The 72,089-nt window shown below is 40.1% G+C and overlaps 1 protein-coding gene across 2 annotated transcripts; it reads right to left on the minus strand.

Moving 5' to 3' along the window:
• Positions 1-391: 391 nt before the first annotated feature.
• TRHR (thyrotropin releasing hormone receptor) lies at positions 392-52,914 on the minus strand. 2 transcript variants are annotated; one of them, XM_043483695.1, is made up of 6 exons: positions 52,872-52,914; positions 51,228-51,321; positions 50,456-50,546; positions 43,385-43,594; positions 41,991-42,857; positions 392-1,310 (listed from the first exon to the last, which is right to left on the minus strand). In XM_043483695.1, exons 5-6 carry the CDS (start codon positions 42,777-42,779, stop codon positions 903-905), a joined length of 1,197 nt encoding a protein of 398 aa, XP_043339630.1. In that variant the 5' UTR covers positions 42,780-42,857; positions 43,385-43,594; positions 50,456-50,546; positions 51,228-51,321; positions 52,872-52,914; the 3' UTR covers positions 392-902. The 2 variants fall into 2 exon arrangements, with proteins under 2 accessions (XP_043339630.1, XP_043339632.1); XM_043483697.1 differs by lacking the exon at positions 52,872-52,914 and having other exon boundaries at positions 51,228-51,344.
• Positions 52,915-72,089: the final 19,175 nt, after the last annotated feature.

Consider the following 72,089-nt stretch of genomic DNA (forward strand, 5'->3'; position numbering starts at 1 on the left):
ATTTGCTTGACATGGCTCAGTAGTTTATACACGGGAATGCTCAAAACTAGGATTTTCTTCCTTAAAAGTTTCAGAGGAAAAAGTAAAACCTTGCTCTTGTCTTGGTTATATTTTTAAATATTATTTATGTGTTTGTATCTTCACAATTATTTAATCTAGTTGTTTCTCCTGTCTTACCCATCATTTGAAGGCTTGAAGAGTATAGAACTGGACTTATTTAAATATCAAATCTACATGTCTTTTCAATTAGTAATTTTGGTTATGTTGAGGTTTTGGTTATTTACACTAAAGCTGAATGATGACCATCTACTTTGTAAAATATAAAAAATCAACTCAGAATTTTATAGGCATTATGACATTTTTCAAACAGTGAATATATTTGTCTGAAATCTCATTTTTACTCAACAAATAAAATGTTTTTTCCTATATTTCAGTGTAGTTTCAGATATTCATAAGGATAGCACTGTACATTATTAAAATGAAATGCTAAATGAAAACATTAAACTTTTTCATGTTGCCAAATTCTCAAATGTATGAATAATCTGGAGGGGGTGAAAAAATACATTTGATAAAGTTATGTTGAATAGAGTAAGTAGATGCCTTGATTTTATCTAAAATTCACAGCCCCAGAATATACAGTGAAAAGTCTCAAATGGAAAGTTTCCACCATCTGGATCTTTCACAGATCTGCTCAGTTTTTTTTATGATGTATATTTTTTGATATGAGAATGAAACAGAATCATTCTCATGGGATAGAGTACCTTGGGCCGGGATTTATTAGAACATCGGCAAAGAATTTGTCTGCTCTGTCATCACATATGAGTATTGGCTGTTTCCTCTCTTGGGTTGATAACTGCACAGATTTTCATTTTCTTTATCATCCATTTTCTCTACTCCATCAATCAACTTTGGTTGAAGGTTATTTCAGAAGCCAAGCAGGTGTCATCAAAAGACACCTTTGTGGCAGACAAGTAAGTGTCAGTGACGGTGATATCATCCAACTCTGTGCTGAAATGGTCGGACTCCTTGATGACGCTGTAATTTAGGGCCACGCTGTAGTTAGCTGGTTTCTCCATTGGCTTCTGCTTACAGTTGCAGAGCTTTCTGAAGGCCGCACGAAATTTCTGGGACATGAGATTGTAAATCACTGGGTTGATGGCACTGTTGAGATAAATGCAAATTCTGCAAAAGAGCAAGAACCAATTTTCTTGGAAAGGGCTGGAGAGAAATGAGTTGACAACCACAAGGGTTCTGTAGGGCATCCATAAAAGGGCAAACAGGATGACAACCACTGCCAGCATCTTGGTGACCTGTGGAGAAACAGAAATGCAGTGCAAACACAAATTAAAACAAAACAGGACCAAAGTATGAAAATAAGGCGACTCCTTCCCTGCCCTCTTCCAAACTTTAGTCTCAAGGCAAGGACTTGGGTGAGGGCAGTTTATTTCGGAGATGAACCCAGGGAGCAGGATTAAAGGCCCAGAGGATAGAGGGACAGAGGAGGAAAAGCCAAAATAAGGTGTATTTTTGACAGCTCCCACTGGGGAAAACTTTGGGTCAAGTGATACATTTGGATCATTTGTCCAGCTTGGGAGGCATTTATTCACCAACTGCCCTTTGTTGAGAGATGCCTTATTTAAATTGCCCTGTACCTCCAGGATTCTCCTGCCTGGAAATTTCTGGGGGCTTTAGAGAGAACCTTGAGGCAGAGAAGAGGAGAGACAGTCAGAGGACAGTGGATACCTGGAGTGCAATGTTCTCTGCGAGCAGGGACCACCCACGATAGCCATGAAGTCATGGCTGAAATCCCAGTCTAACAGAATGTAACCCAAGGCATGAGAAGTGTCTGTGGTAAGCATTAGGAGACTTTGGATCCAATCCTATCTTTACTCACCTTTTCTTCAAGAGCAACACTTTTCATATTTTAAAATCAGTTTTCAGTTATCTTTAGTCCCTTGCAGTGTTTGAAAAATTTAAGCTTCCTCAGCCCAGACTTTCTAGATGTTCTGAACTTGAAAATACTTGAAAGTAGGAGGGACTGATGCTTCCTCCTTTAACCTCCCAGCTGCTTTTCTGAAGCCCCACTGCCAGCCTCTAGCTTGTTCTGGCATCAAGAGAGATCCCGCTGTGTAGAAATAAGGATTCCACAGCTAGACATCTACTCTGTCATTAGTATCCACTATAAATTCAACTCCTTGTACTTAATACTGATGACAGAATCCATCTTACTCTTCTCTGTTAGAGTACCTTCCTTTTCCCCACTAGTACTCCTTCTGATTCTGGGACTCTGTCTTACCCTTTAACCATATCTTGTCCACCCCAGGCACTCCTACAAATCCTGCATTGTGGGGGTAATTCTGTCCTCTTGCTGTTATTCTATAGCAGTTGTCTCCTTTCTGAGTTTTCCAAATACCATTTTCTGTAAAACTTCTAATTTTTATCTGACTCTGTGCGACCCCATTGACTGTAGCCTGTCAGGCTCCTCTGTCCATGGAATTCTCCAGGCCAGTATACTGGAGCGGGTAGCCGTTCCCTTCTCCGAGGGATCTTCCCAACCCAGGGATCGAACCCAGGTTTCCCACATTGCAGGCAGATTCTTTACCATCTGAACCACCAGGGAAGCTCACTTACAAAGCCTTTATAGCTTTTTGAGCTACTAATATCTTTTTTTTTTTAATAGCTCCTACAACTTCTCCGCAATGATACCTAAGTACTATCTATCCACCCAGTCTCAAGTTACTCTGTTTCCATGGCTCCCAGGGCCATTTGATCACTTTCTTGAAGCTCTCCCTGCCCTTGAAGAATGTCCCCCAAGCCCTCCTGCTTTCCTCACACCCTGGGTGATCACTGTTCACTGTTCTACTGACTCGGTGCAGGTAGAATAATTACATTTTATATTTGGCTTACTGGGGCACAGAAGTTGTTCAGTAGAAAGTGATATTCCCATTGGCTAATATAATACCAAGTAAAACATTCCAGAGATCCTGCCTTCTTTCAGCGATAAGGAGGATCTATTCAGACAAGAGGTTAATGGAAGCTTGCTTTTTCTTAAGCTGACATTGAAGGTTAGGAGTAAATACTTTAATTGATCCTAGGAAATTAAAAGCTTAATTCAGTGATAAGTATTCTGAGCCTTGGAAGGAGCCATAGTAATTATCATCTTTGTCATCATCGTCATCACTCACATCTCTGTTTTGTCCACTGCCTGGTACTTCAGGTTCTCTGACATCAGGCCACTGCTTCACACTTGCCAACATCCTCCCACTCCTTGCCAAGGACTGAGCATCCTATATTTGAGCCCCTGGCTTAACCTACATTTGGAATGCCAGCGTTACATTTGAGTCTTTATAATGGTCTGTCATAAAGATATGTAAACATGATCTTATTTAATCTTTATTAATGTGTAAGCTAGTATTTTGCATATGAAGAAATTGAGGTTTAGAGAGTCTATGTGATTTGTCTAAAGACACATAGCTAGTAAAGGACAGCCATGATTCAAGCTAAGTCTGCTTAAGCCAAAGCCCATGCTCTTTTCTTTATAGTTTGCTCTCGCTGTGAAACTCATTTTCATTAGTGAGATTTCTACTATGTTATCCCCATATGGTGCCAAAAACATTCAACTTCTTCTAAGTATAATTCCAACTTACTTATTGCTGTTAAATTTCTGAACTTTAAGATTGAATTTTATCTGTTTATTTTTTCCCTACAAAATTTTCAAGTAAAACACTAAATCCACATTTAATATCTACCTACATGTTTTTACTTAGTGTGAGTGAGGGAGCAACTTTCATTGTCTTAGAGGAAAGCAGTGAGTTTTTTGGTTAGCATCTCTGCCATGTGCTCCCCATGTATACTTTGGCATCACTCCCCACACTTCTTATTTCAGTGAGTTATATTTGTCCACCTGTCCAATAGATGGTGAACTTTCTTCAGGACATGAGTAAAGTTTGTTCATTTCTCTTTCCTTGGGGATTTAATTCAGTATGTGACATAAGAGAGGGCTTCTTAGGTGGCTCAGTAGGTAAAGAACCCTTGGGCAACGCAGGAGATGCCAGTAGATGTGGGTTCAATCCCTGGGTCAGGAAGATCCACTGGAGAAGGAAATGACAACTCCAGAATACTCCAAGAATACTGCAATATTCTTGCCTGAGAAATCCCAAGGACAGAAGAGTCTGGTGGGCTACGGTCCATGGGATCACAAATAGCATGACTGAACACACACACACACACACACACACACACACACAAACACACACACACACGTGACATAAGATAGCCCTCAATAAATGCTGAATAAATTCAGATATAGAAATAATTATTTCAAAATATGTAAACATGATCCTTTTCTGTGTTTCAACACTCCGAAGTATTGGTAGAGAATTTTTGTAAACATTTAATTTTTTTAACATTAAAAATCCCTTTTAAATAGAGATTAGTTAATTAGTAAAATGAATCCTTAATACATTTCAGGTTTTTGTTTGAAATATATTTTTAAAAATTTTAAGGCATGTGGAATGAAACAAATACAAAGATGTTTCTATGATTGACCCAGAGGAAAAAACATCCCCAGTGGGCTGATAGAGAATACAATTAATTTCACTCGGAACTATTTTAGCCAATTCCAAATATCTCTAGTTGCATTTAATCACTTTCTAAAATGCTCACAAGTGTTTAGTGTAGCCATAACTTGGATTTTAACAGTTTCTTAATATAGGAGCAAACACCTAGAAAGGAAATGTCCTGGAGACTGTCTTTCATACCCAATTAATTTCACTGTTGGTTGTTCAAGCTTTACTTCTGTTGTGATTCTAAATAAGTGACAAAAATGAAAATATCTTTGGGCCATTGTTTTGTGTGTGTGTGTGTTATTTTTTAATTTTTAATTAATTTATTTATTTTAATTGGAGGCTGATTCCTTTACAATATTGTAGTGGGCCATCGTCTTTAAGCACTGACATTTTGCTGGGGAAATGCATGGGATATGCAATGAGTTGAAAGATTACTTCTTTACAGAAGCCTCTTCCCTAGGACCTACTGGTCTTTGAGAAATAGCATGAGACAGTTTTCAAGGGGAAATGATCTTATCATATATTTTTGATTGGGAAGGAATTTATTTATCCATTTATTCAGGAGATTCATTTGCATTCCTGCTGGGTACCAGTTAATCTTCTGGCTCTTAAGGATTTGACAGTGACCCAGAGACACATTGCCAGTGGCTTCATGTATTTTGCAATCTGATACAATGTGATGAATGCTAAATGAGAGGAAAATTTTGGTTCTATGAGAGCCCCTGATCTGGATTTGGGGTTGAGGATTGGTGAGTGAGGGTTTGGTGTCAGTGACAGTTAAGCCAAAATCTTAAGGTAAAGAAGACAGGACAAGTGTTGCTGCAGAGATTGGGTGTGTGTGACACGCTGGAGGCATGAGATAGGGAGGCAGGGCAGGAGGACCAGAAGTAATTCCGTGTGCAAGTTTCAACTGCAGACCATGGGAAGAAGTGGAGTGACCTCTTTCTCTAGGAAGCTTGAGGAAACCATTACAAAGCCATCATTTTCTGTGGGGTACTTTGTATTCCCTCTGCTAGGACAGCTGCCAAAGGAGATGCGGAGTGCTGAGTTCTAAAAACATCAGCTTCATGGAGCTAAGAAGTCAATGAAGAAACAGGCAGCCATTTTTACAGAGTATATTGAGGACCAGGAAGAGGTCATAAGAATCAGTTAAGTAAAACATAGTGTTTAACTTAGTGTTTAACATAGTGCTTGAGAGAGCGCCGAATCCTAACCACTAGACCACCAGGGAACTTAGTGTTTAGCTTGAGAAGCTGCCTACAGAGATGGTTGGGGAGAGGAGGGTGGGAACAGGAGGGTCTAAGTTGGGCAGGCCTCTGTCCTTGGCCACCATGATGAAGGGCTGACTTTTTCATGTGGACCAGCTTGAAACTTTAAAATCAGGCCCTGGCTATAGATATTTTGGGCTTCCCTGGTTGCTCAGATGGTAAAGAATCCATTAGATAATGCCTGAGACAGGGGTTTGATCCCTGGGTCAGGAAGATCCCCTGGGGAAGGGAATGACTACCCATTCTAGTATTCTTGCCTGGAGAATTCCATGGAGAGAGGAACCTGGTGGGCTACAGTCTATGGTGTCACAAAGAGTCAGACATGACTGAGCGACTAAGCACATATGCATGAAACCTCCCCAACTAACCCAATAGATATTTTACTCTTTCAATATATTTAATTATATGGAATAAGTGGCATATAGTTCTCACAAGGAAGTTTTAACTCAAGCCTCAAAACCTCATTTTGTTATCTTTATAAAAATCTCTAGATAAAAACTTATTCAGGTGTTTCTTTTCTTCCTTTAAAATTTTTTAAACAAAGATGTGAACTGGATAGGTGTTTATCTGATTGTTAAGGTTGAGAGTACAGCTCCTTGAATGGATTCAAGCTTAACTTTGCCTATGTGTGCTGCCTGTGAAAACCAGAGGCTCTCTAGGTTCTCTATGCTAGGCTGCTGAGGAAACTGGTTTTCCTAACTACCATCTTTAGTACTAGTACTATGAACTCTTACTGCAAGTTCTAAAACTATTAGCTAACATTTGTATCTTGCCTTTAGGTGAACAGTGTTAGATTTATAGAAAAATCACAGAATGTCCAAATACTCAACACCAAAGTTCCACTATTACTAAGACCTTACACTAGTATAGTGCATTTATTTGTCACAATTAATGACAATTCTTACACAGAATTAGCTAACTCCATACTTTATACAGATTTCATGCCCTTTTTTCTGTTCCAGGATCCCATGCAGGATACATTATATTTAGTCATTACGTCTCCTCAGGTTCCTCTGGGCTGTGACCATTTTTCTAACTTTCCTTCGTTTGATGGTCTTGATAGTTTTGAGGAGTATTACTGGAGAGGCATTTTATAGAATATCTTTCAGCTTGAGTTTGGATGATGTTTTCCTCATGGTTGAAGTGAAGTTATGGAGTTTTTAGAGGAAGGCCACAGAGGTGAACTGCCATTCTCAACACAACATATCAGAGGAATAGGCTACCAACTTGACTTATGACTGATGACATTAACTTGTACATTGCTTTATAGAGATATAATTTACATATAATTAAGTTCACCCACTTAAAGTGTACAATTCAAGGGTTTTGCAACCATTATCACAATCTAATTTTAGAACATTTTTATCATCCCAGAAAGAAACCCTATACCTATTAACAGTCACTCTCTACCTTCCCCCTACCCTTCCCAGCCACTAATATCCTTTATATTTCCATAGATTTGCCTATTTGAACATCTCATACCGTTGGGATCATGTAGTCTTTTGTGTCTGACTGATGTCTTCCATTTAGCATAATGTTTTTTAAGGTTCATCCATGTTGTGGCATGTATTAGTACTTCATTTCTTTTATTGCTGAATAATATTCCATCCTATGTATATACCACATTTTATTTATCCACTTCTGATGGTTATTACTATAATGCCTAGTAAAAAGTACCAACTGATTTTACAGATCAGGACTCAAGAAAGAGAAAGAGTAAAGACAAAATATAAACAGTTAAAACAACCCTCTTAGACCACTCCTGTAAACTTGGAGACCAACTACAAGAGAGAAAAGCATGAGTAAGAGGAAATGAGGATTTTTGGAGAAAAACATTGTTTATTTATACAAACAAAAACTTTCGTTTATCAGGCAAGCCTGTTTGGAGTGGGTTCAAGAGAAGATGGAAAAAATGGACAGAGGTTATAAGCATACCTTTTAAGAGTTTTTCTGGGAAAAGGAATAGAAAAGCAGAGGAGCTATCAGAGGAGGATGAAGAATCAATTTTTTTTTAAAGATGAGAGACTACAGCATTTTTGTTTGCTTAGGGAACAATCCTCTAGGAGAGTGGAAATTTTATGATCCAGATGGAGAAAGAAGACAATTGGAAGAGCTATGTTCTTGAATAGGGAACAGAGTCTAGTGCAGAAGTGGTGTGGTTGGCCTCTTCACAAGTGTAGACACAAAATTACTTTTTCAATATCTGTTTTTTGTTGTTGTTGTTCTTAGCTGTACTTGATCTAAACAATCAAGATAATCAAGGGAAAAAAATGCCACTTTCTTGTCAACACCCTGAATCCTGAGTGGAGTCCTGATAGCAGTTAATTGCTTAATTCCTTGGATTTAACAAAATACTTTCATTCCCCTTAAACCATTTTCTGTTCATGTCCCAGTGAGATCTGTGGAACAAGTGTTATTATTCCCATTTCATTGATGAATGGTAACTGAGCTCAGAGAAGCAAAGTAATAAGGTCATACAGCTCACATACAAAAGCAAAGCTAGTTATTAAACTAAGGTCTGTTGACTCTAAGTCTCACTTTCTTTCAGATAATTACAAAAATCAACATATATGGTAAGCTGAAGCCTTCTAATTGCTGTAAATAATGTTTATGAAGTGTTTGAAAGGATAATATCGTGAAGGACAGGGAAGCCTGGTGTGAGGCAGTCCGTGGGGTCACAAAGAATTGGATACAACTCAGCTACTGAACAATAATATCAGCAGGAATCAGTGGTAGCCCTGGAATTACATATGATTTTTGCCCCAAATTGGAGTGTTACATTTAGGAAGTACTGATTAGGGAAAAATTGTCATAACAAGGCAGACAATAATTCTTCATACTAATGAATTTCCTAGGGAAAAAACAAATAAGAAAATTTAAAACACAAAAGTAATAAAATTGCAGAAAAAAATAAAATGGAAACTTCTGTCTTTTGGGGTTATAGCCCAATTAGTACTATATCACTTATGAGGATCTGGTTATGTAAAATCTAAGGAAATTTTGATTAATCAAAGATTAGTTTATTAGTCCATCTAGGAAGTCATGGGCAATTGATCGATATCTCAGAGTACTCTGGGAGATTTAGTTGAAACTCTTGTATTGATAAAGAAAAATTTTTTTCTGATTTTTGATTCTATGTATGATTCAGAAAAAAAATCCTGTGCTTGGTCATGGGTCTTGCTATTATCCAGACATTCCCTCCTGGGAGATAAAGGCTATGACATGGTCCTTCTGCATGTGAGTGACGGACAAAGTTCAGTGGGATCTGCCATCTTGGTTTCAGAGTCCACCTCCGAGTTCTGAGGAGACTGGACAGGTCACGTGACATGTTTGAACCTCATATTCTGAGCCAGTAAATAGACAATCTGGCTTTCTCTCAAAAATCTCTCCGATTTGAACATTCCACACAAATCTAACTGATGTTACTAATGATGAGACAATATTCAAACATGTTTGTGATCATTTTCACGTGACTGGGTTTTGTTATTGGGGGTTCTGCAGCCAGGCAAAGGGAAATAGCTCCTGGGGCATATGTATCCCTCCATTCAGCTCCTAACCACAGTGATTGTTGATAATCATCTTAATCGCTGCATTCAGAGAGGTGATGCAGTTTCTTGAAGTGTTGAAGAAATGACTAGAATTTATTTTAATATCCTGTAGCTAACTAAGAACGCAGTGCTTCTCTAGACTCAGGACTCTGGCTTTTAGACCTACTACTGTTTCTCTTCGAAAGTTCATTATAACTGAAATATTGTTGAAGACATGGCATTATAGAAAGATATACAGGTGTCACTTGGAGAAGAAAGCAAATAATTGAATCCTTTTTCAGGAGTACTGTCAAGTTAAAAACCGAATCTATAGAAGTTTTAAAAAGAATGGTTAGACAAAAATTACTCAATAAAAGGCCCACTGAAACACTTGCTGTCATTTAGTGGCAGGATATCTAAATTGCATGGCAATTTGAAAAATCTTTCTTAGAATTGAAAAGGCAAAGTCATATAACAGGAGATGACAACCACATCAGCAAATGTATTTGAAGAATATTTACCACTTTTCTTTTATAATGAATGATTATCAAGAGTGTCATAACAGGTAACTTTAACTTTTAAATAGGCTCTTCATCAGGTTGGATCCCACATTCTATAATGCTAAAGCTCTGTTTTAGGCTTTATGAACAAAGTAAATCAACAACTAACTTCCGTAGGATTGTACAACAGGTTGGGAGAAGTCCTTGGTACACATGCCTTTGATGTAATGTGTTCATGCACAGCTGAATTATTACTGAGTAAATATTTTTTGCAAATGTTAAAATATAATTGTGGAGGTCTGTGTGGGGGTAGGGCTCTTTAAATTAGCAAAGTGCTCTAGTTCTTGCACTTCTGGCTGGAATACTTTTATTTTCAGAAGTGTACTTCCTCTGACACATTTGTTGGTTAATGGATATAAAAGTTAGCCTTTAATCTTCTAATGCCATTGTTTGAAGGGTAGCAATATGTTCTGTGTTTGGAACTTATCCACATTCTCCTGTATAGCTGCATATTAACAAAATGTTCTGTTACTGGGAATATTTTTCCTCCCAGATGACCTATGATCAATGTGATTGATGATGCTTTGCGTTTTGTGACATTAATTGGCACAATGGAAGGAAAAACTTGACTAGACAATTATGCAAATCTGAATTTAGCCAAGCCTCAATATTGATTGGGGGCCCCTGGAATTTTCCACTTTCGGCCTGTTCTGCTTTGTTTTGACTTACTGTCTTCATAGACAGTTTAAAAAAGACAGTTATCCTCAATGTGGATGTTTCTTGGAGTGAGATCATTAATGGAATTTAAAAATTGAATGATGGGGCCGGAGAAGGGGTTGGAATCAACTCAAAGTCAGCAAAAGTATAATAAAAGTGAATAAAGTCTGAGTGGTGATTCATGGTGGAGAGGTTGTGGACGGCCATAACCTGTGTTGTGGATTACTTGCAGATTTCTTGACAAGAAGCCACACAGGGATGCTAAGGCATAGGCTTCTTGACTCCACCTGTCAAGTACTGTATCTAAATGTTCCCCCCAGAATAGCCATTCTGGTAAGAATTTTGAAGCGTTTTTGGTCTCTCCTCTGATTTTAAAGGTCCATGAAAGTATCAGCAGGGGTTCCCAGTAGAGACACTGTGGTTGTCTTTGGTGATGGCTGAGGGTGGAGAAGGAGAAATTAAGTGAAAAAAATGGTAATACAAGACTTTTCAAGTGTAAATCTGTAAGTGTGGTATATCCAGTGAAATTGAAGAAAAGTTTTTTTCTTCAGTGTTCTATAGGTGTTGAGGACTTCCTCAGCTCTTTTAAGCAGAGCTATTTCCTGATTGAGATGATTGTGGGGACAGAAAACCAGACTCTACATCCCAGGGGTGCTGTGTGTGCCAGCAGAGCCTCGAGTTGGCCCTCTGTGGGGGAGATTCAAGAGCAGCGGTGACAGTTGGTGTTACAGGGTGGCACACCTCTGTGTATAACATGATGTGGCCTTTCTGCTGTGACTCCTCCAGTTCTCCAGAATAATCACTGAGCATCTCCAAATACCAAGTGTGAGTCACCTCTTGTGGAGAATACTCAACACACTGCACCCAGCTTTGATGTGGGATGAACCCTCAAAGCTTGTACTTTCTCTCAAGAGCAAAGGTAGGGAGAGGCATGGACACATGAAGAGTGGGGAAAAATGGCGGGAGGTTGAGCTGTTCCAGTTGGTAGAGCCAGGGCTCAGGGCAAAACTATACCAATGCCTCTCAGGGTGAGAGAGACCTGAGAGGTTGTAAGCCTCACTTTCTGAGAAACTCTGCGAGGCTGTGTGAGAAGGGAACTGTGTAGTATTTCTTCACATGTCTCAATCTGGAATGAAGAAAACTGGATGAAAATGAAAGGTATTCCAGTCTAGCAAAAGGAATTGGCAGATGAAAGAGAAGAAGAGAATGAAGACGTATGAAGTGCCTACTGTGTGGCAGGAAATGTGCTTGGCACTTTCTTCACAACTGCCTTACTTTATCTGCATTTTACAAAGGATAAGACTGACGCTGAGAAAAGTCATACACTAAAGAATAAAGCCACACTTTAAGGAGATGTATGTTTGACTTGAAAATCTCCTTATCCTCTTTAATATAATGCCTAGAATTTGGAGAAGAAATATTTTTTTCCCTAAAGTTTGCAAAAAAAAAAAAAAAAATCCAAATGAATGAATGAGTGAAAGTTGCTTAGTCATGTCCGACTCTTTGAGACCCCATGGACTATACAGTCCATGGAATTCTCCAGGCCAGAATACTGGAGGGGGTAGCCTTTCCCTTCTCCAGGGGATCTTCCCAGCCCAGGGATCAAACCCAGGTCTCCTGCACTGCAGGTGGATTCTTTACCAGCTGAGCCACAAGGGAAGCCCAAAAATACTGGAGTGGGTAGCCTATCCCTTCTCCAGCTGATCCGCCGAATCCAGGAATTGAACCAGGATCTCCTGCATTGAAGGTGGATTCTTTACCAACTGAGCTATAAAGGAAGTCAAATTAAACAAACAAAAAACCCAAAACGTGTGCTTAAAGGTTAGAACTGATGAAGGCTCTATGTGTAGAAGAGTAGGGAGAATGAAAAACTAATTCTTAAGGGAACCCTCCTCCACTGTTGGCAGGATTGCAGACTGGTGCAGCCACTGTGGAAAACAGAATGGCGGTTCTTCAAAAAACTAAAAATAGTTACCATATGATCCAGCAATCCCAGCAATTTGGGGGCATACATCCAGAAAAGATGAAAACTCTATTTCTAAAAGATACATGCCCTCCAATCTTCATAGCTGCACTATTTACAATAGCCAAGACATGGAAGCAAACTAAATGTCTAATAACAGGTGAACGGATAAAGAAAATGTGGTATATAATAACACAATGGAATATGACCCAGCCATGAAAAAGAATGAAATAATGCCATTTGCAGCAACATGGATAGACTTAGAGATTATCATACTAGGCAAAGTAAGCCAAATAGACAGAGACAAATACCATATTATATCACTTCTATATTATGTAGAATCTAAAATATGATACAAATGAACTTATTCATGAAACAGAAATAGACTCACAGATATAAAGAACAAATTTACAGTAACCAAATGCTGGGGAGGAGTAAATTAGTAGTTTGGGATTAGCAGATATAAACTATTATATATAAAATAGATAAAAAGTAAGATCCTACTGCACAGTACAGAGAACTGTATTCTATGTCTGATAATGAGCCATAATGGGATAGAATATGAAAAAGAATGTATATGTTCTTCAATATATGTTCTTTATATATCAGAATCACTTTGTTGTACAGCAGAAACTAACACAACATTGTAAATCAACTATACTTCAATTTAAGAAAAGAGCCCAGATAAGGTTAAAAAAACCCCAAAAAACCCCAAACTAATCCTTAGTGCTATCCAGGGTTTATCAGAACTTAACAAAGATATTCCTATTCATACTGTGATACCAAGTCTTGATGGAACATATTTTTGGAATGTTTCTGATTTCAGGCTCTTCTGCTAAGAGTAGAAAGCAGCTGTGTGCTAGGTAACCTTTGCAGCTAGACCTGAGGATTAGCTGCAAAGCTTGCCACAGTCCTAGCAACCATTGTAGGGGGAAGTTTGGGTACTGATAACGTACATGAGGAAAAGCAGGCTTCCCTCCTGTTGCTTGTATGTTCCCTTGCTCACAGGAGGTGGGTATTTGGAAACATGCTGGGAAGGGAAAAACTCAGCTGGCACAATTGGGATTCAAATTATAATGACATCTCAATTTAGAGAATAAAATGTCAGTGAATTCTTTTATGAGCCATGCTTGAACAATGCACCAGTTCATCTGCCAGGGGTTGAGTGTCCTATTTGGTCTTTTCTGAGTGTTTTCTCTTCCAGGTAAACTACTGGTGAATGGCTAAGCATGTGGAAAAGCTTATCTTAATAAGTCTTACTTTGGTTTCCTTACCTTTGTGCTGAGGGTGTGTTTATGAGACCTTAGAAATTCTGCATGAGGCATCTTGGCTGGGTCTAAGCTGGGAATCCAGTTATGGGCTATCTCACTTTTATGAAGATATTTATCCTTTCTGAAGAAGAGATTCGCAATCTTATTTCCCTCATGCTTCTCTGGCCCCATACGGCTGACACTGTAGACTGTAATACAGACAAGTGATCCCTCGGCTGCTCACCCGGCAGGGATGGGAAATCAATGAGAATGTCTTAAAATGTAAAGTGAGTGATGGAGGGGAAGAGAGGTGGTCTCTAAACAGCAATTAAGCTCTCAGGGCTGCCAAACTTTGAGTGGGCATTTCGTTGTCTTGTTCTACAGGTCTTGGACAAAGTCCCTGATTACAGGGCGGACAGCACCTGTAAGGCAGCCAAGTCCTTCTCTACCTGTTCTCCCTGGAGAGACAGCCTGCACCAGGCTTGGGCCCCTCCGGAGTTACAGAGTTACTTACCTAGCCATCCCAGAAGAGCCCATAGTGACAGCCAAAATGGGGGAAGCATAGCCATAGATCCAGCATTTTCATTGACTCTTAACTTTCTGATATGTTAAACATGGGACTTAGAGTGAGAATCAGAAGATATGGTTTGAAATTTTAGCTTCACTAGTCATTACCATTCAAAGCTTTCTGAGCCTTGGTGTCTGCATGTAATATAGGAAAATGTATGTTTGAAGATTAATTGCAAGGAGGTCATGGAAACATGTTGTAACATATACTATACCTTCCTAACATAAGGGGATGTTGTATTCCTTGTCCTAACTTGAAATCTGCATCCTTGGTAAGGGTTGCTAGTTTTATCACCAGGTGTTAACCTAACTTGACCTTTCCAGGTGGCCAAGTGGTAAAGAACTTGCCTGCCAAGCAGGAGACACTTTGATCCCTGGGTCAGGAAGATCCCCTGGAGGAGGAAATAGCAACCCACTGCAATATTCTTGCTTGCAGAATCTCATGGACAGAGGAGCCTGGCAGACTATAGTCCATGGGGTCACAAAGAGTTGGACATGACTTAGCAACTTAACAATAACAGCAGCTAACCTAACTGAATGGAGCCACTTTACATTTATCTGCTTTTTGTCATTTGACTAGAAACCCAAATGAATCTACAAAGTATATGAGGCAAACCATGGCATACTGGCCCTGTACTATGAGGCCCATGCTTTCGCCACAGATTATTACATCTTTAGATCCTTTTTCAATGATATTGCCCAGGAAGTGCTGGTATAGTGGTTAAGAGAACAGGTTATGAAGCCAGATATAGCTGGATTCTGATTCCAGTTCTGCCTCTTTCTAACTGTGGGTCACTGAGCAAGACACCCCAGGCTTCTAAGCCTCAGTTTACTCAACTGTGAAATGGAAGTAAGTACAAAGAATGAATGAAATAATTTACATAAGGGACCAGCAGTCCTCAATAAATAACAGCCAATTTTACAATTGGAGTGGCGAGATTTCCCATGTCTTAAGCATAATACGGGGGGCTTTATTGAATAATTTTATAGTATTTATGAGGTAGGTATTCCCTTTACAGATGAAGAGACAGAGATCCAGAGAAGTTAATATTTTTAGAGAGAGTGGTTAGTACTAACCCTTCCCTAAGTCACTTCCATCTCTCCCTGTTTATTTTCTCTGTACTAATAATCACATTCTGAAAAGATTCTGTTGCTTCATTTGGTTGTTTATTATAAACTAAACAAATAACAAACCTCCTTAGAATGATAATGGCTCCTTGAGCATTGCAGTTCTACCTTACATGCAAGGAACAACATGAAGGTCCCCACCTGGTAGGTGCAATAAATGTTCAGAAAAGAAATGACTCTATAAAGAAAGAAAAAATTTACTAATGCTATTCCACATGGAATCCATGGAGTTCCACGTGGTTGTTTGATACTTCTAGCCCTAATCGCAAACGTCATTCTTATTTTGGATCTTTTTTCTTTCCTGGTCCACAAGGTCTTGATGGTGGGAATAATGTGAGTACTTATTTTTATCTCTAGCTCCTCAGGCAAGGTTTGGCATTAAAAAGACACTTGAAATTAAAAACTAAAATCAGTGTGTAAAAATTTAGTGTCCAAGAGATCAATGATAGATCAGACTGGAATTATGCTGAAGAAAAATTTCTGGGGAATAGTCTGTAGAATTAAAGAAATGTTGGATATGTGGTTATGAAGAACTTAGGAAATGTAAAGAGCTAAAGAGATGCTAACTCAGTATGATTCATGCTGAGTTCATTTCCCATTACTGGATGTTGATTGATACTCTGCTAATGTTCACCAAAGTAAGGTGAAGGTCGCCTCCAAAAGACATAAATCTCATTTTGACAGCCATTCTTGTTCTGTCTTATCTCCTGCTGTCAAAGTTAGTCATCTGTGGTTTCTCTGTCACTTATGAAACTGTAGAAAACTGTTTCTTTAGATGTCATTCTGCATCTTAACTTTGCATGTTTAGAGCCTACTGAAATCAAGGATTCTCCCATGGAACAGGCTCAGCATGTGATCTTAGCCAAAAGGCTGAGAAGCGATCAGCATGTTCTTTAAGGGGATACAGAGTCAAGATGAAGGAGGAAATATGCTACTGCTAACTTAGCCTGTCTGTGATAAGCTTGAACTTTTCTGCTTTGAGTAATTTTGTGGAATTCAAACATACTTATTTACTAAGTATTTATCACTTATTTTTCAACATCTGCCATTTACCAGTGCCTATACTAGGTATATTGGGGCTTTCCCGGTGGCTTAGTGGAAAAAAATCCACTTGCAATGCAGGAGATGCATGAGACACAGGTTCGATCCCTGGGTTGGGAAGATCCCCTGGAGTAGGGCACGGCACCCCACTCCAGTATTCTTGCCTGGAGAATCCCATAGACAGAAGAGCCTGGCGGGCTACAGTCCATAGGGTCGCAAAGAGCCAGACATGACTGACATGACTTAGCATGATTACTAAGTATAATATAGTTTTAAAGATAAACTTTTAAGTAGGAATAGTTTAGGGGTCAGCAATCTTTTACTATAAAGGGCAAGAGAGTGGGCCATATAGTCTCAGCTGCTTAACCTTACTATTGTAACACAAAAGCAGCCATAAACAGCACCTAAATGACCAGCACTGCTGTGTTTCATTAAAACTTTATTTAGAAAATCAAGCAGCAGAACTAGATTTGGCACTTGACTGTAGTTTGCCTAGCAACTGCAGAGTTGAACACTTGAAATAAAACAACAAATGGCATATGGCCTATTTCAAATTATTATTGTAATTTATGACTAATTTTTTAAAGTTCTTCATCTAATTATTGATGAACTTATGAGAAATATTAACCAAATAATGCTGGCTCTCAGCTCATGAACCAAAGATTTAATTTAAAATTTGATGTCTCTTATGACAAAGGTCCATATAGTCAAAGCTATGATTTTTCCAATAGTCATGTATGGATGTGAGAGTTGGACCATAAAGAAGGTTGAGTGCCAAAGAATTGATGCTTTTGAATTGTGGTGTTGGAGAAGACTCTTGAGAGTCTCTTGGACTGCAAGGAGATCCAACCAGTCAATCCTGGAGGAATTCAACCCTGAATATTCATTGGAAATGATGCTGAAGCTAAAGCTCCAATACTTTAGGCACCTGATGTGAAGAGCTAACTTATTAGAAAAGACCCTGATGCTGGGAAACACTGAGGGCAGGAGGAGGAGGGGGTGACAGAGGATGAGACGGTTGGATGGCATCAGTGATTCAATGGACATGAGTCTGAGCTAACTTGAGGAGATGGTGAAGGACAGGGAAGCATGGTGTGCTACTGTTCATGGAGTCTTAAAGAGTAATGCATGGCTTAGCAACAGGACAACAACAACAGAATCATGGTTAGCATTACCTCTCTAAAAAAATATCACCTGGAAAATGTAACGTAACACTGTATTTTTGGGTCTTCCCTGTTGGTCCAGTGGCTAAGACTCCACGCTCCCAATACAGCGGTTCCGGGTTTGTTCCCTGGTTAGGGAACTAGATCCCACATGCCTGAAGGAAGTTAGAAGATCCTACTTGCTGCAGCTAAGACATGGTGCAGCCAAATAAATAAATAAAAATAAGCATTAACTCCCCCCCCACCCCCCCAAAAAAACAACATTGTACTTTCAATAATCCTGGGAGTTACTTTTCCGGAAGATATATACTCTCATGGGTGATTAAGTCAGGAGTGGTGTAGAAACCATCACAGGAGCCAGTTGGAGGAGGTGCATTTACACATTGATTAGTAGTTGGCCTTCCTGTCCCTAAGCAAGCCAGACCTTTGGTTTTTATACAAAACTCCTAATTTACTAATGCCAAAGACTCCTCTTTTACAGAAGTTTCTCTGTGTTGGTGTCTTGGCCCCTCTGCTTACCAACTGTTAGACTTTGGGCCCTAGTGATACTATTTATGAGTCTCAGTTTTCTCTTTAGTGAAATGATGAAAGAAATTTTTACCTAACTCCCAGGGTTTTTGTGTGAATACGTGAGACAATGTATGTCAAGTGCTAATGCTAGTGACTGGGACATAGCAAATGCTAGAAAAGCAAAAGCTGTTTTTAAAACTAATACAGCAAACATTCCTTACTATGCATCAAGTCCTGTTCTAAGCACTTCATTTACATATTAGCTCCTTTGATCTTGACAATAGCATTATGAGGAAGGTACTCTCATCTCCCTTGTGGGTCAGAAGATAAAGAATCTGCCTATAATGCGGGAGACCTGGGTTTGATCCCTATATCAGGAAGATCCCTTGGGGAAGGGAATGGCACCCCACTCCAGTATTCTTGCCTGGAGAATCCCATGGACAGAGGAGCCTGGTGGCTACAGACCATGGGATCACAAAGAGTCGGGCATGACTAAGCGACTAACATTTTCTTTCTCTCATATACCACTTACCAGTGGAAAACTGGGATTTGATCCAGGCAGTTTGTCCCAATCTTCCTTTTAACCACTCTGGCTGCCACGAAAAAAAATGGAAGTCTCATATTCTGTCCCTAATAAAAGGTGACTGTTTCTTCTTCCCCAATTGAGAAGGACAAGTAGAGATTGTCATACTTTCTTTTAAAAAAGTGAAGAGGCCTAACACTATTTGGACACAGAAATGTTTATCACAAACCTCCCTCAATCAATGACCTACCTAGAGGTCTTTATTTCCACCATTGAGAAATATTTCAATTCTGAATTAGAACATAGAATACATTTCCTTTTGGAATAAGTGTTATACAAGTTTATGAAATATAATTAAATAGTATCACTAATGCTATAATTCATGTGCATAAAAGCCAAATGACTAATGTAGGCCAGCCTGTTTTAATATTTCATCACTTGGAAAAAACCCTGTTGTTTCAGGCATTGATTTACAAATGACAGTGACTAATGCCTGCATATAGAATCAAAATAACACTATACTCTAAAAATGGTCTATTCATTTGATTCCTCTGATAGTCCTATTTAAAATCATACCCCTCCTATTTCAGCATTTCATATTCTCCTTATCTGCTTAATTTTTCTCTGCATTCTGATATATCACAATCTTATATATTATGTACATTTATTTATATACTAAGTAAGTGAAGTTGCTCAGTTGTGTCCAACTCTTTGCAATCCCATGGACTGTAACTTACCAGGCTCCTCCATCCATGGAATTTTCCAGGCAAGAGTACTAGAGTGGGTTGCCGTTTCTTTCTCCAGGGGATATTTCCAACCCAGGGATTGAACCTGGGTTTCCCACATTGCAGGCAGACTTTTTACCATCTGAGCCACCAGGGAAGCCCTATTTATATTGCTGTATGTATTTATTCCCTGATTCTAACCCCGCTCCTTAGATGTAAAGTCTATGGGTCTGCTGTGAAAGAGAAGTCTTTGACCTTAGTAAATTACTTGTCTTATTTACTCATCATCTTTCTCAAAGTTTTTTCACCTTGATTCTGAAGGTCTAAACAGTGTCTAGAACACTCAATCAGGTATTCAACAAATTTTACCTATCAGTAATATTACTTATCAGAAAGGTTAATAAACCACTACCTAGGCAAGTGGGATAGACTACTTGCCTGGTTACATTGGTGGGAGGAAGATAACATAAGTGGCCTGGGGGCATGATACTAATTGAAGAATCTAAGGTAGCATTGAAGAATCCCACAGATGGAGGAGCCTGGTGGGCTACAGTCCACGGGGTTGCAAAGAGTCGGACACGACTGAGTGACTGAACTGAACTGAACTGAAGGTAGCATTATACACACAGTGACTCTGGACCTCAAGTGGAGAGGCTTTGAGGAGGGCTGTAAGAATCTCTTGGAATTTTTAGAATCCACAAGTCTCCTGGAGAGCTGGTAAAGTTGCCTTCCCTTTAGAATTTGTGTTGGGATGTGCTTCTGCTATTGAAGGGAAAATATCCTGCTTTTTAGGGGTTTTGAAACCCAGCGGGATGCTATGAGGCTCCTGGGCACAAAAGTCTTTCTGGGTCCCCATTCCTTGTTTTCAGGAAAGGGGCTTCATCTAGCCTCTGTGATCGTCCTTGAGTTCCTACAGGCAGGTTCAAACAGGTGCTAATCAGGGAAGGGAGGAGATGCAGAGACAGACAGGGGCACACAAGAAACAGTAATGCAGCCTGGGGCAGGGTCTTGGTCCCCCCTCAAGGGATGCACAGAACAATATCTTTGAGCTGTTTTGCAGATATTAAAACTCCTACCAGGTGAAAGAAGTTAACTGTATGCTGCCCACAAGCACACAGACCCCTGACCAGTTGGAACCCACCCAAACTCCCCCAAAAAAATAAAGCTATTTTTTTTTCTGTGTGTGAAGTTGCTTCAGTTGCATCCGACTCTTTGCAACGCTATAGACCAGAGCCCACCAGGCTCCTCTGTCCACGGGATTCTCCAAGCAAGAATACTGGAGTGGGTTGCCATTCCCTTCTCTAGGAGATCTTCCCAACCCAGGGAGTAAACCAGCTTCTCTTACATCCTGCATTAGCAGGCAGGTTCTTTACCATTAGCACCACCTCACCCAAAAGTCATTGCAGGAGACATAGGAGATGTGGGTTCGATCCCTGGGTTGGGAAGATCCCCTGGAGGAGGGCAGGGCAACCCAGTCCAGTATTCTTGCCTGGAAAATCCCATGGACAGAGGAGCCTGGTGGGCTACAGTCCATTGGGTTGCAAAGAGTTGGACACAACTGAAGTGACTGAGCACACACATTAAGATATAATATGTTAAAATCTTTATGATGATGATGGTAAACATGGAACATATATGAAATATAGGCTAGTTAGTACATAGGGTAATCACTCCTTATTACAGAGGCTTATGTGCACACTACTTCCCCTAGCACTACTACATAACTGTTTACCAAGATGCTTTACTTCTAAAAGCAGAAACTTCTATTTCTCTTTAGGGAAAATGGTTTTGTGAATTTTAGCCTTGCTAATCACCATGATTCATTTTCATGATAAAATTACTGGTGTTTTTGAAAGAATACTTTATATTCCTCCATGTTACTAAATAACTTGACTCTATCCCTAATATTTGGGGCTTCCCTGGCATCTCAGCTGTAAAGAATCCACCTGCCAAAGCAGGAGACACAGGCTCAATCCCTGAGTCAGGAAGATCCCCTGGAGAAGGAAATGGCAACCCACTCCAGTATTCTTGCCTGGGAAATCCCGTGGACAGAGAAGCGTGCCAGGCGACAGTCCACAGGGTTGCAAAACAGTCAGATATGACTTAGAGACTAAAAAACAACAACTATCCTTAATAATGGGATTGTACTGGGTCAGTTTAGCTAAGGCAGGAAGGTGGCCTTATTGAATAGAATCCTAATAGCTTTACTCTGTAAGTCTTCAAAAAAAGATAGCAGCAGCATCTGAAAGCTGGTCTGTATTTGCAAAACTTAAAGGGCAACCAAGAGTTTCATAATGGCCATTAAAAATTATTTGAAAATTAATTCATACCATCTCAGCCTAGAAATGTCTCTCTTTTGAGTGAGTTTAATAGGATTGTGAGGTTTTTTCTTTGTGTATGCCTTAGTCTTCATGATTTTTAAAAAAATTCCAGAGTGCTTTTTCTATTTGTGGTTTATGCATGGATAATTATCTATTTTAAAGCATGTTTAGAAGGGGACCATAAGTCTGATGTGATTTAACAACCTCTTTTAATTAATTTTTCTGAGGATTTGGGTGGAGTTGGGGTGGAGCCAGCAACAGAAGCTTTTATTCATTAGCTTAAAAGCCATGGTGAATAACAGCAGTTCCCACCTGTCTGAATTTGGGTCTGCATTGGATTTTGAGTGGCTGGCACAGGCTTCTTGAGATGGGAGAGCTCCTCTGAGAAATAAACAAACTTTCTGCGTGATGCTAAAGTGTGAAGTGTAGCACTGATATTAAAAAGTGTCATTATGTGAAGCCTCTCTGGTTTTGCCTTTAGCATCTCAAGGGTCTCAGTGAGGCACAAGAACCCAGGATACTTGCATTTGAACAAGAAGGGTCAAGCACCCTTGATCATGTGGATCCCTGTTTATTAAGGGTATCTGCACTTCATTATACCCTCTTTCTTTGAGATAAAGTCAAGGACTGTGTGCAAAATGGAGTGTGTTGGTCTTGTCCCAAGGCTAATCACCTTTAAGTGTGTTTCCAAAATCCTCCAAAGATAAAGTGGACAAATGTCATGTGATATTGCTTATATATGGGATCTAAAGAAGAGAAAAAAAAAGGTACAAACGAACTTGTTTACAAAACAGAAGTCACACGTGTTGAAAACAAACCAATGGTTACCAGGGGATGGGGGCAGTGAGAATTCGGGAGATTGTGATTGACATATAGACGCCGAGGAGCTCTGTAAAGCGCTCAGCCATGTTCAACTCTACGACCCCAGGGACTGCAGCCCGCCAGGCTCCTCTGTTCATGGGACTTCCCAGGAAAGAATACTGGAGTGGGTTGCCATGCCCTTCTCCAGGGGATCTTCCAGACCCAGGGATTGAACCTGCATCTCTTATGTTTCCTGCACTGGTAGGCAGATTCTTTACCACTAGCACCACCTGGGAAGTCCATGCACATTACTATATGTAAAATAGATAACTAATAAGAACTTTTGTGTGGCACAGGGAACTCTACTTTACATTCTTTGATGATTTATATGAGAAAAGAAAATAAGAAAAAGGGTGGGCATATGTATATGTACAACGGATTCGCTTTTTTGTACACCTGACACTAACACAATGTTGTAATCAACCATACTTCAATAAAAACTCAGAAGTATATAAAGTGGAAAGAGCCAAGATGTTTGAGGGGAGAGAAGAAAAGACTGAACGCTAGGCATGTCAGCGGAGGATGCTGATAAAGGAGAGACGAGGAAGGAGTTACAGCCCATGAACTCATCCTGTCCACAACGTTTTTGATGAAGGGGTTTATCGAGGCACCTGGCTCCTATTGATTTTGAGGCAGAGCTTCCCATGGCAATTTTGGTAAATGTGAAAATCCCTGCCCTGTGGCAATGCACCACATGTGGTCTGATCTGACCCTCTGTCTTCAGACCTTTGCCTCAGTGAAAGGGAACGAAGTGCTACCTGTGAAATTGTGCCAGTGTGGGTGTGCCCACTTGCTGCAGCTAAAGAGGAAACAAGCCTTGAGGACAATGAAATGGCTCCTCTAAATGGCACCGTGTGTAAAGGCCTCTGATTGTCCAAACAAAGGGATGGGTTTTCCTAATTTGCTGGAGATGTTTATTGGGAATAAGTCTTAGACGAGGTCCACTGCAAGTATTCAGATGTCATGAAGAAATCAGACCGCCTGTAATTTACTATTGTGCTTCCCTGTGGCTCAGTGGTAAAGAATCCGCCTGCCAATGCAGCCGACACGGGTTCAGTCCCTGGTAGATTCTTTGGAGAAGGAAATGACAACCCACTCCAGTATTCTTAACTGGGAAATCCCATGGACAGAGGAGCCTTGTGGGCTACAGTCCATGGAGTCTCAAAAGAGTCAGACACGACTTAATGACTAAGCAGCAGGAACAATTTACTAGTGCTCTGGTTCACCTTTTCTAAACAAGAATGGGACTGAATCCTGTTCCCGTTCTCCCTGTCACTGACCTTTCCCATTTTCCACAATGAACTTTGTGGGAACTTTCCCATGTTCCCTCTCTCTGCCATTGCTTCTTCATTCTTAGTTGATACTGTCCATCCCATTACTGAGAAAAGAGAGCTCTCACAAGCTGGTCTTGTGAGAACTCACTGCTTGTGAGAGCTCACCACTTCCTGCCCCTGCACTTAAAACTAATGCAACATGGTCATCCTCATCTCTTTTTTTTTTGTTTCTTATTCACTCCTTCTTTCATTCATTCATTTATCCACTTATTTATTTAATGAAGACCTATTGGATACTTCTATGTGCCAGACATAGTGCTAGGTGCTGTAAATGGGTCAGTGAATTAGACACAAACCCTGCTGACAAGGAAAACAAGGATGCCCCCTTTCCCCTCCAAGGTTGACAGCTTTGCCTACACTCTTTATGGTTTCCCTTCTTGCATCCTTAGAAACTGGGCTCTACCAATACTTGGTCTGGCTTGTGTATCTACAAATAAATCCTCCCATTCAACTACCTCTTTCCCATTGTGATTTAAACAGGCTCAGGGTTCTTCATCTTAAGAAATAAAATACAAAAAAAACCAAAAAAACAAAAAAAAAAGAAGAAAAACCCCCTGCCTTGTTTCTCCCTGTCATTATTATTTTCTGTCACAGCCAAGCTTAAGATAGCTGTTTATTCTCTTTCCAGTTTTCTTCATCTCATCAATTCATTCACCAACTGCATGAGATCTGATTTATTTTTCTTCCCTACACTTTTATGGAAATGCTACTCACAAAGATTACCAATACCTATTTTAGGTGTTTTTTCAGTTCTTATCTTTGCCTCTTTTATTGATCCGCTATTGAAAGTTCTCTCCTTTGGCTTCTGTGACTCTTCTCCTATTCTTCCTTCTTCCTCTTTGGAAATTTCTTCTGTTAATTTCGTGAGCTGTTCATCCTAGTCTCCCTATAATTCAAGCTACTCCAAGGTTTCCTTTCAATTCCACAAAATTTCCTCCTGTAATTACACTTACTCCAGAGTCTTCAAAAACCTGATTTGTTCTCAAATCTATATCTTTGGGTCAGATGTTTATTCTAGCTCTAATTCTGTGTTTCTGACTGTACCTGTGTATCCTATCGGCACTTCACACACAATGAAGGCACAACTGAATTTAACATGCTCACCCACCTTGAAATATGTTCCTCCACTAATTGTCTTCATTTAGACAAATTACACTATTCAATTAATAATAACATTTATTATGTTCATGGTCCAGGCACTTACATGGGCATGAGATCCAGAATGCAGACTCTCAAATGTCACACCACTTTTTATCTCAGTGGTTCAAGTGTTGGAGTCATTTTTCTCTCCCTTTCTACATACCTAGATCTATCAAATCTATGGATTCTATTTCAAATAAATCTCTTTCTATTTTCACTGCTATTTCCCTCAATGTATTAGGCCTTTGCAGAATTACTCATATTATCTCATTCATATCATTCAGTATTCTCCCAACTAATGTCTTTGACTTTGGTCTAATCTTTTGCCAACTGAAAACTGTGATCATCCTCAAGCATAAATCTAACTAAAATACACCTTGCCTTGCAGTCTTCCAATGACTTTTCATAGCCTTTAGAATATTGTCCAAATTCTCATTATCCTGTGAAAGTATTAGCCGCTCAATCTTGGGTTTGGCTCTTTGCGACCCCATGAACTGCAGCCTGCCAGGCTCTTCTATCCTCGGAATTCTCCCAGCAAGAATACTGGAGTGGGTTGCCATTCCATTCTCCAGGGGATCTCCCTGACCCAGAGATAGAACCTGGGTCTCCCGCATTGCAGGCAGATTCTTTACAATCTGAACCGCCAGGGAAGCCCTCTCAGTATCCTAGGCTAAGACTTCATTCTTGGTTGTTTCCCCTTTTGCTGCTCGGCCTTAATGAGCTACTTCAGTTCTTTGGACTGATCCTGTTCTTTCTGGACTCCTGGCCTTCACCTCTATGGTTACCTTTGCATAAGTCACCTTCTTTCCCTTCTTCACCTAGACAGCTTTCATTAATTTCCATCATCCATTCAGTTTAGGAGTTTTCTTTTCCAGAAAGCCTTTCTGATGCTCACCTTTCCCCAAAACTATCCAGATCAGGTAACACTAATCTGTGCTTTTCCCCATGATAACACTTGTGCCTTTATGGCATTAGTGATCAGTTTACTTCCATGTTTTTCCTATTAGACTATGATATTTTTGTGAGTAGGAACTCCTCTTCATTTTTATATCCTAGTGCCTAACTCAGTAATTGACATACAGTAGGTTTTCAACTGAATCATAAATGAGTAGATGAAAATCTGTCCTTGTGTTAGTCAGTTAGTCATGTCTGACTCCTTATGACCCCATGGACTGTAGTCCGCCAGGCTCCTCTGTCCGTGGGATTTTCCAGGCAAGAATACTGGAGTGGATTGCCAGTTCCTTCTCCAGGGGATCTTCCTGACCCAGGGACTGAACCTTAATCCCACTATTTTCCCATTCCATATAATAATGAACTTGAAGGGATTATAAAAATTGAACAAAGCCATCCTTAATTCCAGGATAATATCTCCACTGTGTACTGCAGTTGGTTTATACAAAAGTATTGACTCGATTGCTTTTAACGTCTTCAGAGACAGGCCTAATGGATTTGTAAAGAAACTCCTGGTGGTCCACTCTAGCACTTTATAATATCTAGTTAAATATTTCTCCTGTAAATTCATCCCGAATCCGAGCCCCTTTCTATCTTCCTCCGTAGAACAGAAACTGGCTCAGTGCACTCTTCCCACACTCTTCCCTCAGATTTTTCTACATGCATATAGTGTTTCAAATGTTTGTCAGGCAGAATCAGTCACAAAGCAGAACTCTGATCAGAGGAAACACGGCAGGATGTCAGTCCTGCACGTGGGGGCTTTAGTCACTTGACTTTACAAACGATCTTCACAGACCCATGGGGCGCGCTGCCTTTACTCTGCCTCTTTCTCACTCTCCCAGTGGTGCCGCCACTCTCCTTATTTTCCCAGCTAAGAGCTGCTGCCTGCAGAAAGGACGCTGAGTTCTCCCACAGTCATAAATCCCCATAAAACTCAAACAACAAAGGCACAGAATGGAAAGGCATAGGATGCTTTACTTACTTGCAGCTAATTTATAATTATGCTCAGGCAATCTATCTGAGGGATATAGATTTTGGCTAAAAGTCACCTGTGTTGTTTATAAAAGGTTGCACTATTTTCTTTTCCAAAATAATATTATCTATTTTTATTGCAACTAAATATGGATGTCAGGCGCTTTACATTATTCATCCTATCCCATAAGCACATGTATTTAGCTTTATTTAATCTTCAGAGCTAATTTAATTTTTAGCTTATTCAAATTCTTTTTAGGTGCCTCCCATGCAGCTCTGGAGAGCCGTGTCTGACTCTAGCGTCAAGGCCATGACTTCCCAGTTTTAGATAAATCCACTGATTTATTTAACTGAAACTTCTCACTCTCCTTGGCTCGTTCGTCTTTCTTTTCTTTCCCTTATAACTGGAATCACCCACTACAAATATGCCTTTGGCCCTCTGGCTGTTCCAAGAGGGGGGAATTGTGTGTTTTTTGAATCTCTAGCAAAGAACCCAACCCTCTTCTAGCCTCTTAAGTGCAGTCATTGCTCCAGAACTTGGATTTTGTCCGTCTGTCCTCCCCTTCAAAAAAATTTACCTCTAGTCAGAGTCGGAATCAAGACGGTGGAGTAGGAAGATTCTGAGCTCACCCCTTCCCAGGGATGTTCCACAACTACATACACAGCAACCGTCTCTGAAGACAACTTGAAGATGAGCAGAAAAGCTTCTCTACAACTCAGGACATAAAGATAGGGCCACGCTGAGATGGGTAGGAGGGGCCGAGATGCAGTCTTGTCAGAACCCCGACCCTCGGGGCAGTGATCCACAGTGGGAGGGATAGCACATTCATGGAGGATCCCCTTCCCAACCTGAGGAGAGAGGGGTCTGACCTTTCCCTTGGGCTCCCCAGACCCAGGGCTCCTGCACCAGGAAGATGATTCCCCCTATAACATTTAGCTTTGAAACCCAGAGGGGCTTATGTCCAGGAGAGCTGGAGGGCTGTGGGGAAACTGAGATTTCACTCTTACAGGGCTTGCACATAAAACTACTCCCTCCGAGTCCCAGCACACAGGTAGCAGCTTGAAAAGAACCTGGGCCATACACAGAGGAGATCGCTGGCATAAAGACAGGTGCCGGAGGCACCGGGATCTGGTGGCACTTTCTCTGGGGACAGAAGCACTGGTGGGCCCCAAATTTCTTTCACTTTCTTTCACCTAGCTGACTAAGGGCTGGCACGTGCCATGTCTGTCCCACTCCATCAACCGAGCTAAAACCGTGTACCCCATCCTAGTGTCCCCTGGGACCCATCTCACTCAACCCACCTGTCCCAACTGGCCCCTCCAAAGTGGCTCTTGTCCCCCCCCAGCCTGTTACTCAGCCTTAAGAAAGAAGGATACCTTGTCACTTGTGATATGTGGATAGACCAGAGGGTAAATATATGCCAAGTGAAGTAAGTGGGACCGAGAGACAAATACCGTATGACTTCCCGTATGCAGGCACACCTCAGAGTAACCGTGAGCTTGGTTCTAGACCGTGGCAAAAAGGGAGTATCACAATAAAGTGAGTTACATGTATTCTTTGGTTTCCCAGGGCATATAAAAGTTATGTTCACACTATACTGTGGTATATTAAGTGCATAATAGCATTTTGTCTAAAACAAACCAATATACATGCCTTAATTCATTCTTTACTGCTAAAAAGTCCTATCATCCAACAATACAGGGTTGCCATAAAATTTCAATTTGCAAAAATTGCAGTATCTATGAAGTGTGATAAAATGAACTGTGTTTGCATGTGAGATCTAAAAAACCAAATAATAAAAATAAAAAACAAACTCATAGCTAAAAGAGAACAAATTGGTGGTTAGCAAGGGGTAGGGTGATGGGGTATTGGGTGAAATAAGTAAAGAGGATTAAGAAGTATAAATTTCTAGTTATAAAAATAAATAAGTCATGGAGATAATTACAATAATAACTTTGTATGGTGACAGAAGATTACTAGACTTGTTGTGGGGATCAATTCATAATGTATATAAATGTTGAATCAATTATGTTGTAAACGAAATGAATATAATGTTAACTGTAGTTCAATAAAAAAAATAGAAAGAAAGAAAGAAAGAAAGAAAGTGAAGTCGCTCATTCATGTCTGACTCTTTGCGACCCCATGGACTGTAGCCTACCAGGTTCCTCTGTCCATGGGATTTTCAAGGCAAGAATACTGGAGTGGGTTGCCATTTCCTTCTCCAGGGGATCTTTCTGGGTAGGCAGATGTTTTACCATCTGAGCCGCCAGGCAAATATATAAATAAATTAAATCCTAGGCATACTTTCTTTCTATTATTCTACTGGTTCGTAAATGCATATGTCTGTTCCTGACTACTCACTTAGAGTCTAACTTTTTTTAAATCCTAAATACTTACAATCTAAAATTTCCATATCCTTATTGTAAGCTAAAGATTTCTGACAATGTTTTTTAACATCTTTCCTTTAACATTTCTTTCAACAATGTTACCAATTTTTGGTCTCCTGGAAAAGCTATGCAGTCACATTTGATCCTTCTATCTGCAACATACTTTATATTCAGTCTTTACTAGTTCAGCCATTTATCAGCATGTCCCTAGGTACCATGCCAAGCATTGTGGACACAGACATGAACCGGGTAGTTTCTGCCATCATGGGGCACACAATCTGGTGGGAGAGACATGTGAACAAATGACTCCAGCAATGTGGAGCGTGCAGGTCCTCATCAGACCTGTTACTTCCAATCCACCCTCTCACAGACCAGCTTTCAGAGCAGGCTTTCCTTCTCTCCAGGGGCAGGGATTGTTGCTTCTCCCTTCTGTCTTAGCACTCTGTTCTTGCACCTGTTTGGAATGCTTGCTGCAGGGGGAGTATGCACACTGGTGTGGGGGCAGGAGAGAGTGTGGCCAGATAAGGACACTGCTTGTGCAAGGGTATGCTGGGGACAGAAAGGAGATGAGCTTGAGGAAGTAAGCAGGGAGCAGAACTTAACTGTCCCAGTGTGCTGTGATAACCCTTTGGATGTAAACCTACAGGAAATGAGGGTATTGGAAGGCTTGGGCAGCATAGCGATGCTATCTAGTGTGTGTTTTAGTTGATTCTGGCAGCACACTGGGGGCTGAATTGGAAGAGGGCAACTAAGAGGCAGGGGAATGTTTAGGAAAGAAGCTTATGCAATGGTTTGGCCAGGCAGAGACACTGGCAGAGAGGACATGATGAGGCTGGAATTAGGGAAGCAGCATTAGAGAGGAGAGGGTGGGTGCTGGGGGGATTTCAGAGGAAAAAAATTCCAGGTGTGACGCCTTGAGGAGAGCAGAAGGTTTTGAAACAGGCAGTTATGACCCAGAAGAACTGGTGATGACCCTGTACAGGGATGAAAGTGAAGGTCGCTCAGTCGTGTCCGACTCTTTGCGACCCCAGGGACTATACAGTCCATGGAATTCTCCAGGTCAGAATACTGGAGTGGGTAGCCTTTCCCATCTCCAGGGGGTCTCGCCAACCCAGGGATCGAACCCAGGTCTCCCGCATTGCAGGTGGATTCTTTACCAACTGAGCTATCAGTGACATGGATAGGCAGAGGTTCACAAGGGCCCATTGGAAGGGAAACTCCGAAGCTGCACCCTGTGGAATGTGACTTCCCTGGCGCTCTTCACCAGCCTGATGGGGAACTTGGGAAGGCAGGTGGCGGTGGGGGCCCTGTGCTTGGCTTTCTGGCCTCACTGATCCAGCCCCAGCCTGCAGGTCCTCCACATTTATTTCCCATAAACTTTTGGCTCACATCTAGCTAATTGCATTACTACTCCTCAGACAGAGCATGCTTTATAATAAAATTCTGGGCTTTTTCTCCCATTGATAATACCAATAGATCCTTCCTATCTCCCTCCTTTATCTGGAATGACCTCTTTCTGCTCAGTCTCTCCAGCTCCAGGAAACCCTTACTGATCTCTCCTCTGATTTTTCTCTTACTCTATGGCTGAAATGGAGCAGGTGAGCTGGGTTAAAGTCTTGGCTTCGCCACAACTGGCACATCACTTTGTATTCCTATGCCTCCAAATCCTCTTTTACAGTTAGTTCCCACTCAGGATTCTGGTGAAGATATATTGAATTAGTTCATATAAACTTAATGTGCTTACTGTATTTCTCTCTGGGAATAGAGCAGAAGACTGAGAAATACTTACTAATTTGATCTTATGAATATGCTGTTAGGTGAGCCTGGAAGATCCATCTACTATAACTTCTAAACATTGTCTTCTTCAGGAATGAATTACTAGTCTAAAATTTTTGCTATTTCATGAATAAGGTGGGGATAAGCAATATTCTAATTATGACATGTAATTTCAGCATAGTAAACAAGAATTATGGAATGCTTATTATGTACTAGGTATTTCCTCAGAGCAACCCTATGAGTGGGTATCATTAGTATCCCATGTTACCCTTGAACAAACGAGTATTACGAAGTAAAATAACTTATCCAAAGTTAGAGAGACAGGAAGTAGAATTGAACTTACATTTTTCTGACTCCAGAGGTCATGCTGGACTCTGCCTTTGGGTAGATGTTCAACCTATGGGAGTCCTTGCTCTGACTGCAGCCTGAACTGGGATCTTGAGATTTTCAGAGATGTGGGAGGTATTGAGAGTGGGGAGGGCTTTACAGGTGGGAAAAATTACACCAGCAAGGTTGCAAAGTTAAATGAGCTTGGTATACATGGGAGAATCTAGTGGACATACCTGCATCTATGAAGAAGGAATAAATATAGGTAAAGACCATTCTTCCTCTTGTATTCTATGTCATGCTTCCTAACAGCACTGCCTGTCCACTCATTCCAGCTGAAAATCTGGGACTCGATTTAGGAACTTCTCCCTTTGTCATTTGACAAATTAGTAGTTAAATCCCACTGTCATTTTTGTTTCCCAGGTTATGGGTTGAATTCATTATAAAATTTAATGAGTAAAGTTTCCAAAAGTCAAATCCAGTTTGCCGCTGTCCTTGTTAGGGTCCTTCAGTGGTTCCCTGGTGCCTTAGAACCAAATTTAGATACTTTCAGTGACACAAGGGACTTCCAAGTTCTTACCCTGGGCTGTTTGGCTACATAAGTGACGGATTCTGCTGGTTTCATGTCAGCCTGGTGAACGCCTACTTGTTTTTCAAAAGTGAAGTGACTCTTCCCTGTTGGGGGTGCTGCTGTCCGGCATTATGTGCGGTGTTCGCCACTCCTTGTGTCTCTTCTGAACATTGTACAGCCTAACTTTGTATTTTCCTACTGTTTTGTTCAACTTTTTAAAAAGTTATAGTTGATGCATAATATTATATAAGCTACAGGAGTACCGTATAGTGATTCACAATTTTAAAGGTAGCAGAGACATCACTTTTCCAACAAAGGTCTGCAAATCAAAGCTATGGTTTTTCCAAAGCTATGTATAGATGTGAGAGTTGGACCATAAAGAAGGCTGAGCACTGAAGAATTGATGCTTTTGAACTGTGGTGCTGCAGAAGACTCTTGAGAGTCCCTTGGACAGCTCGGAGATCAAACCAATCATTCCTAAAGGAAATCAACCCTGAATATTCATTGGGAGGACTGATTCTGAAGCTGAAGCTCCAGTACTTTGGCCATCTGATGTGAAGAGCTGACTCATTGGAAAATATCCTGACACTGGGAAGGATTGAAGGTAAGAAGAGAAGGGGGCAATGGAGGATGAGATGGTTGGTTGGAATCATCGACTCAGTCGACATGAGTTTGGGGAAACTCTGGGAGATGGTGAAGGACAGGGAAGCCTGGTGTGCTGCAGTCCACGGAGTCACATAGAGTTGGACACAGCTAAGCAGCTGGACAACAGCAGTTGTTATAAAGTATCATCTATACTCCTGTGCTGTACAATACCTTTGTAGATTATTTTATACATAGTAGTTTGTGCCTCTTAATCCCCTAAGCCTAACTAGCCCCCCTTCCTTTCCTCCCACCACTGGTAACTGCTAGTTTGTTTTCTGTGTCTGTTTCTTTCTTTGTTATATTCACTAGTTTGTTTTATTTTTTAGATTCCACATACAAGTGGTATCATACAGTATCTGTCTTTCTCTGACTTATTTTACTCAGAATAATACTTTCCAAGTCTATCCATGTTGTTGCAAACTGCAAAATTTCATTCTTTTTCATGGCCGAGCAGTAGTCCATTGTATAGATGTACCATATCCTCTTTATCTATTCAACTGTTGATAGATGCTTAGGTGGCTTCCATATATTAGCAATTGTAAATAATGCTTCTATGAACATTAGGGTACACGCATCTTTTCAAATTAGTGTTTTTATTTTTTCACACCTGTCAGAATGGCTATCATCAAAAAGATCACAAATAACAAATGTTGGCAAGGATGGAAAGAAAAGGAAACCCTTGTGCACTGTTGGTGGGAATGTATGTTGGTACAGCCACAGTGGAAAACAGTATGGAGGTTTCTCAATGAACTAAAAATAGAGTTATTACATGACCCACTTCTGGTTATATATCTGAAAAATCAAAAATACCAAACTGCTTTTGAATTATGATACAGAAAGTTCCATAAGACAGCGACTATTATTTATTCTCCAGAGTAATGCCTGGCATGAGATTGGTGCTCAGTAACTGTTCATTGAATTAAAGAAATAATGGCTGAACAAAGCCAGAAAAAAGATGAAAAGGTCAGATTTTAGAGGGCTTTGAAAGCCAGTCAGGGGAAATTGGGGATAGTTCTCTTTGAAATAAGATGATGTGTGCAAATTGTTTTTGGAAAATTAGTCACAGAGGAGCACTCAGATAGATTTATTCTCATCTTAGTACTTCTACTCACATTGTTTCCTTTCCTAAGTTGCCATCCCTCTGCATCTCTGCATATTCTGTCCAGTGTAATTCTCTTATTGGGAAGGATATTTGAAAGGCTTGTTGGAAAGCCAACAGGATTTTGTATAAAAGTAAATTATGATTTGAGTATGCCATGTTTCTAAGTCAGCCTGTCCTGTCTGAAAGTGGGGAAATCTTCCTCAAAATTCTTATCTGGCAACAAACTCATTATTATACTAGCTGGTTTCTAGTTTTGCTATTTTATAATTCAAAAGACAGTCAATAAAAGAAAATAAATTTTAATTAAAACCAGAGAAGGATATGGAATGGCAAGCAATACTTTTTCAGGGAGCAAAACAGAGTGCTGGATTTGACTTAGTCCCAACTCTGCATGTATGTACTCTTTTACAATTCATTTATTATGTATGATAAACATGCACACACATTCACAGAAGTGTGTTGATCAATATTTAACAATTGGCTCTCCACAAAAAAGGGAGGGGCCCTGAAATGTCATATTTGCTGATTTCTACAATATTAATACTCCAGTCATGACCAATTTTAAGCAACCAGTGTGAAGTCACTGAATGTAGATTTGCGAAGAAATGCTAGCCATCCACTCTTGCAAAGCCTGTATTTCCTGGCTGCAACACATGACCTGCCATATATTCTTTGGGGAGCTGCTGCAGACCAAGTTCAGTGCTGAGGGCACTGGGAGTAGGGGCCCTACCCTTAGAGATGTTAGTGGCAATGGGAAGACCAACAGGTAACAATTATGACACATAAGAATGACTAAACCAGAAGTAAATACAAAGTACTGTGGAAACAGGTAGAATACCTAACATAATGATTATAGCTAGGCATTCAGTTATATAGATCTGCCTGAGAAATGCAGGGAAGGCTTGATGGGGTGCATGGGGGGCACCATTTGATCTGAGACTTGGAAGGTAATTGGGAGCTTGCCAGATGAAATGTTTTCCAGCTGAGAGAATGTAGCAAGTTCAGAGAACTACAAATAATTCAGGACTGCTGGGGCATAGCAGAGCCATAAGCGATGAAGTTAAAAACATATAAAGGAGTCAGGATCATATTTGTTATGCTAAGAGGTTTAAACTCTAGGCTTCAGGGAACTACAAAAGCATTTTGATAACATATTTGTGTATTAGAGAAACCTCCTGGTGAGCAGTGTGCAGGATGACCTAGGAGATGGTGGAACGGGAGAGGCTTGGTGAGGTATGTCCTGAAATGGAGCAGATGAGAAATGGTGAACTAGGGCAATGGTCGTGTGATGGAGTAGATCAAACATGAGAGTTTAGGAGCTAGAATCACTAGCATCTGGTTATCACTTGGGGTGGGTAGATAGGACAGAAAAGTACCATAAGGCCTCCTAGATTTGTGGTTTGGGAATCTAAAATAGGAAAGAAAAGTGATATGGATTTATGAAGGAAATAAATGGATTTAGATTTAGTCATACTGGATTTGATGTACTTACATGATGTCCAAAAACCAGTTAGGTGTATGGGTCAGATGTCTTTGCAAGAGCTGTGTCCTGGGCTCTCATAGCGGGAGTTGTAACCTTGGGTGTGGATGTAAGTAGGCAGAGTGACAAAGGTCAGGGCTGGCAAAGAGCAACCACAGTCCGTTCAGGCTTCCGTAGACAATGCACTTCCATTGTCCCACTTCAATGATACTAGACTATTTTCTCCCTGAACGTGCCCTGTCTTCCCCTGTTTACTCCTCTCTCAGCTGAACTTTCTTCCTTTCCTCTCTGTTCTCCTTATTGCTGCTTTTAGACCTTCCACCCATCTTCACAGGCCCAGGTCAATGCCACACGCTCCACTGAGGCTTCCTCCACTCTTTCCCAGTTGGCTTTCCTCCTCATGGACGCTGCGTCCTCTATTGTGAAGCATAATAGTGTACTCAGGATTATTGTGCACACGGCCAATAGTGAGCCCCTCGAAGGTGAAGAGTTTGCTTTTAAATGTCCTGGTGGCCTCTATATCTAGGAGTGTTAGGTGCTTTGGGGTTATGAATGAATGTTTCATTAAACTGGGGAGGATATTGAATCTTCCTCAATATTGGACTTCCATGGTGGCTCAGACAGTAAAGAATCTGCCTGATATGCAGGAGGCCCAGGTTCAATCCCTGGGTGGGGAAGAGCCCCTGGAGAAGGGAATGGCAACCCACTCCACTGTTCTTGCCTGGAGAATTCCATGGACGGAGCCTGGTGGGCTACAGTCCATGGGGTTTCAGAGTCGGACACGATTGAGCAACTAACACTTTCACTGTTTTCACTTTTCTTTGAATATAAAATGATCTACCATGAAATTCTGCTTAATGTTGACGGAGCTTTAACTTTACACCTTTCACCTTCCCCTAACTCATAACAAAAGTAAAGGAGACTAAGAACATGGTTATAGCCCAGCCTTCATCTGTCTGGAACTTGGACTATCTGCAATTTGAAGAATTCACAAGAGAATGCATAAAGAAATATAATTTTTCATTTTCAAGGTTAGCTGATTTTAAGGGGCTTTTTGGTGTGTGGTCAAATTAAGAATTCTGTAGGAGTGTAGGTTTTTATTTTTTGTAGGCATATAGAAAAATTTATTTTTCTCTACCAGTGAAATTATAACTCAAAGCTGCAAGTATAAAATTGGCAATAAACAATGTGTGTTCATCTAACCAAAGGACACAAAACATGAAACTGCAGGGCACTTTCACTGAGGCAATTTATGGCAGATGGAGTTTTTCCTTATATACTCTGTGAATTAGAAAATGGAACACTTCTCTTTAATAATAAAAAATAAGATGGCACACTTAGATATCTGTGTGCTAAGTGACAAAAATTGCCCTCCCCCCATCTTAGAGATCTTTATATTGTTAAGAATATAGTTGGGCCCAGACAAATGAAGCAAATAAGACAATTAAAAGCAAAAGATGGACCTGTGAGAATAGTATGAGAACAGTCCCAGTAAACTTGAGAAGCCTCTGATTGAGGCCTAATGTCGGAGAGTTTGGTATCATTAACTTGCCTTTTGAGATTAATCATTGATTAGGCTACCCACACAACTTAAGGAATTTCATGTTTGCAAATGTCAGCCCTATTGCCACTATTATGCCTCTCTTCCTTTGTGTTCTGTTTTCCTTGTTCAGGGTTTCTTCTTTAAAAAGGTAAGAGTTGGAGGGAGGCAGGTGAGAAGAGACACATTAGAGCCCCTTTTCTGTCCAAGTCCATCATTTTCCACGAGTACATCCTACTCAGATGGCTCAGTCAGAGTTCGGGTCAGGAGGCTGCAGAGGGGATGGAGGTCACTGAGAAGGACAGGGCTGAGGGAAGGGTAGCCGATGGTACACATGAGGAGAGACAAAACCATGGATTTTGTCTGATGCATCTCATTTGATTCAAGTCACTCTATGAGGAACTGTTAGTTTCATTTTATTAATGAGAAGAGTGAGGCTGAGAAAAACTGACCCACAATCTTATCCATTTTCTTTTACTCTGTGCTATTCTTGGGAATATTAATTTCAACATTTTGTGTAAAAGCAGCATGTAAGACTATATATCTACAAAGTGAAGTGAAGTTGCTCAGTCATGTCCAACTTTTTGCGACCTCATGGACTGTAGTCTGCCAGGCTTCCCTATCTGTGGGATTTTCCAGGCAAGAATACTGGTGTGGGTTGTCATTTTCTTCTCCAGGGGCTCTTCCTAACCCAGGGATTGAACTTGGGTCTCCCACATTGTAGGCAGATTCTTTACCAGCTGAGCCACAAGGGAAGCCCAAGAATACTGGAGTGGGTAGCCTATCTCTTCTCCAGGGGGTTTTCCCTGCCCAGGAATTGAACCCAGGTCTCCTGCATTGTAGGGAGATTCTTTACCAACTGAGCTATCAGGGAATCAGCAGTATACATATCTCTATATATATCATATATCAGCTATATATATATATATATATATATATATATATACACATATATATATATGTGAGTGAGTGAGTGAAGTTGCTCAGTGTATATATACACACATATATATATTGACTATAATGATATAAAAGAAAATCAAGTAAAAACATGAGAAAATATTACTAAATGCTAATATATTATGGTTTTGAGAGGTAGGATACAGGATGCTTTTTTATGCCTATGTTTCCCATAATACATGATTACTTTTCTATCATCAGCAGCAATAATAGCAACAACAGCAACAAATAAAGGGCATGTATTTCTTTGAAAGGAAAACTGCTTTTGTCTCTTGGGTGACCAACATTCCCCTTGGGAAGGTAGAAGGCTTTTAAGAAATTTATAAAAACAAAGATCGTTTGGCCTTTTAAAAACTTGTTCAGTCAAACAAAACCCATAATGAAAAATTTGCCACAAACTCTTGGAGTTTCTATTGAGACTATGTTACACAGTTCCGCACTAGCTATACTGTTAAAAAAAAAAAAGAACATTAGAGTGACTCAACTGAAAATTAAACAGGCAGCCTGATCTGTAAAATAGTTTGTGGACCCCTGCGTCCCATGGAAAGCAAATATTTGAATTGAATGTGTTTATTCACAGTGTTGTCCTTTAGCAAGATACTCCTGTGTCTCCAAAATGCCAAAAGATCCAATCAATTCCTCAGGCAATGATAAAGACATTTTATCTATACAATGTTGAACACTTGAATTGACTGAACAGAGAGAGATTTTTTTGTATTGTGTAGATGGAGCTGAAATGTGACAAATGTGATCATTTAAACTATAGCTCCAGCATCAAAACAACCAACTGTAAAGCAAAAGATTTAGTCAATCAGATAATTCTTTTGTCTACACAATTCCAAGCTATTATTTAGAGAAATTTGTTTTATCAACGTGACCAAATATTTAGTTGAATCTGAATAACAGAAAGAAAGAAGATTCTGGCCTGAGTTTTCTGCATCAGAAATATAAGTTAAAGGTAAACAAATCAGCAAACACAAACTTCACACTTGTCCCTCACATGTAAATATTCTATGTCCTCTAAAATGTAGTTCTTCTAAGCTATGCACGTTTGACTGTAATTGCTTGGTTAGAAAGACCTGGTCCAGACAGAATATTTATTAAAATGTAAATTAAACTTGCCCAAAAGAAAAAAAACGTTCAGAGAAAATAGTAGAATCAAATCCTGGGGCTAGAGGAGGTGGAGGTTAGAATCTTTTGAAGATTTAAGAAAAGAACCATTTCAGAAAAGGAAAAAGCCAGACCAGAGGGTCACTGATTTTGGACAAAACTGACTCCCCTTCATGGCTCTCATTCCATTCATCGGGAGACACCTCTGTTCTTCCAGACTCAGAACCATCGAATTGTCCCCTCTTCATCCTTTGTTTTATTTATTTATTTATTTTTCCTCTCTTCATCCTTTGTATCTGACATGTTCACATCTCACCTCCTCTTTCTTTGAAACCCCTCTCTGGTTCACAGCTTACTTTAAATTCTCCTGATAGAGAATCTTGCCACAATACTTCATGCATAAATTACTACCAACAGCTTCAAAAGTGGGCCTTCTGCTACCCGTCTCTCAGCCTCCAAACCGCCTCTCCCACAGCTGTCAGGTTTATTGTCCGCGAACACCACTTTCCTCACTGCTGCCTCCTGCTCACCACTCACACTCTTGGTGCTACTGCCCTAAGTTCAAACTTCTTCCTTTGCCTGATAGTTGGGATCCCCCACAACCCTTTCTCTCATTCTGCTCTCTCCCTTTCTCTCTCACAGATACACACGCACCAGCGATCCAATCTAACTGTTTGCTGTTCCTCCAAAGACTTCATTTTACTCAAGCAAATCACTGCTGCTTGCTTAGTGGCCCAGTCATGTCTGACCCTTTGCAGCCCTGTGGACTGCAAACGCCAGGCTCCTCTGTCCATGGGCATTTTCCAGGCAAGAATACTGGAGTGGGTTGCCATGCCCTTCTCCAAGGGATCTTCCTAATCGAGGGACTGAACTCAGGACTCCCGCATTGTAGGCAGATTCTTTACCATTTGAGCCACCAGGGAACCAAATCATCACAAACTATAAAAACTCCCCCATAGTGCCCTGTCCTGGTCCCCTTTCCAAATCCAGCCATATCCTCATGACAACCCCAAATGCTCTGAACACAATTCCAAAAGCCCTAATTATTAAAAGTTCGAGAAGCTGCCAAATCCTATACACACCTGTTCAACCAATGATCTTTGTTTAAATGGTGCATGTATAAAGAATAAATCTATTTCTCTTACAGTTGCCAACATATTAACAGACTCAGAATGAGGCTAATTAAATACTCAGATGAACCTACTTTAGGTGTCCTTCATCAGGTATTTCATTGAACCCTCACACCAATCCTGGTTGCTATTTATCCTCATGCTTAAAGATGAGAAAACTGAAGCTCGAAGAGTTCTGCTTACTCAGGGTCATACATCCAAGCTTATTAGGACCCTAGAATTTTAAAGCCCAGGGTTTTTTGGAGCCAAATCTTCGGCTTTTTGTTTTACCACTCGGCCTCTATGAGGACAGCCTATCTGTAACAGCTTTGAAATATGAATGTGAACATGTAACACAATTAGCAATTTAAAGCACATTATTAATGCTGATAGGTACTAATGACTGTAATTGAAAGGGAAGACATTAGACCAGACAAACAATTTTTTAGAATTTATAGCAAGAATATAAATGAGTCTAATGAATGAATTTACTTCCTGACCTTCTTTGCTACAGACGTTAACCCATGTTTAGTCTCTAATTGAGATGTACATATTCTTTACTCTCTTATTGTATTTGTTAATGTTTGCCTTGGCAGATGGCCAACAGACCTCTCTAAGTTTCCCTTAATCAAGTTTTGGGTAATAGATGGCCAAATATGCCTTGTATTAGGTAGCACTGCTAGATCCAAAGCAGCAGAAATCTAAGAGCTGGCAATAGTTTCTCAAGTCTTTCCTATCATCTAGGCACCTTTAATAATAAATGTTATATAAATCAAATGTCATGATATCATTTAAAATGTTGTATATATTTCTTTTTAGTGATAGTTCATTATTCATTTCATGCATGCCTAAAACACCACTATTTATTAGTAACTTATTTTACTATGTGCCCAATGTTCAATACAATTCTTCATATTTTAGCAAATCCAGAGATTAGGAAGTGATAGTATGGATGATTCACCTGCATACTTTAAAAAGTACACTCAGTTTCTGTTTATGTACATAGGAAGAACTAAATTCCTACAGGATCAAAAAAAACAAAAAACAAAAAAAATTCAACCTATTTGAATGAGCAAGTCGTGCTGATCACCTCTTCTTTTTTCTGTTTAGCAAAGAAAGAAAAGGATCTGAAAGTCAAGTCTCTAGATAACTTAGGTGTGTTAACTATAGGTAAACATGCACATGATATGAAAGTATTCCTGCATGGTCTTATAAACTATATCTACTGAAACACAGTTACACTTCACTCATATAAAACCACTATTCAACCTGAGCATTCAGGTGATCTGAAACATAGCTATGCTTAATAGGAAAAAGACGTGTGAAAAATGCAATCATTCTTTGTAACAAATTAAGCTTGGTGTTAGCCTTTTTATCAGTACACTTCCTGAGCAGAGTGCATTGTGAGCCTCTACACGCTGGGACATTTTGTAGGGAGCTGAAGGAGAAAGTGATAGAATCTTTCTCCACTAAGACTGAAGAAAAAAAAAACAAACCAATAAACAGTCCAGGAACCCCTCTCAGTTTCAGTATTGTTTTGACTCATCTTTTCTCAAACTATCTTGTCAAACATTTGTCAGACGATAGAGTTCTTCAAAATATCCAGCTGCTCCCTATAGGAGGCAGAAATGGCCTAAATATACTGATAACATTTCTCAAAGAAGCACAAACATTTTAAAGTTAGAATTCTAGGGTTTCAGTTTATATTTCCTTATATTTTAACAGCACACAAACTGGTACCTGCTGGTGTGCTGTCAACATTTCCCCATCTATTTTTAGATCCTCAGTTGTTTTAGAGATGGATTTAATATGTAAAGCAGAGGCTTACACCACTGAAACGTTTGTATGACTGTGTTTTAGTTTTGCCTTCAGCTAAGTAGGGCAAAGTTGATCCTATCTCACAAGGAACTCTCTCCCACATTTCCTCTGTGAACTTGGAGGCTCAGATTTGCTTACCTGCTTCCTTGAAGATACTGTGCTGTTGAAATATCTATTAGAGGTCTTTGAATTCAAATTCTTATTTTGATGGGTCGAGTCGTTTTTCCACGTGTTAGAGTTTTCTTTAGGATCTGAAGGAATGGGATTTAAGAAGAGGATCCTAGCTATGAATCCGTAGAGGACAGTGGCTAGGATCATTGGCACAACATAAAAGACACCAAAGTCCATTAGGTAAATAGGTGAGTAGTAATTCCTGGAGATCTTATAGCCACAGGACACTACAATAGCATCTTTATAGGTGCTAATATTGAGATCCAGTAGGAAGAACCAGAGCATACAGTAAATGGATGTGAAAGCCCAGACAAAGATGATTATCTTTTTGGCTCTGGAAAATGTGCACAGAAATTGGGCTTTGATGGGGTGACAGATCGCTATGTACCGCTCAATGGTGAAGGCTGTGATTGAACAAGAGGATGCATTAATGCCCAAGTACTGGAGGTAAGTAATGCAGAGGCATCCAGCGTAGCCATAGACCCAGGAACCGTAGATGCTGTCCGTTATGTTGGGGAGGCCTGCGGCCACCAGGACCATGAGATCAGCTACTGCTAGACTCACCAGGTAGCAGTTTGTGGGGGTCCTCATGTGCTTTGTCCTCATGACCACCAGAACTACCATGATGTTGCCCACGATGCCTAGACCACAAATAATGAGCACAAGTAAGATGGTGACCACTTGGTATTCGAGGGCCACCACAGCTCGCGGCTGAAGCTGAGTTTGGTTCAGTTCACTTCCTGTCTCGTTTTCCATCTTCAGTGGCTTGAGGTTTCTCTGGGACACTTCTCAACACATCTTCCTTCTGGCCTTTACCACAGTGGTTCTCTCCCCCTGTGAAGAGTTATAGCCCATATTCATTCACAGAGTCACAGTCACTTACAGGTAATTCTTACGTCCTCCCCTTTCACCTTCCATTTTTCTCCAGTAATAGGGCTCATATGTACTCCTGAAAACTCCTCTTATTGCAATCTAGAGTAGGATGGAGTAACAGTTTTGACCAGCTCACAATAAGAGGGACTGGTTTTTCTTAATGGACAGAAATGCTCAAGAAAAGAGACACAGAAAATGCTCCCTGTTTTGAAAGAATCCTCAATGGGGGCGGGGGGAGGGGGGGGGAGAAACAATATCAGCTACCTGAAAAATAAATACAAAGAAATCTCTGAGATGCTTGGGGAAAGTAAAATAAAGAAGAAAAAGATACCAGGTAGGGGGGACAGTGGGGGGGAGCCAAAAAGCTTGAAGAAAATTAGCATCTGCCTCCTTGGCTCTCAGAGGGTGAGATCCGTCTGCTACAAAATAGCAAGCCTCCCCCGGCCCCCTGCCCTGCAGACCCAACAGAGAACAATTTCTCCTCTTACCTTTTCCTCTGTAGGGCTGCCTCTTCTTCCAGGTAGATGGAGCGGTAATAAGTGTGAGTTTCCAACCCTGCAGAAAGCCTCCTCCACTTTGTCTGGCCGGGAGACCACTTAGCAGGGCTCCGTCTTCAGAACTGCGGTTCCTCTAAACCCTCTCAGCCTCTCCAGCTGATGACAGACCACACGGCCGCAGCAGAGGCAGCAGCAGAGAGCCTGGCAAATCACAGAGCGTCCCCGAATGAGAACACGCTCGGCTCTCTGTCTCCCCCTCCCCTCTCACGCACACGCCCCACACTCACACTCACAAATGCCAGTCAGTCCTCACTGATTCATGATCTCCCCTCTGAGGATTTTCTTATAAATGTGCTAACGATGCAGTTGTAATCTGGAAGGCTGACGGCGCCAGCCAGGGGGTTTGAAGAAGCTGGTCTTATAGTTGTTTATAGTCTAAGTTCTAGAGGAACTCAGGCACCTGGGTAAAGTCCTGGGTAAAGTCTCACTCCCCGGTGGGATAGGACTTGGGGAGAGCGAATCCATCTCAGTCCAGACACAGTCCTTGAAGCTTGAAATATCTGTCTGGGCTGAGAGCACACTTTTTTCTCTACGATGGAAACCTGACGACTATTTCTCTGGTGAACCAGTGAAGTCGGCTCCCTTCTCTCATGGCATATGAATGGAAAATGAGTTAAAATTGATTTCAAGCCATTTCAGCTGCAATCTTCGGAGGCTTATACAGATTAATTTTTTTTAACCCATTTGAGATAAGAACATTGATTTAAACCTACATATGATCTGTGAAATTTGTTTTTCAACTCTGTTTTTGCATCACTTACTAGAATCTTTCTAACTGCCCTGGAAACCTCTCCCCTCTTCATGCGCCCTCTGGACTACCAACCACATGTACTACCCAGCAAGGTTCTGTGTCAATTTATTTCTAGGTGGAAAACATACCCAGTGGAAATATGAACCCGGGCCACTCTGATAACACACCTCTGAAACAGAACTATATAAGCCATCTTTTTTAGAAAAGTGTACTTCACCTTGATTTTTATTTCTCTAAAGTAGCCTGGGAAACAGTGGAAACAGTGACAGACTATTTTTTTTGGGTTCCAAAACCACTGCAGATGGTGACTGCAGCCATGAAATTAAAAGATGCTTGCTCCTTGGAAGAAAAGTTATGACCAACCTAGACAGCTTATTAAAAAGCAGAGACATTACTTCTCCAACAAAAGTCTGTCTAGTCAAAGCTATGGTTTTTCCAGTGGTCATATTTGGATGTGAAAGTTGGACTATAAAGAAAGCTTAGTGCCGAAGAATTGATGCTTTTGAACTGTGGTGTTGGAGAAGACTCTTGAGAATCCCTTGGACTGCAAGGAGATCCAATCAGTCGATCCTAAAGGAAATCAGCCCTGAATATTTATTGGAAGGACTGATGCTGAAGTTGAAACTCCAATACTTTGGCCACCTGATGCGAAGAGCTGACTCATTTGAAAAGACCCTGATGCTGGGAAAGATTGAAGATGGGAGGAGAAGGAGATGATAGAGCATGAGATGGTTGGATGGTATCATTGACTCAATGGGCATGAGTTTGAGCAAACTCCGGGAGTTGGTGATGGACAGGGAGGCCTGGCATGCTGCAGTCCATGGGGTCACAAAGACTTGGACACGAGTGAGCAACTGAACTGAACCGAAGGGAACTGAAAGTAGCCCATGGGCAAATCTTTATACTTCTTAATGGAATCTCAGAAAATATGTCTTTCTTCTTTCAGAACCAGCTGAACGCATCAAATGTTAATGTTGGTCCACTTTTATTTCATACTGACAATGAAAAACAGCCCTTAACTTAATTTCCCATATAGTGAACAGGTTGATTCTTTATTTTGAGAAGTATAGATACTCTTTTTCCTAGAAGATGTCAATGGAAGAATAGATTTGGAGTAGACAGGATCATGGAGGTACCAGAACCATGTGCAAGGCTAGGTAATAATGGGATGAAGGTGAAGCTTGGATGGCGCTGAATGAATTCCACCCTCTGAACCACTGAGGGCTCCTTGAGTATCTAACTTCTCCTTCCAAATCATCCAGAGTTACAAATTAGTGATGCATGACCCAGATTCAGGTTTCAGAAAGGTATGATTTGGTCTATACAATGTAGGCTCAAAGGTAGACTATTTAGACAATTTCTCAATATTGAAATGGAGATAGTTCAGTTCAGTCACTCAGTTGTGTTCTACTCTTTGTGACCCCAAGAACTGCAGCACGCCAGGCCTCCCTGTCCATCACCAACTCCCGGAGTCCACCCAAACTCATGTCCATTGAGTTGGTGATGCCATCCAACCATCTCATCCTCTGTTGTCCCCTTCTCCTCCTGCCCTCAATCTTTCCCAGCATCAGGGGCTTTTCCAATGAGTCAGCTCTTCGCATCAAGTGGCCAAAGTATTGGAGTTTCAGCTTCAACATCAGTCCTTCCAATGAACACCCAGGACTGATTTCCTTTAGGATGGACTGGTTGGATCTCCATGCGGTCCAAGGGACTCTCAAGAGTCTTCTCCAAAACCACAGTTCAAAAGCATCAATTCGTCTGTATGGATGTGAGAGTAGGATTATAAAGAAATGGAGATATTGCATACTAAATCTAGATTTCTACCTCTCATAAACATGGAAACATCTGGCAACCAAGAGTCCATATTCCTGCTAGAAATAATAACCATGAGTAGTGGTTGTAGGTAGCAGCTTGTGAGGTATAGGATGTGTCCTTTCCTAATTTCCTTCCTCTTTTCTGTCACACGCCAGCTTCACTCGGTATCACACACACCTGGCCTCTGTAGTCTTTGTATCACTTGCAGTTCCTGAGACACTGGAGGGTACCAGCCAAATGCACATTCCTTTACCCGGGATAGGATTTCTGTCCACATTCTAGTTTGTTCGACCAGCTGATTTAGCAGACTGGAAAAAGGACTCCCTCTTTACTTCTCTCCCTGCCTTGGGGGACAGAGATTACTCTGACCACCTTGCTCCTGGTGGAGTCCTCTCCATTTTGGAATAAAAAAATGCCTTCTAAGGTGAAAGCACTGCCTCCCTACCTCATCCCAACCCCACGACCTCCAATCTGAAAGACCTCTTGAAAAGTCACACTTTGTAAAGCATTTCTTCCCCTCTCCCTGTCCCCAAGATTTTAGTCAGCTTTCAGGCCTCCTTAAAACTGTGAAACTTCACTTCAAGTCTTACATGTGGGTAGTAAAGACAAAGGGAGAGGATGTCCATCTACAAGTTATCTGCCTTGGCAACTCCATCTCCTGGTAAATCTGATCACATTCTTCAGCATTTCTATGCAAGGACGCCATTCTGAGTCTCCATTTTGCCTCTGTTCATTTTTTAGCGCTTAATTGTTAAGCACTTACTACCACCAGGCGTTAGATGGCATCACCGGCTCACTGGACATGAGTTTGAGTAAACTCCGGGAGTTGGTGATGGACAGGGAGGCCTGGCATGCTGCAGTCCATGGGGTCGCAGAGTCAGACATGACTGAGTGACTGAACTGACTGGCTGACTGATGCACCAGGCACCTAGTATACAACATCTTGTTTTACCTTCAGATATGTTGTGGTCTACTGGGAGAAGCTGACTCACGACAGTTACAGACAGGCACAGATCTGTCGAGAGGGTTTAGGTTGTGAAGGGAAAGCATTCATAGGTGGTGGGGGCAACGGGTTGAGGGGCCAGAGTGGGCTTCTGAGGCCAAGTAACATCTGAACACAGTCTGAAAGAGAAGTACAGCTTCTTTTCGAAAGGTGGGCTGAGTGAAGATATTCTGACTGGAGGAGATAGAATATATAAGGCCCAGCTGTGTAAGATGGCAAGGATTGTGTGTGTGGGGGGGAGGGTGGTGTGGAAAAGTAACTTTATAATTCTGCTTTGGCTGTGAGGAGTATGAGCTGGTGTGAGACAACCACTGATGACCAACAGGCAGCTTTTGTACTAAGGAGGCTCCCATCTCCTCTAACTTGGACCATCCTCAGCTCGTCCTTCCCTCCCTCATAACTAGCTCTTTCTCCTCTGCAGAGGCCAGACTTCCGCCTTCCCCATACCACACTTGCCATCCATTACAGTCCTGTCTGTTTTCAGTCTAATTCATTCCCTTTGCAAAATTGTATTTTCAAAGAATCCGTGATTTTATAATGGAGGTTTTTTATTTGTGAACCTCAGTTAGATAATATCTAATAAATGTTCCCATGTGTAAAGAATGGCACAAAATAGTGTACAACTAGATTACACAGTTGGGTTGAGATTTTCCCTATGCTATCTTAAATTCTAACCAGCTCTGTCCTTTCACATCTTTTGAGTAATTCTGACTAGAGAAAAATGTATCCTTTGAAAATTGTCCAGTGGCATCTGTTTTGAAACAAGGGTAAGTCATGGCTACAGCAAGTAGACTGGCGCACACACTTCTCATCACCCACTTTCAGTCTTGCCTGTGTTCTCTGAGCTTTAGTCAGGGAGGCCTTCTCACTCACTTGGCTAGCATCAGTAAAAATTAGCATCACACTCACAGGCTTCTTTGTAAGAATGTCCTTGGACTCTAAGCTGGGCCTTTTTTTTTTTTGCTTGGACACAGACTTGACCCTTGAGCTTGAGGAAAGATTTAGCACTTCCGCCTCCCACCCCTGGCATTCCCAACCAGACAGCTTGCTCTCAGTGTCTGGCGTTCCCTCTCCTGGCTACCCCAGGAAACCATCGGCTTGGCCAAGTCTCTGTCCCTGGGACACAGTGGCTGACACGGTTCCATATATGCTTCGTTCTACACAAGGGGAATTCTACAAGAATTCTACTCAAGTGGAATTTAGGAAAATCCTGTGCTGGCCTCTGATAGTGATCTCAGCTGTCTAGGTAGTAGGTGGCTGATCTTTGGTTGTCATGAACCCATTAGTAGAAAGATGATTAGTTATGCCATCAACATTTCTTAAATGTTAGCATGCATCTGGATCTCCAGGGCCGTGTGTTAAAATCTGGGTAACACCATCCCCAAGTTGCTGTTTCAGTAGCTTGAGGGTGGCACCTGAGCACATGCATTTACTATAAACTCCAAGTGATGGTGGTGCTGCTTGTCCATGTACCACAGTTTGAGAAACACTGTACAGTACAATCTAGGTCAGTGATTCTCGTGCGGGAGGTGGGAACAATGATGAATCTGAATCACCTGGAGAGAGTTTTAAATATGTACATGTCAGTTTAGCTCTCCTAATTATTTTGAGGTTTGGTATATTTCCTCAAATTGGACGAGGGCCTGAGAAAGAGACTGGGGTTCTGGACAAAAGCAACTGACTTGTTCTAATCCTCTGTAGCTATCATTCTCTCTCATCTCTATCGTCATACCTGGAGCTTGGTTCAGCAGATGGGGGATTGTTGGGAAAGAGAATATCTGTGTTCACTGTGGTCACGTGGCAAGTGGCCCTGGGGTCAGAGATACTACCGAGCATCCAGCTAGGTCCATGGTTTGCAGGACCCTGGCCAGGGTGAGGGGAGGGTAAAATTTAAGGGGTTGCCAACAACCTCACTAATTAATACCATTAATATTTTAATGTAATATTTTAAAAATTAAAGTTTATACAAAAAGTCTATGATGAATAAAATATCAACATTTTAAACAGAGACAGAATCATCATTATTATTATGAACTGTCCCTTTCACCTCAGGTTCCAAGTATGGATTCTTTACTTCAATTTTGATCTTTTGTTTACTCTGGATTATTTTTTGCATTTATTTTGAGTTTTAAAAAATATTGCATTAAATTTATATCCTGATTATTGTTTTTTTGGAGCCCCCTGAAACTTTGTACCCTCCCTTGCTTCTGTCTATTCATCCCTGGTTGAATTTCAGAATCATCTGGAGAGTTTTGAAAAGTATAGATACTCAGGTCCCTTTCCCAGATATTCTTATTTAATTAGGCAGGAAGTGAAGCCTAAATTTGGTATGTATGGTGATGATTAAGAACCACTGAGCTACACCAAAAAACCGCTGGTCTCTGGAGAGGTGGGAGTAAGGGTCCGTGGGGGTCCAAGCTGTGGGAGCGCCAGGGAGGTGAAGTCAGCTAGATGCAGATAACCCGCCAAGCTGCGGAAAGGTTGACGACATCAGAAAATGCTGGCAACACAACACTGGCATAGACTCTGGTTCCTGAGAGAAACTGTATAACCGTGCAGGTTTCTTGGTTTAGAAGAACAGAGCGAGGTGCAGGCTATCGAGATGACAGACATAGAAAGACCTGGTCACTGGGATTGGGGTAGAAGACCTGGGCTCAGGAAGTAGCAAAAAAGGTCAACTCAGGATTTGACGCGGAGTCATCCAGATGCTGAGCTAAGCATCCTTCAAAATTGCCTCTATTCAGGAATAAGCTTTATCACAGAGCCTGGAGTAGAAGAGGGCATTTGGCAAACTTGATAGAGAAGATGTCAAAATTTATTTTGGCTGAAATTTATATATTAGCTAGAGAAGACTGTTAACTTTTGACCAACAAAGAAAAATACTTTATGAAATGGGATTATGAGTTGTGTTTGTGCTCATTGAAAAAGGCACAGAATCTGAAAGGTAAAAGTAAGTTACACAATAATAATGTGGTTTTTGTTTTTTTTTTTTTTTGCTGAGCCTTGTTGGCTCAGCAGTGAAGAATCCTCCTGCAATGCAGGAGATGTAGGCTTGATCCCTGGGTCGGGGAAATTCTCTGGAGAAGAAAACAGCAACCCGCTCCAGTATTCTTGCCTGGGAAATCCCATGGACAGAGGAGCCTCGTGAGCTACAGTCCATGGGGTCACAAAAGAACTGGACACGACTGAGTGACTAAACCACCATCACAACAACAATGTGTATTTCAGGCACAGGTGCACTGCCTTTCTATTTCTCAACCATATATCCTCTTATTTTTCTGTTCCCTAGTGTCCACATTTGTGGAGAAAACAAGACCTTAGATTTAAAAATGAAGTACAGTAGAAGTCAACCTAAAAATATTCTTTTTTTTTTTTTTTTTTAAAATATTCTTTTTTAAAAAGTAGAAACACATACATACACTGAGCTTCTTACCTTCTGCAGTCTACCATCTGTTACCTGGTTGAGTGAAACATGTTCAGGGAGAGTTAATGTCGGTTACTAAAATTTCCCAAAGCATCATGGCCTACACAAAAGATCGAAGAGTAAGAATTTTAATCTAAACTTCTAAGCTTGTAAATCAACTACACTTCAATAGAAATAAATTTAAAAGTTCATATAATATAAAAAAGTTATTGCAATTAAGTTTTTATAAAATTCCATTTTGTAAGCTGAATATGGCTTACTCTGGCTGCTAGGAATTTCAAGTCCAAGTCTGTATCCTTACATAAATAGTTGTGTAAGACTTTACCAATAAAATGCTTTTTTTTGCTAACTAAGGCTGTCAACTTTGTATTTGACTTTCAGTTCCTCTTCTGCTCTTATTTATTATGTCAGACAAACAGATACAGACATATAACACTGCTTCCTAGCTATGTATATACCGTTTAAAAAATCAATTTCATTGAGATACAGTTTACATAAAATAATTCACTTCAGCTGTAGAGTTTTATGAATTATAACAAATACATAAAACTTTGTAGCAACCATCATAATTGAGATACAGAAAACATCATCACCACAAAATGTTTCCTATGTTCCTTCCCATTCAATTTTGTATCCTCTGAATAATTCTAAGTTCAGGTAAATGTTGCTCGGCTTTCTAGTTCTAGACAATATTTAACTTTCGAAGAGCTTTATATAAGTGGAATTATACAGTATATACTCTTATATACACATAAATCAGCATAATGTTTTTTATACTTACCCATTTTGTTGCATGAATCAGTAGTTTGTTCCCTTTCATTGCTACAGTATTCCATTGTATGGCTATATGAATATATCATATTTTATCCAATCACCTGTGGATATTTAAGTTGTTTTCAAATTTTGATAATTATGAGCAAAACTTCTATAAATAGCATGCAAATACAAGGTCTGTGAAAACATTTTGTCATTTTTCTTGGATAAGAATTACCAAATTCCAAGAGTGAAACTGTTGGGACATAAATGTAATAGATGTTTACATTTCTAAGAAATCACCAAAATGTCTTCCAAAATGATTGCATCATTTGCATGTGAATTTGCATGTTTTATTTTCATACAAACCTACATAATGGCCACCTGTAAAAAATTCAAAGCTTCAAGAAAGTAAGTGTATACATTTAGGGTGAACTCTGCTTCATGCATTTGTGCGTTTCCTCAGTATGCAGCAGAGAAAATATACAGACTATGAAGAAAAGGCAGTTCATGTACAATACAAATTTGGCATATAAATGAGTGAATTAATTTCCCCAAATGATTGACTTAAAATATAATTCATAGAACAGATATGATGAATAAATGACCTAATATATATCAAGCACTCAATCCAGTACTTGGCACATACTAGAAGTTTAGTATATTTATTATTCTATAAACACAATGTGCCGTGGAAAATAAAACTGGTATCATCAAATTTGCTAGACCACCACACACCACCTTTAAAATTTCTAAGTTGTAAAATATGTCTTACTGTATCCAATGGGATTTTCTAGTGGTTAAGATATATTTCCATGGAGGCTCCTAGTACCATATCACTTTTATTCTTCTAAAACTGAGTAAATGTGAAATACAATAGTAAATGCTTTCATGCCTCTGTACTTTTATTAATGAATTAACAAAATGCAAGCATTTGCTCAATTACCATAATTATGTCTATAACAAATGAGAGAATTTATAGAATCAAAATTCTTACCGATGCTTTTGAAATTATAATGACAGTGATAAAGAACCTTGAAAAAAAAATGATTTGTTTTAGTTGCAGGAATTGTTGGCTTTACATAGTATGCCAAGATGCAAAGGAGGGCACGGGATACTCAAACTGTATATATAATAATTTTTTCTAAAGAAAGGAAGACAGTAAGTAGTTAATAAAATCTAGTCGCTTAATTACTAGGTTGCAGTGGCAGTTAGCTATTTGTTGTTACTGATGTCATTATCTGAGAGCAGTGGTGTGCAGAAGGGGCCACATCTCCCTGTGGAGATGTTTCCTGACACTTCCACAGGTGGCCCCAACCTCCGGAGACGTGCTGGGGCTTGTTGGGAGTGATGGAGATAGGAAATAGGGGTTTGTTTGAAGGAGATAAATGAGACTTGCCAAAAATCAAAAGTATAGCATTTTAGAGAATCAAAGGCCACCTCAATACAGGAACTGATTTTTTTTTTTTTAAAGAGAGGCATTAAAGTGGAACAAATTTTCAGTTTGTGATGTCATCATAGCAATTTCCTCTAAGGTGAGACATTTCTGAAGTATTTTATTATAATTTTTTTTAAACTTTCCAGTCTTCTGGGAAATCCTTTTCAAAGAAGAATGGCAAGAAAGAAGTGTGGTGAATGAATTAAAAGGCAACATTACAGAGCGATTTCTCACCTTCACTGAAGAGGTGCATTTGTCCATCCACCTGTTCATCCGTTCACACTTGTTAAATGTTCCCTTACTGAGTGCCAGTTATTTGACAGGCTCTCTGCCAGACACTATGGACAGAAATGTGAACATGAAAAGCACAGAGGAGCTCCCAGCCTGGTAGGGGTGACTCATGCAAACTGCCAATTATAATGCAGTGTGTTTGTTGTTGCTGCTCAGTCACTAAGTCGTGTCTGACTCTTTGCGACCCCATGGACTGCAGCATGCCAGGCTTCCCTGACCTTCACTATCTCCCGGAGTTTGCTCAAACTCATGCCCATTGAGTTGATGATGCTATCTAACCATCTCATCCTCTGTTGCCCCCATCTCTTTTTGCCTTCAGTCTTTTCCAGCATCACTGTGTCAGCTGCTATAATTGAGCTATGCATGCATTTTAAAAGGTGAACAGTGTTAGGTGTGACTAATTCTATGTGAAATGGTATGGAGTAAACTCATAAGACCAAGGAGAAATTCAACAGGATTCAGATCCAGGAGAAAAAAAAAAAAGCTATAAACTGTTGGATAAATAGCCCCTGACCAACAAGCTGGGATACAGGGAAGGTACCAAGCATGAAAAGTTGTCAGTGGATAGCAGTAGGTGCCACGTTTCTCTCTGAGGTTGTCCCAAGGTGAATACTACTCTATTACACACCCATGCTGTGCTTGACTCTAGAAGGTATGAGGTACATGGAGATAATGTAAAATTCATATCTTACTGTGAGTTTGAAAGCCACTCTGATGAAGAGAAGCTGTGCAACTCCATCCTAGCATCCCTGGGCAAAGGCACTAGCTTTGTAGACCTTCCAGCCTCTTGGCAATCACAGCCAGTGTTAATGTTCAGGTTACTTCTGAGTTTTAGCCAAATGATTTAGTCAATTTAAGAATGAAAGAGGAAGGTAAGTGTATGCAAAAGAGCAAGATGTCAGTCTTCAAGGGCAAGCTTTTAGGGAGAGAAAATGAGATGAGATGTGCAGATTACAAAAAGTTCAGTTAGTATCATATGCACAAAACACAGAAACTAAATCTTTACTGTGCACCTCCTTATTCTAAGCATTGTGGGGAGCAAAGATAAAGAAAACAGGGTCCCATGTTCTCAAGTTTATAGTCCAATGGGTGAGATAAGCAAACACAATTTATGAGTTACAATATGACCTTGTAAGTTCAACAACAGAAATGTGGAGAAACACAGAGAGCTTCTCAGTTGTACATGAGAGTGGCCATCAGCTTGGCCTGGAAGATGAAGACAGTTCACAGAGGAGTCAATCCTGGACCTGAAACTTGAGAGCAGGAAGAGACAGGATTTCAGCTGAGGCAAGACTGTGTCTAATGAAGTGAAGGGGTGGGAGGGTGGAGCATGTATACAGAACTATGGGTTGTTCCACCTTACTTGCTACCACATTTCCTAGTAATAAGAATGCCTTTGGGAATCAGCATTCTATTTTTTTTTCCTACAACATCCTAACAACTGAAGACATGCTGAACCTTGCCAAAATAGCTGTATTCTCCTAGGCTGTATTGTGTATATGTAATTGAATACTAATGCAGCTGGAAAAAGAAGATTTCTACAATATTATGCTTATCCCTAAAAAATTCTGGCTGAATCGGCTTACCTAAGGGCTTAATGTACCTCAAAGATCGAACCTTGGATTGATTGATCTTTTGCCTTCTGTGGGAGATGCTATAGGCAGCAACTTTCCTTGGTTTTGTCTCAGTTAGATTAGGGCAAGTGTTTGCCTCCTCTCCAGGGCAGAATAAGCCCTGGGGTTATCTTCTCCTCATCCTAGACAGACGGTTTTAACAGCTTGTTTCAACAAGCAACATTAGCTTCTGGCAAACCAGGTTCAGCTTAATATGTAGTGATCCAGTGCCATTTTTAAAAATAATTAGTTTCATGCTCAGAGGAGCAGAGAGGCAAGTTGTGTGTGTAATGGAAAGGAAAGCCTGGAGTGTCCCATAAATCAGCTGGATGATCCTGGACAATTCATTTCAATTCTCTGAGGCTCAGTTTCCTCATCTGTAAAATGAAGGTGTGGGAATAATTGACATATTCTGATTTTAAATGTTTGATTTTGAGGGTACTTTAGACTCTTCTTGAGAATCAAATGATGTTTAAGGTTCAGGTAGCCCAGAGTCTTATTACAGCGTCTCTCCTATCCTGACATCCAAAGGGAACCAATACGGAAAAAGTGGCTTTTCTCTCTGCAGTTGGACAAAGCTGTCCTCTGGACCAAGGCTGGGAAGTGAGACCCTCTGCTTGTGCCCCTGATATTTTATCCCATCAGTAAAACTGCATTTACTGGCAGCCTACAAGGCTGCTCTATCTGGCTTACCTCAGCGTGGAAAATGTCTAGGTTCTTGTGCATCACACACAAGGCCACTTGCCTGCGGAGACTGCAGAGGCTAAGAGCTGCATAAGGGAACAGAGAGGAAAAACCCACATGATGTCAAAGATTCAAGCCCTTGGGGATCTGTAAACCCACTATACACATGCAGATGAATCCCCTTGAGAGTACAGTGTAATATCCCCTCTTTGGAGATAATCGATAATCATTATATTTACTTTCTTTGCTTTCTCTTCTTGTGGCATGCATATTAATACAAGAGAAAACCAGAGCTCTGCTGATCTAATAATGTATATTTTAGGGATCTTTTGTTGAAAGTTCACCTCTTTTATAGTTTACCTCCTTGACTGTGGTTAAGGAAATGCCAAATCCTGCTCCTGTCCTGTTGCTATAGTGATTATGAGAGATAAAAGCCAGGCATTAAGTATTCAGGTGCAATTTTTATCAAACTAATGTTTAAATTAAACATGGATTTTAATTTATTTATTAAAATATTTAAAATTCAGTGAACACAGAGGCTGAAGCACTATTTTCCCAATTACCTCTGCCTTTTCCTCCATGATTGCTAGTTCACGCACACGGGTGCTTGCAGAGAGTGACTCCCTTGCATTTTCTTATTCTCAGGCGAGAACCACTTGAGCCACAGTGAAGGCAGTTGAGTGACTGGATCAGCAGAAGGGACTATCTTTTTTTCTTTTTCATTTTGCACTAGTGATGGGGGCCATATAATTAATTTTAAATATTTTAAAATGCTTCTTTCCCTTCCCACTGAGTTAGTCTCTCTGTTGTGCCTGACTCTTTGTGACTCCATGGACTGCAGCTCACGAGGCTCCTCTGTCCACAGGATTTCCCTGGCGAGAACACTGGAGTGGTTTGCCATTTCCTTCTCCAGGGGATCTTCCCAACCCAGGGATCGAACCCCAGTCTCCTGTACTGTAGGCAAATTCTTTACCAGCTGAGCTATAGGGGAACCCACTTAAACACTGGTTCAAACAGATTTGAAGTCACTATAACTAAACTTTGGAAACTTGGTTTTGTTTCTAGTTCCATGCCCCCATCAAGCTTTGCTGATTGTGCCATTCTAATGTTTCTAGCCATATATTTCAGGACAGAATAAGTGAACCTATTGGTGGTAGGTCAGAAATGTGGTCCTGGGTCAACTTCACACACAGGAGCAAAGACTGGAGAATGAAACAGACGGCAGTAGGTGGCTTGGAAGGTTTGCTTGGACAGCAGGTTGTCACTTGGGTATGGCAAATTTGGAAATTCTTCCCCAGCCCCTTGCTCCGTCTCACATAGATGTTTTTGGCTTTGTGGGCCATACAAGCTCTTTTGTAACTGCTCACTTGTGCTGTCATAGCATGAAAGCAATCATAGGCAATATATAAGTGAATATTCATGGCTGTGTTCCAATCAAACTTTTGTTTATGAACAATCAAACCTGAATTTCACGTGTCACAAAACATTATACTCCTTTTGATTTTTTTCCCAAACATTTAAAAATGTAAAAACTATACTTAGCTTATGGCCACTAAAATAAGAGGCTGTGGGCTGATCTAGCCAGCAGGCTACTGTTTGCCATCCCCTAGCATGGAATGTTAAGACGGTGGAATCTGGGGTGAGATTGTCTTTGAATTCTAGACTCTTCCATTTTACCTGTTTTACCTTAAGTTTTTAATTCCTCCCTGTCTTGGTTTCTTCATGTGTACACTGAAGTTGGTAATAGTACCTACTGGTGAAGTTCTTGAGGTTTAAATAAGGGGATAGATAGAGAATGATCAGAATGGTTCTTAACACACTAGGAGCTCACTGATAGGAGTAATTAGCATCCACATAGGATCCCGGGGAACTGGGGGAGATGCTCTAACCTGGTGGGACAGGAACACAGTCAGTTGTAAGATATGATATCCATGGAAAGAGCCAGCATGACTTCCAGTGAGAGTACAATCGTCCCTCCTCTCTTCTGCAGTCACCAAAGTGAGAAGGCTGCCTTTCACTCACCTGCCTGGCCACCATCTATGACCCATTTATGATAAACACTTCCCTGTGGAAACAGCTGTTGGTGTTTTGCATCCTGGCACCTTCTGTCACATAAAATTTAATCATTTTTATTTGCCTTCCACAGCACTTTCTAAGTGTTGACACGGTCATTTCAGGACTGGTCTTATCATTTTCAAATATTATGATGGCCATTTTTTATACCTCATAAATCCAGAGAGGCAGATTTTGCTGAACATCACACAGCTGTTGGGTGGCAGAGAGTGCCCTCCCAGAGGTGTCCATGACAATACAGAGTCGTTTTTACGATGTTTGCTGTGTCTCTCCTCATTTAACTATTTCCATTTATTTCTGGTTCCTGATCCTTTAGGCGAGCTTAGAGCTGAGGAATTTTTGTTTTGAGAGGAAGGAATTTTTTTTTTAATATCTAGAAGTTATCCTTTCGATGATTTTTCTTTTTTTGATGATGGTTTTCAAATTGTGAATGTCAGTTTTCCCCAGAGGCCAAACCATACTGTTAATTTTTCAGTCACTGAATGGTGTCTGACTCTTTGCAACTTCATGGACTGCAGTACACCAGGCCTTCACTATCTCCTGGAGGTTTGCCCAAGTTCATATCTATTGAATTGGTGATGCTATCCAACCATCTCATCCTCTGCCACCCTCTTCTCCTTTTGCCTTCAGTCTTTCTGAATTAACTTTATTTTAAAGACACAAGCAATAGAAGAAATGATGTACCTTAATATTCTAACTTAGGAAAATCCAGGTGTCAATTTGGAGAATTTCATAATGGAGACCACTGACAACACATTTTATTGTTTCTTAAAAATGGTGTCAGATGTTTTCTACAGTTAATGTTTTCATGTGTGTGATTCAAATGAAAATTTTCTTTGGGGGAGTCTACTGAGTTGTGTTGTAATTTGTTCTGTTTCAAAAAAAATTATTCATTCAAATAATAAAAACTTGGGTTCTGGAGTCAGTTCTAATCCTGGCCCCATAATTTACTACTTTGTGACTCTAAATGAGTTATTTATGCTCCCTTTGCTCAACTTTCTTCTCTGTAAAAAATGTCATTAAAAATGGTAATAGTCATGCCTATCTCACAGAATTGTAAAGAATAAAAGTCATAATTCATAAAAAGTTCTTAGAATGTTGCCTAGCACAAAATAAGAGTTCAAGAAGTGTTAGCTCTTTTTACTCTTTAATTAGACATTAGGGAGTTCATTTGTCCCTGTTACACTGAGACCTTGGCTCTGTTGACCTGAAAGAAATAGAGTGTCACATATTTTTCCAGCAAAGATGAGCTTATTCAAGATCAGCAGAGAATTGCAATTCAGGGCCTGCAAGCGTGGCAAGACACAAGCCAAGTACCCACAGGGCAAGGGAAAGAGCATGTTTTTATAGAGGGGAAAAAGAGTTTGGGAGGGCTATAGTAAACATAGAATCCATGGGTGTTCATTGACTGAGTTGTTGCCAGGAAAGAAGTCTTCTTCCTCTAGGGCTCTGCTATCCTCACAGGGTGTGGGAGCTCCCTCTTCTGGTCTCTTAACTCTATTTTACAGAGGTTTCTGTTTATTAGTTTTTTATAGCCCCCTTTACTTACCTATCTGTGTGACCTTGGGCAATTTGCTGTACTTCTCTGAGTCTCAGACAGCTCATCTGTAACACAGAGATATAAGTAATTACCTCACACTGTTGGTGTGAAGAGGAAATGAGTTAATATATCTAAAGCATCTAAATCAAGATCTGACACAAAGGAACTGTTTAACAGTGTTGAATTTAAGTGAAAAGTCGCTCAGTTGTGTCCGACTCTTTCCATGGAATTCTCCAGGCCAGAATACTGGAGTGGGTAGCCACTCCCTTCTCCAGGGGACCTTCCAAACCCAGGGATAAAACCCAGGTCCCCTGCATTGCAGGCAGATTCTTTACCAGCTGAGCCACAAGGGAAGCCCAAGAAGGCTGCAGTGGGTAGCCTATTCCTTTTCCAGTGGATCTTCCCAACCCAAGAATCAAACTGGGGTCTCCTGCATTGCAAGTAGATTATTTACCAACTGAGCTATAGAAATTTAGCCATATTAGGTATTATCATATTTGTAATTTTATGCTTCTATTCATGTTCTGAAAGTCAAAATATAATATTATGCCAGACACAAAAGTGCTCTTCACATCTTGTGCAACTTGCAGGACTCCTAGAGATTTTCCCTTGAACTCCCTACAGTGAGTTCATACTGAGCATCTCAAAAATTTTTTTAAGGAAATTTTCTCAATGTATCAGATTAACACTTTGAAACAGGAGAAAGAAAGCAAATAGTAGGAAACAAGGAAAAGTGACAGTTGAAATCCATTGCAAAAATACACCCAAAAATAGTTTTTCATCTCGGATTTGAAAGAATTCTGTTTTGTGCAATAAAGGTTTCCCTTCAGTCTGATTCAATCTCATGATATGAATGACTTTCGGGTACTGCTTGTACAATGCTCATAATCAGAAAGAAGTGTTATACATGAGGCAGATGCAGGAATGTCCTGCCTGAAAGCAAACATATCCTTTTGAAGAAGAATGAAGGGAACAGCCGTGGCCAAGGCCAGCCACGCCAGCACATCCTACCTGTGATCATGTGTTGCCAAGTGCCTAAACAGGCAACCAAGAGCCCACGTGAACTCTTCAAATCCTGGGCTACTTGAAAATAAAGAAAAATATTTTTGGTCAATCCTATGTTTTTCCATAGCTATTCACAAGTCTGAATTCACATACTCGTGCAAAACCCCAAATGCAAATGAACATTTCGAGAGCACATGGTAGTTTCCTGGCCGGCATGCTTGATCGGTCTGCTGTCCTGGGCTCTCGTGAGTCCTGGAGCCCAAGGGACCCAGCTACACCAGGGCTTTGTGGCTAGAGCAGATGGCAGACTTGTATCTAAATGGCGGTTTGGGGATAACCACTCTATTCTTAATGGAGAATAAAAAGAGATTTAATAAATTCAGTAAAGGCTGTAATTAAATAATTTGAAGATCTTTAAAACTATCCAATAACTGATTCTACTTTTTCAATTTGTTCCCTCAAACTAAATTTAACCTGTCAAGCCGACTCAACTTTATGTATATTGGATTATTGAAGGGAAGAAATAAAATCATTCCAAAGCATAAGGCAAGCTAATGAGAAACTAGAGACTGCCTTTAATTTCTCAGTAATCACGGTTGCTACAGTCTGTGGGGTCACAAAGAGTCAGACACAATTTAGCAACTAAACAACAACAATAGCAACAAACTTTTGATTTGTCTTTAAAACAGGAATGCTAATTTAGAAATGCCTTGTTCTGCTCTTTCTTTACATTATTGAGACTCTGTTATTTTTAAAAGATGTAAGACATTAATTACAAATGTGCTACATTTTTATTTTTATAAAAACAGGAAGTACTTGGTTGTTCAGATTGAAGTGAATTGCTTAAGATTATTTTGTGAGGTAAAAACAGAAGTTTAATGTTTGTGCTTATTTGTTTACCATTACCATAGTCCTGGTCTGGTTGCTCCCACAGATCTTACTCCCACAGTTAAAATTACTTAAACTCCAACTGAAGCTTCAGTCCTGACTTAGGCCCTGTGATGTAGAGCTATATTTAGTTCCTCCCTTTGCTGGTGAGAAAACTCAGACAAGAGGATGGTAAGAAACTCACCTAGGATTGTCTAGCACATGTGGAGCAGGGTTTGGATTTGAACTTGAGGGCTCTGTCCTCAGAGCCTGGGCTCTTAACCATATTCTCTGGGTCTTTCCAAGGCCTAAAGTGGAAAACAGACTCATTCTTTGGGTCCTTCTTTAACAAAGCAGGATGGGAAAAAAGAAGCACACATGAAAGTGGCAAAAAAAAAAAAAAAACCCACAAAAATCAAGGAATGAAAAAAAAGTGGTACGGTCTCTGTTAAATTCTAAAACATGAACTCCCAAAATGTTTGGAACTGTAGCAGCCATCATGCCTGCCTTCTGACCCCAAGGCACTTTGAAGGGATATGGCATTCCCTGGGTTGCATAAATGCCACCACATCTGTGAGACATTAGTCTACGACACTGTAGTCACACTTCATATATAGTAGTTAGCAGGGCTAAGTGACATGTAAATTTTGACAAGCCAACTTTCTCTCTCTCTCTCTCTTTAAAATGCCTGAGGAGGATGGCAGTAAAAGCAAAGATAGAACATTATATTGGTTTCATTAAGGCTATGCTTTGTCTGGTAAAACTTTCTTAATAATGAAGACAAAAAATGTTTGATGAAGTGTTTTTGATCAGGTGGGTGAATAATTATCTTTTGTGGGTGGGTAGTTCAAGCTCGCATGCTGTGATATTAAATAGACACTAATTCTGTGACCAAAGTCAAGCTTGCATAGCTTCCTCTATTTCTGCAGGTCCTCAGAATTCTTACCAAATTTTTCTTCTCAGAGCCCCTTCCTTCTATTAACTAGAAAAATGCCCTCTGGTAAACTAATGAACTCCTCTACTCTCCTACAACTTCCATGGAGGGAAAGCTGTGGAGAGAATCCACCTGTTAACACAGGAGATGCAGAGACGTGGATTTGATTCCTGGGTTGGGAAGATCCCCTGGAGAAGGAAATGGCAATCCACTCCAGCATTCTTGCCTGGGAAATCCCATGGACAGAGGAGCCTGGCAAGCTACAGTCCTTGAGGTCACAAAGAATCAGACATTACTTAGTGACTAAACAACAGCAACAAAACTCTCCACAGTCTGGTTCATATGGTTTTCATTGGATCTCGATATGCCAGCCCATCCACAGTCCTGTTTGAATCAGCCTCCAGTTTCCATGGTGCCAGGCACCTGTATTTCCAATGAGTCTAACACTTTGCACAACTTTCAAGTAATTAACATTCCATGAGTTTGATGGAAATATTTGGGTTTGTGTATTATCTCCACTGTTTCAGCTTAAGAGTTTGAGAAGTTTCTTTGTAATAACCATATTGTAAGGGTAGAGCTTCAAATGTCTTTGTCAAAAACTTTGAATCAAGTCACCCACAAAATTAGCTGTTGTAAAGCCCACCATTATATTTGATAATATTCTCATCCCTAGGGAGGAAAGCTATATCTAGTCTTGGTCACTATGCTTTGTGTAAGGAGAATTTCTTAGAAATTGTGGCAGACAATGCTCTTTGCTTCCCAATATTCATTTTCCCTTGAACAACATGCTTAGCTCTGGGCTATGATTCTCAACTTCTGTTGAAGCTCTGAGATACAAGTGGAAATGACTTCTCAGAATTTCTAGGAAAGTTTCAAGGAAGGTGTAAGGGATCTAGGAGATAAACCCTTTGGGTTTTATTTCTTCCTGAAAAGTAAGTGTGATGGTTGGAGATCTAGAAGCTTTCATGGGTCATAAAGTAACTTGGAAGATGCCAAGACTTATTGATAGAAAAAGCCTGGGTTTCTGATGACCATGGACAGACCAGCTCTAGACTTTTTGCTTTTTTTGTGAGAAAGAAATAAATTTTTATTTTATTTAAGGCATGATTTTGTTTGTTTGTTTTGGTTAAAATTTGCAGACAAATGCATTTCTAACCAAGAGAGAAGTTAAGTGAATATCTAATTAAATTTTAAGTGGTGTGGTACAGCGAGAAGTTAATAGGAATTCAGTAGTACTGTCACTGTCTTTATAAAAGAAGGAAACATTGTTCCTCAAGTGGAGGACAGAATTGAAGCCATAGCTATTCTGTAACTTATACAATGTGTCACACACCTGCTAGTTCACTTTATTATTGTGAGGCAGCCGCCAGACCTACAGCTACACCTGCTACCTCTGAATTCTTTTTCAGTGTCTCTGAATCCTGAACCGGGCTTGTGTATTCAACTCCATGATGAAAGGCCTAGATTTTTGCAGATACCCATTCCATCAAGGTCACAGGCAATAGGAAATGATATAGGTTTCAGTTCTTCTTTGTGGATTCCAGGTTATATTTATAGATTCCAACTTTTTTGGCTCTCCCACTTTATCTCCATCTTCTCTTCCTGGTTGGCCAGTGAGTGGACTTTGAGCTCTAATATCAGATGCAAAGACAGAAAACCTTACAGGAACCACTTAATTTGCTCTCACAAATGTAGAAGGTCAATTTCCTCTGACAAACGCCTTCATATTATGGGTTCCTCTAGTGGTTCTGTTTTGGAGAAGGCAATAGCACCCCACTCCAGTATTCTTGCCTGGAAAATCCCATGGACAGAGGAGCCTGGTAGGCTGGAGTCCATGGGGTCTCGAAGAGTCAGACATGACTGAATGACTTCACTTTCACTTTTCACTTTTATGCATTGGAGAAGGAAATGGCAACCCACTCCAGTGTTCTTGCCTGGAGAATCCCAGGGATGGGGTCGCACAGAGTCGGACACGACTGAAGTGACTTAGCAGTAGCAGTGGTTCTGTTTATCTGATTGAATTTCAACTGATGCAGTGACATCAATATAATTGGTATCAGTACATTTCCAAAAGAGCCTGAAATTTAAGAAGAATAAATAATGAAAGGTGGACCAATTAGGGATGAAATATGAAATATAGAATATAACTAGACAGAAGTAGAAAAGGAGTCCTGAATGCCATTCTTGATTTCATTAATTAATTCAACAAATATTTATTAGGTGACAGATAAGTGTTCTAAATTAAAACAATGGGCAACATATTTGGTCCTTGCCAACCTGATACCTGTTCTGGGAACTAGTGATACAGCAATGAGCCTGACAAATATCCCTGTCCTCATGACGCTTACATTCAAGTTGGTTGAGGCAACCAATAAACATATAAATAAATTAACTAAATATGCATATGTTGTATCATATTAAGTGAAACAAAAAAACCAAGTAGAGATAATAAGCCCTTCATTGCATGGTGGGAAGTAGCAAGGATTTAGAGATAATATGGGCAAAGTGCCTGACCCATGGTACAGCTTTTATAAACTATAGTTATCGTTGTTGGCCTTATTAGAATTGTGGCATTTCATACATACATACATATATATATATATGTAATCTAAAAAATACAACAAACTAGTGAGTGAATATAACAAAAAGGAAGCAGACTTACAGATACAAAGAACAAACTAGTGGTGACCGTGGGGAGAAAGGAAGACGGAAGGGCAGACGGGCCAGGGAAGTAAGAGGTACAAACTACTAGGTATAAAACAAGCTACAAGGATGTACTGTACAACCAGGAATATAGTCAATATTTCATAATGACTATAAATGGAGTATAACCTTTAAAAGCTGTGAAACACTGTATTATACACCTATAACAAATAATATTGTATAGCACCTATACTTTAATTAAAAAAATGTTTTAAAAAAGAAGGGGGAAGATGTGATAAAAATCCATGGAAGGAGAGTCATTAGAACTCAGTAGTAACTGATTACTCTTGTTGTTTAAAGGAGGACAGAGTGAAGGGATTTGAATTTTGGCCTCCAGAATATGAGGAATTTAAACAAAATAAAGAAACAGTTCTCCTATTGGTAAGATAGCAAAAGAAAAACTTCATTAATTAAGAGAACCAAACATGATAAAGCTGTCTGGAATGTGGCAAGAAGAGTGTATATGAGCAAAGGGAGAATGTGAGAACCTCCATAAGGTAAACCCAGGGTACATTGCCAAACATGGATCACTCGATAGCCCTAACAAGAAATTTAAACAAGGTGAAAACTGATTGAATCACTTTTGTTTGGAGAGACTCAACTCTAAGCCTGTATAACTTCATGATCTTCTGATTCTTGGATGATGCTTCTACTGGTGTCTAGATTGGGCCATGAAGGAAATCAGGGAGGCAGCCTCGGTGTGGTGGGGCTCAGCTGAATCACAGCCCTGGGGCAATGGAATAGTGTGTGAGACTGGACATGGGCACCAAGCTTCGTATTTGCCTTGTAGGCTTCCCTGAAGCAACTGCAGCCTCCTAAGTAGTTGTCCTTATTTGCCCTTAATAAATAAATAAATAAGGTAGAAGAAAGGGAAAAGATCTAATTACTGTCTTTAACACACTTATTTTTCCAATAAAGAAAACTCAGTGGTAGGTGCTGTGTTGTTAAGAGAATTAAAGAAAATGTTCAGCAATTAATAAAACCAAATGAGATATGATGGGCTTCATTTCAGCAGGAGATATAATAATGATTGCACTTTCAATAATTGTACAGAGCAAGAAGTCACTGATCATTTCCCCTTGTGTGGTAAAAGTTGACTCTCACTGCAGAACTAGAGAGGGGATGAGGGGAGGGTGGGAAAGCAGCGATGGCGGAGACTGAGTGGAGCTGGGGGCTGCTGTCCCAAGTTGTCACCACGACCACAGGTGATATTGTCAGGGGTCTGAGTGAGACATCCTCAGTTATACTCACGTTTTTACTGAATTATGTGGAAACCAATTCTTCAGCTTTCTAATGGAGAAACTATTGATGTTCTGGTAACATCCTTGAAGAAGACAAGCTGTGGAAAGGGTCTGAAGCACTGAGGAATCAAATTATTAACTCAAATAGTCAGAATAGAAGGCACTGACATGGAGCAGAAGCTATTTTCACTGACCCTGGTATGTAGTTGAAATGTCAGAAGTCCTGATGTTCAAATTGGGAGGAGAAGTTATTGAAGACGAAACACATTAAAAACCTGGAAATGACTTGGGATTAAGGTTTTCAACAGGCAAACCTACTAAGCTTAGATTAGAACCTTTCCTTGAGTTAAATGGAGAGACTAAGCATAGTATTCTTTAGAATAGCCTTGCCTGACACTATGACTCTGGGTCCCTACCAAAAGCACTTATCATACCCAATACCCTCCTTGAGGGCAGTAACTACCTGTATTCAATAGCTCGTTCTTAGTGCCTAGTGCTGTGATTTACTGACAGTCATAAGGATGGTAAAATATTGACAATTTTTAGAATACTTGCATTGTGCCAGGTATTGTTCTACACTCTTCTCCCGTTGCCAACCATGTGGTCCTCATAACAGTCCTATGTGGGGGGTGCGATTACTATTCCCATTTTACAGATGCAGGGTTATAGGCATGGTGAGGCTACGTAACTGGCTTAAGGTCATATAACTCATAAAGGGACGGTCAGAAATCAGTTTTCAGAAGCTTGGTGCCTTACCAGCATATCATTCAGCTTATGGAAAAATGATCGTCCTAGAAAAATGTCTTTTATAAGTATATGTGAAATTCTCACTGGCAAGAGCAGTACTTAAAACAATCTCTTCTAACTTATCCTTTTTGAGCTGAGAAGATATTTGTAGTCCAAATGTTAAAAGGATGGTTTGGGGTCTCTTATGACAGAGTATTCTAATACCAGAAGAGATGTGAATTCTTACTACTGTATTGATTAAACATAAAGTTGCTTATAGATATGGTTGGATATGAAATATGTCTATGAAAGAACAAAAATTTCATGTTTATAACTTCATTTTTACTTCTGAATTTTAGTAACCATCATGAATTCATAGGAGTACCATTTAGAACTAAATTTTAAGATCAGAAACGATAACATACATAGAATTTTCTTCATCAAGACTCTGTCTGCATGACCATTACTACATTTGACCTTCATAACAGCCTTAATATAATGAAGACCAATATTTCAATTTGTTTTCATAAATGACAACCTTGCATGTTTGATTAACTTGCTGAAATCACAGAATGGAAGGCAAAACAGGATGTTATCGGAAAGCTGCGATTCTGAGTCCAATACCATTTTCACGGCACTTCATTTTCTAATGGTTTGGAATATTTTAAAGACAATTGCAATACATTTGTTCAATATGAATGATGCAGAAATACCAACTGTCCCAATTTGTCTGGGATCAAGGAGTTCTGTGGACATGGGCCTTCCAGTGCTTAAATCTAGAAAGTCTCTGAAAAACTGGAACTACTGGGTTACCTTCTGTAAATCTAGTGGTTTATATAATTCAGAAGAAACTGAAAGAACGGTTGCTGCTTTAATGGCCATGTGTATTTCTAGGGGAAAAAAAGCCATGGAAAGATTAGCATACCATTAGGTGGGCTGTGACTAAAAGTGAATTAATAAATAAATGAGAATATTATCCACATTAAAAGCTGGGAGAAAAACATGTGGCAAAGTGTGAATGCTCCTCTTTCAACTCATTCAAAACACATAATCATAAATGTAGAGGCATGGAAAAGCTTTGAGTAGAGGGAAGTTAGTGACCAGTGAGATCTGACATATTGTTCAGAGGACAAATCCATGTGGCAGTTCTACCTCCTCACCCGTTTTCTTGGAAAAAAAAAAAAAAAAAATCTATAATTTATTCCATACCTTATTCTTTTTTGAAAGGAATTTTGTTGAGGTAGATTTTTCATATAGTCAAAGCTTTTTGACTATACGGTTTTTCAGTAGTTTCAAAGATTTTTCCAGGAGTCGAGTATGGATATAGAGTTGGACCATAAAGAAGGCTGAGTGCTGAAGAATTGATGTCTTTCAATAATTGGAAAAAGGGAGAGGCTAAAGGTGAATTTATTATAGCAATAGCTACATTCCTATAGAAAGGTTCCTTATGATATTTGATATTCAAGATGAAGTGAGAAAATGTTCTCTGCCTTTGTGATTATATTAAGAGCTATCGGTGCCATTTTTTCTATAAAATGATATTTAAAAATGAACAGTAAATTCATGGCTGATTCATGTCAGTGTATGGCAAAAACCACTACAATATTATAAAGTAATTAGCCTCCAACAAATAAAAATAAATGGAAAAAAAATGAACCATTATAAACAGAGCAAGTATATTCATTTTGATCTCTTCTGTTCAGAGTACTTTATGTAGACTTTTCTACATAAATGGATAATGCAAGACTTTTCCCCATGACAATGAAGTATCCTCTTTATTCTGAAGGAAAGAATAATACTTACGTATGAGTACTAGAAATAAAGTGAAAATGTTAGTCACTCAGTTGTGTCTGACTCTTTGCAACCCCAAGGATTGTAGCTCACCAGGCTCCTCTGTCCATGGAATTCTCCAGGCTAAAATACTGGAGTGGGTTGCCATTTCCTTCTATAGGGGTCTTCCCAACCCAGGGATCAAACCGAGGTCTTCTTCATTGCAGGCAGATTCTTTATCATCTGAGCCACCAGGGCAGACCCAACTAGGATTAAAGTTGCTACATATTTCAAGCCACTAACTTCATGCTTTTAAATGCTTATATAGGACTTGAACTCTGTGGGTTTGTAAGACAAAACAGAAGTTTTGAAGTTGGACAGACTTGGATTCAAATTCTGGTTGCTCCTGGTTGTGTCATTGGTTAAGTTTTTGCCTTCATTTTCTTTATCAGCAAAATAAGGGTGATGGAACCAACCTATCTAACTCAAAGAAGTTTGAGAGTTAAACTAAAATCATGAAACTAAAAAAAATCTCATAGATAGTAGGCATATATTCATTCCATAGGCCTCTCATGAAATTTCCTAAAAACCTTAGACTTTTTTATGGCCTCAAAATAGAGCAAAACTGATTTGTATTATTAGTAGGGAGAAGTCTGTCAAAGTTTCCTGTGCCTCCGAACTTAAATCTGTCTGCTACACAGACCATTAATTAGAATGCGCTGTTCCATCCTTGGACAGATTCTAATTTGCAAAAGAAAATGTTTTGCATTATAGGTTTCATTCAAATAGACTTTGATTCTAGTACTACTTGCATGACTACCAGTCTAGCCAAACCCTCTGATTTTTATTTGCTTCTTAAGAGTTAATCAGGAAATATTCCCACACAAGCCCAGACCTGGCAGAGTTAAGGTCCTGGCTAGTATGAATTAAGGCTGAGCCATTAAAAAAATTTTACAGTTAAAATATGTTCTCATAGATTAAAATGAATAAATTTTGACCTTGACAATTTATCTTCTTGCATGTTTTTCCACAGGATGAACACATCCTGTCTGATCTTACAACAATAATCATTGCACTCATCCTGATAAATTACTATTTCTAAGTTATGAACCCTGTGCACTGAGGAACTACCAGGTTTCCATTCTCCCATGGACTTGACAGACTGCTCAGGGCCAAGTTTGATTCAGCTATGGCAATCGTATGAGCTTTTATGATGTATATTTTGCATTTTAGCACTCTTTCTAGTAGCATTTTATGTCCTTTGTTTCTTCCTTTTGCTCTGCTTTAATCTATGCTATCTAAGTATTTTATGTAACTTTGCAAGCCACAGTCCATCTTTTCTGGAACAAGATTGTGTATAAATAGATAGGTAATCAGGAAGTAAGTGGGCAGGTTATTTCCCTAAAGTGCTAATATGTCCATTTGGTTCTCTCCTTGAAATACCTTATAAATAACACAACAAAGTAACTCCCAGCTTGCCACTTGATATATCCTATAATTTGAAGAGAAAGATTTAGTTATCTTAGTTGCTTGGATCCCTACAACACACAAAGAGATTGAAATAATTCTGCAACTGATCGTCTGTCTTTTCTAAAGTAAGCCTGTGATTTAAATACCAAATTTTCTTTTAAATATCAACAAGAAGAAACATTTATGGTCTATACTTTAACCATTCATTCACACTAATTTTATTTGCTTTATAAAGATGGTGAGACTTGGTTGCACTTTAAAAAGTTATGCAAGTGAAACTGCAAAAATATATTTTTAAAATCCTTGACAAATCTTATTCATTAATTAAATAGGTAATGTGTTGAGCACTACATGTCAAATACTGTTTGCAGAATTGTGGATGCAGCAGTGAACAAGACAAAACTCTTCCCCCATGATGCTTTTAAGAACACTGTATTATAGTAGGGGCTCTATGAGCTAAGCAACAAATGGAACAAATTTATAGTAACACTATCTTATTGAGTTTGATCCATGAGCTTTAATACTAAATATGTATAGTATTTTAAAAGAGATTTGTTACCTACCAGGAGAGAAATCATAGAACACTCATCTAGTTTTGAAGATAGAGTCTGGGAGATCAAGAAGATGAAGTTGACTCATATTGGCTTGAATTCCTTTTGAAAAGTCATAGGCCTGGAAGTGGTGTCGTGACATTTTTCTTTAAGTGTGTGTGTATGGGGGGGGGGGGTTCACACTTCTCTAGAGGGTGACTGTGAAGGCAGAATGGAAAATTAACACTGGTAGAAACCAGTACATCCTGGAGTGGATCAAGGTTGAGGAAACACCTATAAGAAGGAATAAAGATAAAACTTGGGGTTAAAGTCTAGTCAACAAGAAATTTGCCAGAGGTTAAAATAGGGCTGTCGTGTCAGAAATTGCAGACTGTTAAAAAACCAAACCAAACCAAACCCTTGCACTTATTCCTACTCCGTCTGCTGTTTTATGTCTTCTTCCCTTTTTTCAACCTGCTCTTCTGTCTGTAATTGTCTTCTCCCTATCCTTCTAAACTCATCATCTTGTAAACTCATCTCATATCAGAACCTTCCCTGGTAGTGAGTGAAGTGAGTGAAGTCGCTCAGTTGCGTCCGACTCTTTGCAACCCCATGGACTGTAGTCTACCAGGTTCCTCCATCCATGGGATTTTCCAAGCAAGAATACAGGAGTGGGTTGCCATTTCTTTCTCCAGGGGATCTTCCTGACCCAGGGATTGAACCTGGGTCTCCCAAGTTGTAGGCAGATGCTTTACCATCTGAGCCACCAGGGAAGCCTTCCCTGGTAACCTGGGTTGAATGAAATGCTCTTTATCAGTTCCCGTGCTATCCTGTACCTACTTCTATTGTTTCTTTCATCTTATTACTTATGAAATTCTCCTTAGAAGTGTCTGTAGCCCTCACTAGATTAAGAGGTTCTTTGATAGTCTAAACTATAACTTATTTCATTCTTCTTAGTGCCAACTAATTTAGGTTTTAAAAAATTTATTGAGTTAAACTGAATTGAATCAGGCAAGCAATAAAAAATTTAGGGAACATGAAAGCACTCTATATACTGTGGGTCACATACTCAAATAGCCTCGGGCCTGACAGATAATATAAATAAACCAGTACGGGTTCTGTCTAAGGGGAATGACTATTCCGATCCAGATTGTTGCCACGTAGGAGTACAGCAATTATTGCCATATTGGAGGTTTTGGAGAAACCAGAAGTCTCCATTTTTTAATATAATCATTCCTACCTTAGGTCCTACTGCTGCTGCTGCTGCTAAGTCACTTCAGTCGTGTCCGGCTCTGTGCGATCCCATAGACGGCAGCCCACCAGGCTCCCCAGTCCCTGGGATTCTCCAGGCAAGAACACTGGAGTGGGTTGCCATTTCCTTCTCCAATGCATGAAAGTGAAAAATGAAAGTGAAGTCGCTCAGTCGTGTCTGACTCTTCGCGACCCCATGGACTGCAGCCTACCAGGCTCCTCCATCCATGGGATTTTCCAGGCAAGAGTACTGGAGTGGGGTGCCATTGCCTTCTCCGACCTTAGATCCTAGTGGCAATAAATTCAGTTTAAAGGGTAAAGAACCTGCCTGCCAATGCAGGAGATGTAAGAGACTTGGGTTTGATCCCTGGGTGGGGAAGATCCACTGGAGAAGGGAATAGCAACCCACTCCAGTATTCTTGCCTGGAGAATCCCAAGGAGAGGAGCCTGGCAGGCTACAGTCCATAGGGTCACAGTCAGACACGCCTGAAGCAACTTAGCTTGCAAAGCCTTCTAAGATCTCTATCTTATCAATGGCTGGATTGTTGGAAGGAGGTCTGAGGTCTCAGCAAAAGATCCAAGAAAGTGGTAGGGAGGCATTAGGAGATTCTAGTAGCAGCTGTTTATTGCTTAGTGTTTTGAAAAATACCTTGGTGTAATGTTTTGACAGAGTTTGGGTGCTCTTGTTAAGTAAGGGAGGAAGAGATAGCTAAACTATGCTGTATGAGAAATCAGCATGAAACTGAATTTGAGC

Source organism: Cervus canadensis, chromosome 12 (genome assembly GCF_019320065.1).
Source record: "Cervus canadensis isolate Bull #8, Minnesota chromosome 12, ASM1932006v1, whole genome shotgun sequence".
NCBI lineage: Eukaryota > Metazoa > Chordata > Mammalia > Artiodactyla > Cervidae > Cervus > Cervus canadensis.

Coding starts and splice junctions, on each gene's coding strand:
- TRHR (XM_043483695.1), bottom strand. CDS start 42,779: ATGGAAAACGAGACAGGAAGTGAACTGAACCAAACTCAGCTTCAGCCG. Junction 1,311..41,990: donor CAGTATCTTCAAGGAAGCAG/GTAAGCAAATCT, acceptor GTTTCTCCACAG/GTCACCAAGATGCTGGCAGT.